General features: G+C 42.8%; 3 protein-coding genes and 2 long non-coding RNA genes across 8 annotated transcripts; 1 reads left to right on the forward strand and 4 right to left on the reverse strand.

The window, feature by feature from the left end:
• Positions 1 to 715: 715 nt before the first annotated feature.
• Positions 716 to 16574, reverse strand: RBM38 (RNA binding motif protein 38). Its single transcript, XM_052786811.1, has 4 exons — positions 16318 to 16574; positions 15555 to 15678; positions 14893 to 14947; positions 716 to 2179 (listed from the first exon to the last, which is right to left on the reverse strand). The coding sequence occupies exons 1-4, from the start codon at positions 16483 to 16485 to the stop codon at positions 1879 to 1881; spliced, it is 648 nt and encodes a 215-aa protein (XP_052642771.1). The 5' UTR covers positions 16486 to 16574; the 3' UTR covers positions 716 to 1878.
• Positions 16575 to 19294: 2720 nt separating this feature from the next.
• On the reverse strand, positions 19295 to 25754 carry LOC128141742 (uncharacterized). The gene is made up of 3 exons (XR_008235162.1): positions 24845 to 25754; positions 22828 to 22885; positions 19295 to 21068 (listed from the first exon to the last, which is right to left on the reverse strand). It is a non-coding gene; the product is annotated as an uncharacterized LOC128141742 (long non-coding RNA).
• Positions 25755 to 31397: 5643 nt separating this feature from the next.
• Positions 31398 to 40265, reverse strand: RAE1 (ribonucleic acid export 1). Of its 3 annotated transcripts, none has more exons than XM_052786843.1 (13): positions 40201 to 40265; positions 39495 to 39591; positions 39237 to 39341; positions 38292 to 38384; positions 37774 to 37860; positions 36698 to 36784; positions 36363 to 36434; positions 35676 to 35783; positions 35225 to 35331; positions 35064 to 35139; positions 34346 to 34540; positions 32672 to 32757; positions 31398 to 31755 (listed from the first exon to the last, which is right to left on the reverse strand). In XM_052786843.1, coding segments are annotated over exons 2-13 (1107 nt in total). In that variant the 5' UTR covers positions 39585 to 39591; positions 40201 to 40265; the 3' UTR covers positions 31398 to 31754. The 3 variants fall into 3 exon arrangements, with proteins under 3 accessions (XP_052642803.1, XP_052642794.1, XP_052642785.1); XM_052786834.1 differs by having other exon boundaries at positions 31398 to 32088; XM_052786825.1 differs by having other exon boundaries at positions 31398 to 32757.
• Positions 40266 to 41568: 1303 nt separating this feature from the next.
• SPO11 (SPO11 initiator of meiotic double stranded breaks) lies at positions 41569 to 56718 on the reverse strand. The gene is made up of 13 exons (XM_052786857.1): positions 56621 to 56718; positions 53920 to 54033; positions 50851 to 50939; positions 50155 to 50221; positions 49833 to 49941; positions 49114 to 49200; positions 47405 to 47441; positions 47073 to 47182; positions 46052 to 46151; positions 44715 to 44752; positions 43035 to 43111; positions 42720 to 42831; positions 41569 to 42037 (listed from the first exon to the last, which is right to left on the reverse strand). Exons 1-13 carry the CDS (start codon positions 56716 to 56718, stop codon positions 41918 to 41920), a joined length of 1158 nt encoding a protein of 385 aa, XP_052642817.1. The 3' UTR covers positions 41569 to 41917.
• On the forward strand, positions 47932 to 52994 carry LOC128141769 (uncharacterized). 2 transcript variants are annotated; one of them, XR_008235167.1, is made up of 3 exons: positions 47932 to 47999; positions 51986 to 52339; positions 52770 to 52994. It is a non-coding gene; the product is annotated as an uncharacterized LOC128141769 (long non-coding RNA). The 2 variants fall into 2 exon arrangements; XR_008235166.1 differs by lacking the exon at positions 47932 to 47999 and having other exon boundaries at positions 51778 to 52339.
• Positions 56719 to 70975: the final 14257 nt, after the last annotated feature.

Here is a 70975-nt window from a genome sequence, read left to right on the forward strand (position 1 = left end):
TCAAAATCTGAAAACCAAATTTCTAAAGCAAGTAGGTTGGGGAAAAGTCAAATGCAGCCATCTCACTAACACAAAGGAGGCTTAGGGTGCGAGCACCCTGCCAGAGCCTCGCTGCTGCCTGCAGCCTGCCTGGGCCCTGCTGCATCACAGAGGCCCTCAGCAACCCAGCGCTTTGGCAGACCACTCATTTTTGGATGGATTCAATTTGGGGGAAAAAAAAGAAAAAAATTATTATAAGCAAATAACAGAAGGAAAGCCCCATCCCGAGGATCCCGGGACAAGATCTGATCTCAGCTGTCCCTGATTCCACTGGAGCTGCACCAGGATGGCAGCACTTTATACCCTCTGCTCCACACAGGCTGAGTGCGAGCAAGCGCCTGGTGCTGGGCACAAGTGTTGGGGACTGCGTGGCTCTGGCGCGGTGCTCCAGGAGCTCAAAAACCCCGAGGTGACTTGGGACATGCAGAGAAAGTAACGGCACATGGGACACACGCTGCAAGGGATGGCGGCACCCGTGCAATGCCTGTGCGATGCAGCGCTGGGTCAGGATCCAAGCAGATGCTCTGGCCAGGCTCCGCTGCACCGCAGGACACATGCTCCCAAACCCAGCCCGGCACACTCGCGGGGGAAGGCCCAGCGTAGCCAGATCAGGTCGGTTTGAAAGTACTCCCTAATGGACATCAGCCAAGCAAACATGGTACCATACAGTATCGAATAATTTTAAAAGTTAAAATAGTTTATTGCTGTTCTTTGTAGAAATGCACTTAACTTACATCATCTGTTCTCTTCCTTTATTTGGCTGTTGGATTAGAGGCATAAAAAGGTTACGTTTACCCATTTGTTCAATGACATAACACCTTTTTCTCTTTTGCTCCGCTCATGATATTGTCCTAAGCTTCACTGGCCAACAGCCCCAAATCTCTTTTACATAAATACTGTAAATGTCTCCATAGGTTGCAGCATTGTAACAAAAGATCTACCAAAGTAGACAAAATGTTCGGTATTCTTTGTTGGTTTTTTGCATTTAAAAATATACCTAAATTTGAGATAATCTTAACAGAGTAACAATTACAATAAGAAAATAGTACAGTGCGTTGACTAAAGGAATATTCTGCTCTCCTTCAAGCCCATATTCCCTTTTGCATGTTGAAGTGATTCAGCAATTACTTAAGAACTTTTACCTACATACAATAATTTAGTAAAATGAGAATTAAACAAGGCAGATACTTACTACTATTCTTCTGTCTGCAATTCACAGCTCATGCGAATAAAATCGCAATAAATATTAAAAAATAGTTTTTCTTTTTCTTTTTTTTTTTTCTGTAAGGCATCTCTGAGTATTACAAAGTTTTTGTACAACCAAAAAATAAGATTGCTTTTTTCCGTGTTCTCCGAGTACCTCTGTACCTCAACAGTAAATAAGAGGATTGCAGGTTTGATGAGGAAGGAAGGGCTGACAGTGCAGATGGGGTAGGGGCAGAAAGAAGACCACAGGTGATGGAAGAAGACCGTGATGTGTGCAAGAATCTGTAGTTTTCCTGTGAAACATTTCAGTCACTTTTAGAACATCTTCAAGACAGTATCTGTCCAGATTGGAGAGAAAAAAAAAAAAACCAAACACCAAAACTTACCAGAAGTCCATTTTCATAAGCACAGTCAGACTGCAAGGGTTTGGGTTCGCCCTTAACACTATAAATAGCTTAGGAATTAATATGCACCTAGGTAAAGGGGGGGAAAGGGTCGGGGTGATTTTTTTTTTTTCTTTTTTTGTTTTGTTTCTTTTATTGTGGTCTTGTTGTTGTTGATGCTTTTGCTGTCCTAGTCGTATCCTTCCATGGTAAAAGATTGTCCTAGGTGGTGATGGCGCAGGCAGAGCCCTTACTGCATGCGGTCGGGCTGCAGCTGTTGGGGCTGGTACTGCACGAAAGCGGTGGCGGGTGCCGCTGGGTTGCTGGCGGTGATGGGAGGCTGGACTGCGCCCGTGTAGCTGTATCCCACAAACCCGGCAGCGGGGGAGGCAGCGTAGGGGTACTGATCGTAGGCAGCTGTGGTGTACTGGGAATAGGCTTGGCTGGCGGCGGTGTAGTCGATGTAGGGAGATGTGATGGATTGCACTGGGGTAGGGATCACCACGCTGGGCTGGATGATAGCTTGGGGGTAAACATAGTGAGGCGTGAGTCTGTGGAGGCAAAGGGAGAGAGTCAGCGAGGGGCTGGGCTCCCTCCAGCCTGCGTGTCCCCCTCCTGACCCCCCAAAATCACGTGCATCAGCCACAGAAACGGTGCTGCCCAGCAGTGCTGCCCTCAAGGGAGGGGTGCCGCTCGGGGTGGAGGGAATGAAAAGCAAAACACTCCTAGACCCCAAGGGTGGAAGTAGTGCAAGGTAAAGCACGGACTGCAAGGACGGACACACGCCCTGGTCTCCAGGTCTTGTGTCTCCCCCTGCTCAGGCTGCTGGTCCCCAAAATAACCTCCCTGGATGGCCGTGACACAGCCCCTACCATACTGGCTCGCCGCATCTCCCTGGTCCCCACGCGCCCTGCCTCTCTCTGCCGGTGCCGGCAGCCTCGCCACCTCCCGTATCCTCCAGGTCCACGGTCCCCACCACCGCCCAAACACGGGTGGAGGCTCCTGGGGACCCGCAGCCCCCCCAGGGCACCTCCCGGACCAGGGGACACCAGGTCGCTCCTCCGCTCGTCCCATCAGGCTAGCATCCCACCAGGGATGACCGCTGTCCCCGGGCCTTCCACCTTGCCAGCTGTTACCAGTTACTACACATTTAAGGCTATGTTTCCATAACACTGGATGTTTAGGGCAATGCTACAGGGTGTTTGTTGTAAAACACGCCATACTAATTCTGGTTTTCTTCCCTTCAGTAACACTCCTCAGCAGTGACCATGCCAGCAGCCCCTGGCCCGGCAGCGATGCTTGTGTGCCCGTGAGCTTTTACATCCAGGCTCTGCGGCCAGCCGTCCCCCGGCATTTCCTCTGCCCTTTCGACGCAGGTCCTAAAGCGTTGCTTTTCACCAGCCGGTTTGCCCCTGCCCCGAGGTAGCCGTGCTGCTGAGAGGAACGTAACAACGCCACAGTCAATTAAAGTCCGTACACTGAAAGATCCCGGAGATGATTAATGCAGGATTGCCCATTAATTTGCTAGAAACTGCTAATGAGGAGGAAAGGGGGGGGGGGAGCAGCAAAATGAAAGGGCTATATTTTCCAAAGAGCCCACAATAAGTCAGGCCTCAAACAAGAGCAAAAACTGCGCAAACCTGAAGGTTTAGGTCCGTCCACACGAACTGCCACAGGCCAGACAAAAAATGGGCAATTGCATATCAACTGCAGAGCACAAACGGTACCCGCCTGCGCAGCCCTCGGCAGCAGAGAGCTCCATTGTGCAGAGGCTTAACAGATTTGGGGCTTGTTTAAGAAACAGGGGTATGCAGACTGACACCAGCAAACGGCACGTGACCACTGAGAGATGAGAGCCACATGCACCAAAAAGCACACGCTGTGGAAAAGGTCCCTTTGGCTGGCTGCTTGCTGAATTGTGTAAGGCAACAGCACGAACCAAAACCATACTTTGGAGAGCTCGTTCCACCCTGCCCCCAAACCCAACTCGTTTTGGCAAACAGCAAAAAAACCAAGGTAAAACTCTGCAGGGAGCTTATGCAGATTCAAATATTTTGGGGATTTTTGTGTGGATGTGTGTGACAGCACATTTTCAAACATGACCACTTTTAAAAGCCTCCCACAGACTTTTCACAAGACACAGCCCTGTACGTGCCTAAACTGCTCTTTAAAGCTGAGCTCAGCTGCTCGGGGAAAGGATCTCTTGCCCACTCGTCCGAGCTGGAAACCCCAGCAGACTCCCCACGCTGCTAAGCAGCGGGACCCAGTGCTCTGGTGCTTCACAGGGACTCACAGCCAGGGACCGGACACTTCTGCTGGATGAGTCACTGGCCACCCTCGTTCCACCCTCGTGTCCGTCCTAGGTCTTAGCCACCACCGACAATGTACTGGGGTCCACCTGGGGCTGGGTCCCTCCTATCCAGCAGTTATGGGGCTGTTCCTATTTGCTTTACAACCAAGACTGGATGGTTTAACCTGCTCTTCAGGCAGGAGAAAGGCTTCTCGCAAACAAGCGCTCATCTGAACCGAGTTTTCTCTCGTTTTCCCACTCACATATGCACTTTGGTTTTTCTTGAGGCAATCTGCATGATGAGAAAATGATTGTTCTCCTCCCCCCACACAGCCACGCTGCCTCCAAAATCAGGGTCCTTAGATATAATGAGGCCACCCCCCGAGGAGCAGCACTGGGGAGGATGGATGGTGGAGAGCAGCGCCTCAACTTTTGGCAGATAAAGTGTAAGACCATCTCCAGAGGCCAGAGCCATCCCTGGTGTAGTGCAGAGAGAGGGACCTCACAGCCCTTCAGTCCATAAATGCAACGTAGCCAATATCACCCTGTGACTAACAAGAATGAGATGAGGCAGCAGAAATTCACTGAATCACTTTTGGTTTAGCTCTGATCTAAACGGAGGCCGACACAGCTGAATCAGAGCTAGAGCATCAGTTCAGACCAAGGGCACTTAATGTCACGCACTCGCATCGGGCAGCGGCAGCAGGAGCAGCCGCCTCTTCCGAGGAGGTGGGCCTAGTCCCAGCCCAGAGGTTCCTCACGCTTGGTCACTGGGGCTTCGTTTTGTTTTGCTTTGTTTTAAATAACGCAGAGGCGCAACACCGCTCTCTTGGCCTGCCAGGGTCTGGGGAAAGGCTCCACAGAGGCACCCCCAGGCGCTGGCCCCTGCAACCGCTGGGGGCGAGACGAGCCGACCCCACGCACGCCTCTTGCTCTACCCCCTTGTAAATCGTCAGCTCAGACAACAGCCTGCATCCCAGATTGGTGACAGATGCTCTGGCTGCCTGTCGCTTCTCCCTACATGTGGTGTCCCACTACCGGGCTTCCTGCTACTCCAGGGCTCAATAAAGTTAAAACCACTCCACAAACGCAAGGAAAAACAAATGCACAATCCTCACGCTCAGGACTCACTAAAAAACACCCACCAGTGGGAGCAGAGGAGGGACCCGCACTTTTCCCCGCACGCAGGCACTCAGCCTGCGCCCGCAAAACGACCGGGAGGACAGTCCGAGAGCCTCCGAGCAATCCAGCCTGAGCATCACCCTGTTAGAGCAGCTCCGCAGGTCACCCCCCGACGTCCCTTGCTGCCACCCAACTGCTCTTCGGAGCCGGCACACCCCACGCAGGGGACGCGTCCGCACGCTCCCAACTCGTCCCCAAGAAACTCCGCACGTTGGCTTTGCTTTCAAGTACACGGCTCCTCCATCGCAGCTCCCACGGTGTGCTCCAGAGTGACAGCAAATCCGTGACATCCTGCACTACTTTTTTTTTTTTCCCCAGCAAGGAAAAATTCCAGCTCTTCAATGCTACTTTGAATAAAAAGCACCATTAGCTAGGAAGACAATAAGTACTCCTGTACTCTATTTCCAGAAATACATCCCGGCCCAATGCATACGCAAGCACACATCACACACCATAGTTTACTGCACTAGAAAAATCACACTCAGCAACTCCAGAAACTGCTTCTATGTGAAAGGGAAGGTTCTTTTGGTCTGTGGGGTTTTAATAATTTAGCTAGAAATTTCAATCAAGATATTATGCAGTTTGGACTTCTGAATTAGGTGGACAGATGGCAACTCATCGATCAAAACAAAACACACAACCCAAGGTAAGGTCTTGGTGACTTGATGACTTGCAGCTACAAACAAAACAAAACAGTGCAGTACAATGAAGTTCTTTGCTGGCTACGTTTAGCATCCACAGAAAGTCTTGAAGTATTTCCCCCCCTTCCATTATTTCTGAAGATCTTTCGGGAAAAAAAAAAAAAAGCTCTTTTGGAGTTCTTTTTCTAGAAATCAGCAAACTCTAATCTGCATTTCTACAGAATGAGTCACATCTGTGTTTTAAGACGCCTTTCCCTTCCTCCCTCCCTGCAGTTTTCCTCCGTCCCCCATGACAGGCCCTGCCAGCCAGAAGAGAACTTCATCTAGAATACACACAACGTGATTATAAAACATCAACCAAGTGATCAGCCATTGCCACCACACATCAAAGTCATCCCGTGAACAGCAGACGTACGAGATGCTTACGGCATTATGATTAATCATGGGCAAAGGCCACAAAACGCAACGAGCGTGTTCAAACCTAAGTCTAGAGCCAGCGGTGGCCGCAGGAGGGACTCGGGAAGGCCGTCGCGGTGCAGGAGGGCAGCCAGGACCGCCACACTAGCCCACGTTCCTAACTATGTGGCACGACACCACGCTGCCCCGGCAGCCAAAATTGAAAGACACAGAACAAAAGAGATGGTTACAGAGCCATTGGCAGAGGAGATGCAGGCTCGGCTTCTGCTTTTGCTGTGAAAAACATGAAGGGCAGAACAAAAGCAGCCCGGTTTTGGTGCAGTCCTGGGTCGAGATGTTCAAACGCATCGGGTGAGGCTTGCGGCTGCCAGCGCCCTCGGCTCCCAGGAGATGCTGCCTGCTGAAAGAGCGGACTTTTTAAAACCTGCCGTCCCCCGGTTCTCCCCACTGCACCAGGGGCAAGCTGCAGGGCCGGGGGAGCTGGGGGGCAACCGCAGCCCCAGGGGCAGCCAGGAAGAAGGGACAAGTCGGATGGCCACGCGTCCCACACCTCTTCCCAAACGGCGAGGAAGAAGAACGAGCTAACGAGGCCCTCTCCCTCATCAGCAGCTCTATCTGGCAGAGCTCATCTCAGAGGCACTTTATGTATTCAATATCAGATTTACACCTAAAATGTGTTTTAGCTGCGCTTTCTCAGCAGTCTCCCATCCTGCAGGACTTCCTACGCATGAGCCACGAGCAGCTCCTGCAAGCTGCATGGGGCTGGGAGAGCAGCAAGCAGGAGCTCCTGACCCCCTTGATCTCCGCCAGCGACGCTGGGAGCTGGTTTCGCTGCTTCTGGAGAGGTGGGAGACGACTGCAACCCCCTGTCAGGAGGGACACGGCATCACACGAACCCTTGGGAAACAAGGAGGGGCACGGGGCTCTTGGCAGCCTCACAGAGATCAGCACACAAACGCCACCGCCACGACCAGCCTTTTATTCCTTGAAGAATAAAAGAAACAGAGCCCTTTGTGTCTGCCAGTGAAGGCACAAATTCTGGCATTTGACCCCAGGAATTTGGCCTCCATTTCCACTAGAGTTGACCCATTAGCTGCTACAGGGACACCCACACTGCCACAACACATGATGGCAGGCGGCGCCGGGCTCCAGTTGGTAGCTGGTGCTGCAGAACGAGCTGAGCATAGCCACAGCTGACCACGACAGCAACCTGAAAACTACCTCTGGTGAAGCAGCACCTGGGTGACATATTTGAAGATGTATTTTGAAGCAGATTCACGAGTTTTAAGAGCACCAGACAGAACCTGCTCTGGGAAGCACACTCCAGCAACACCAAGGAAAGCAGCAGCAGTCCAGGAGCTCTACACTTGCATTAGCAGTGCTGCAGCAGCACCTCGGAGTTGGTGATGGACGGACACATCCTGATGTAACTCACGCCCCAAGAACATCATTCCTGAAGGACACTCCCAAGCCGCCAGCAAGCACTCACCTCGTGGAGCCACTTTCCGTAAACCTGCGTGGAGTGGTGGCAGGCTTGGCAATACGTATCATATGGGCCCCAGCCACAATCACGGGCTGTGGAAACGTGAGAAATTCAGGTCCTGTTCTCAAATCCAGACGTGATGAGGAGGGGCTACAAGCTGGAGCACGGCCAAGGCAGTCCCTGCCTGCCAACAAGGACTCTTGCTCCAGGAGGAGGAGATCACATAGACTTTATCCACCAACACGCTGGTGCAGATCAGGACATTCATTGTGCCACGACCACTCCGCAATCCATCATCCACTGATGTGACAAACCTCCCAATCCTGAAACATCCCTACTAAAGCTGATTTAAACAGGCATTGAAATGTCAATGGCTTCTGCCTCATCAGCCAGCTATCTCGGCTAGCTCAAAGTGAGACAAGGATGAACTCTAGAGCTCTGTGGTACAGTATTTATCCTCACCTACCACAGTGTGACACAAACACAAAATAGCAAACCAACCAACACAATTTCTGCTCATCTTGTAACTAATTTGCCTGTCTTCTACTTGTTCTCCTCTAGCCCTCTGAGGAGATGTACACAGCAGCCTGTGCAAACAGGTACACGACTGGGTTTACTGCTTCCCTGTCGGGACCAGACGTCTCCACACTGGTGACAATCAGCAAGGAACAACCTGCCGCAACAGACTGTCCCAGGCTGGAATAGGTACAAGAGAAAAAGTGAGTATATTGCAGGATTCAGTGATAACCTCTGCTGGTTGCTGAGCCTACCAAAACCATTGCTCAAAAAATACAAATGCCAACTTAAGGGTACAAGAGCAATCCACGATTTCAATTTATTTTCGTTTTGGCAGGAGAGAGAAAATGTAAGGAACAGAAAGCACTGCAGTAGCTGAGAGCCTATCATAGCCCAGCAATATTCTCATTTTACAGTGTTAGCACATCTTGACTTCACAATTCAACAGACCAATGGCCCATAGCGGAGGAAGCTAGATCCCACAAAAACAAGTAAAATGAAATGCCATCTACACTTTCCCCCATAGCTGGTGCAGAGGTGTGGGGAAAAAAACAAAACAAACAAATAAATAAATAAAAAGGTTGCAGATCAAAGATGAGAGTACATCTTCTCACAAAGATCTAATCGTTTTTCTCAGCTTAACCAAGAGTCCAAGATCAACATGCTGAGCTCCACCACGAGTCAGCCAGGCTCAACAATTTACAGCTTTATCCTCTGCATCTTGCTTCCCCCACACCCAAAGGAAAAAGGAAAAAAAATATAATCCCAAACAAAGGCATGTTGGGCCAGACCAAAAATAGTTTTGGAGAAGCAGGCTGAAAAACACTCAGGTAGCAGGAGATAACATCTGCCTGAAACAAGAGCCATCTGGCACCAAGGAAAAAGCCACATGGAAGTTTATCCGCAACTAGTCAGCTATCCAGAGGAGGAAAAACCCCTCCCCTTTCGAGTTATCAGCACAGCCAAACCAGAAATGAACCAACAGAAGAAACAGAAAAGCTTCGCACCAGTGCACTACAGGAGCCTGAGCCCTTCAGCATCAGTGTGAGAAACCCAGGAGGATGCTAGATTCATCCTGTCCACACAGGAGGAAAACCAGAGGCTCTGACAGATTAACCCAGGAAGCCCCAGGAATTCTGCCTTTAGCTAAGCTTTCCAATTTTCTTCTGCAATTTGGAGAAAACCAAAGGCTGCAGAAACATCTCCAAAGTCTTCTCAAGTACCTGACAAGTTTTGGCATAATATATATTAAATTGACTACTTTCAACTGGTTCCATTTTTTAACAGACTTTCTTTCTTCACACGTGATCCCTTCCACTGACTTTTCATTAAAACCATCCACACATTTGATTTATCAAAAACTTTCTTGAATAGATGAAGTATTTTGAAGCAGAATGCTTTAGCTGTGGAAGAAGCAATGAAATATCTATTTTTAATAAAAGAAAGCCTACATTGATAAAACAAGTAATTTCTCAGGCAAGAAAGAATTTCCATTTTAAGAGTTTCAGTGATGCCTGCTGCCAGTTGTGCCTTTGTTGTTCTAGACCACCTAAGACATCTCTCTCCACACCTTCCCACAAGCCAGAATCATGGGGGGGCTGCGAGCCTGCCCCTGGCACGGCTTTCCCAGCCTCCGCTGCTTTGGCCAGAGCAAAGCCAGCAGCAGTTCAGCTGTGACACAGGAGAGCCAAAATGCTCAAAGCTGGTGACAGGGAAACTGCAAGGGACAGCACGATCCTGTTTACGGGATTTAGAGACCGAGAAATAGGAGACTCAGTTTTAACTCTGAGGTCCACGACTTTTCATCTTTTGTGATCATAGAGTATATTTAGCTCTGGTATGTAGCTTGCTCCCATCTGTGGGGAACAAGTTCTTCATATAAGTCATATTTAGAAGTGACCCAGTGTCCTTGCTACCAAATTATCAGCACAACTGTCTAGTTCCCTCGCTGGTGTCCTCAGCTCAGAGGCAGGCCAGTCAGAGCTGCATTTATCATTTGAATTACTGGGCATGTGTTTAATAACTACAGAGTTAGGGACCAGCATGCCAACAGCTGCGCAAAGGAAAGATGAGATCAAGTACAAGCTGGACTGCTCTGAAAATTCAGACACGTGCATGAGTCTGCCACATTGGGACGGTGTGGCACCAGCCAGATCAGAATAGGAGAATCTTGCATCTGCCACTCCCCAGCTCCTGCAACAAGGGGAAAGGACTTGGGTCTCTGCTGCTAAGGAGGCTGCTCTCGTGCTGGCGAGGATGAAGAGCAAAGGCAATGGAATCACGCAGAGAAGACAGCACAACTCGAGCCATGTGCTGGAAAGACAAAGCTAGAGCCAGCTCAGCCTGGTTCTCCATCACACGCGGGCACGCTGTGCCCTGACTGCGCTGGAATGGCACATGGCACCCTTTACCCAGAGCCTGTCCCCTGCAAAAGGTCTACTGCTGCCTTGAGCTCGGCACACCATTTGCGTAGCCAAGTGCAACATCAGTACATCAGACCACGCTCTCCTTCTGTATTGTTCTACAGGCCTATGCTAGATGCAGGACACGAGCAAATTGTGCCCAAAACCAAAACAAATTGTATACCAAGCCCTCGGGTCTGATACCAGCATTTGCTACCTTGAAGCAGATGTTCAAGAAAATTTGCAAAGCCATCTGATCTGCTTATGAATACATGTCTACCCTTAAAAAAAAAGGAAAAAAAAAAAAAAAAAAAAAGAGCTCTTTCTGACTGGCAAGCATTTGGTCTGAATAGCAGTAACCATGCCCAAGAACTAGCAGCTGAAGCCATTTGGAAAATGGATTTGAATGTTTTTTAGGAAAACCCCCCACCAAAGCATTCATGTTATTGGCACATGATAAACAACAGGTGCCGGGTGCGCCCTCCCCACGGGAGCCGCTTGTGACCAGCAGAGCAGGCTGGGGTCCCGCAGCGGGCCAGCTTTTTGGTAAATGGTGCAATAGGAAGTCGGAGCACGGAGGATGCCAGCTGACAGAGGCTGAGCAGAGCAAGGCCAGCATGCGCCGGTTTACAAGCATAACCACAGAGAAGATGAAAGTTTGTTTCCTTTTATTTTTAACCCAATAGAGAAGTTTTAAGGATAAACAGCTGCAAGGGAGGGTGGGCTGACACAAAGAGGGACTTTCTTCACTTCCTAACTGCAGCGGCATCAATGCATGAAATTTCAAATTCAGAGATTTAACTCTTTCCGATGCTGCCCGAGACCAAACGTGGGCCAGAGTCAGGGGGCAACCAAAATAAGCAACTGCACGAGGATGGGCAGCGGGGTCTCTGGAGCGACGACATCCAACGTGCAGACACGGAAAGAGCTAGATCCTGCTGCAAGAGACAGCTATATGTTTCCAAGAGCTCAGCCACTTACTCAGTCGCTGGTAGATCTCCCACACAGATAGCTCCTTCACTGAGGCACAGCCACAGGAACGCATCTGCCATACGCTGCTCGCGTCCAGAGCAGCAAGCACGGCTGTGAAGAGGAGAACTGGGGAATCCCTGTTCCCTGCACAGGCTCAAGCCTGTCTCAAGCACCGGAGTCAAGCAAGCAGAGGAGAGGACCAAGAGAGGGGCACCAAGCAGCTTTGCCATGTCACCATGTACTCCTGGTCAAGCAGTCTACGCGGCTGCTCCTAGCAGCTTCCAAAAAGTTTCAGGTGTTTCTCAAAATTCTTAAAAGACTTAAAAGACACTGCTGCATTAAGAGACAGCTCCATTTGGAGGGAGAGGGTCTCCCCTTTCTCTGATCGCGTACACACAGCTCCGTGCTGGCCGGTAGCTGCAGGGACACACTGGCATTGCCAGCTGCCTCCAAGCAAAGTGCAGTCTGTAAGCTCCGGATAAAGCCCCCAGGCCTACTGCTGCTTCCCTAAACTCAGAAGCCAGATCTCGAGTCACCCCGACACAGACGCATCCTTTGCCTTGCATTACTGTTCAGATCTCCGGTTACGACAATCCAGAGACTACTTTTCAAAACAGGATTTACTATCGACTCCGTGCTGTCTGCTGTGTAAGTGCCTCCCCTGCCAGGACAGCAGGAGGAAGGAGAGAGGCTCTTCATGGTTTCTCTTTCTGTTCCGCATACCCCAGGCAATAGTTACAGCTGCCATTTGGGTGCCTGGGGCTGCGGGGGGAAGCCTTCAGTTTATAAATAATCCTCACTGATGTTTGGGTAATTTTCATAGTTTCCATTCAGTTCAGGTTTCACCAAAACCTGCACTTTGTGGCTTGATAGCTGGAACATGACTGGCTGGCTTTCTCTTATTTAACTGCCTAGCAGTTAATGGGTTGTTCATTCATTTCTTCCTTGCCAAGTCCAGCTTGCACACCTAGTACCCCGTGTCCCTTAACAATCGTCTTTTGGAAACTGCATGCCAACCCCTGGGCACAAACACTTTGCAGAGACAGAACTGCAGGAGGGAGAACCGGGCAGCGTCGTACACCGTGGGCAAAGCAGACAAGCCACTGAGCTTCATTTGGGGAAGGTCAGGATCCGCTCCACGCGGCGCAGAGCAAACGGACAACAGAAATTCGATGAAGCTTCCAAAGACAGACAGACCCTGATAAACTCCTCATCTATCCTCAAATCCCACCGAAGGCCAAGGAAATTGTGGGTTCAAGGGAATGCAAGAGTGGAGCCTGGCAGGCTCTTAATTTTGTTGGGTCTGCTGACAAGACAAAGAGGGAACCAGCAGCCAAGCTCCGTTGCTTGACGGACCACCTGATGCTTCGCTCAGAAGCCACAGAGCAGCCCCAGATGGGGTGCTCAGGTAAACGGCTCCACATTTTGCCAAACCCACACTTTCAGTGATTCTGCTGCAGCAATGACTGAATGCAACGAAGTTCTTGTTTACTGATGCTTGCAAATAATGATATATAATCCTCTTCCTCCAACCCTCTAGTCTGCTGGTTCCTGTCTCTTGGCAACTGATAAATAATTTATAGTGCTCTCTGCTGCGTGTGCTAACTGCAGCTCTGACGGTTTAATGATGAAACCAATGCCTAAGAACTGGAACAGTAACTGTCTAGATCACAAGGAACACGTAGTTAGTTGATCCCACACTCCTCTGCATGTGAAACTAAAAGCAAACCGTTCAAAAAGAAAAACTATGTTTTCCAGAGCTGCAGGGCTGCGGCTGCTGGGTAGGAACAGCACCCACAGGAACAGCAGATTATCTGCAAGAGGAACAGGCGTGCGCCGGCACCCCTGCCAACACAAGAAGTTTAACGTGCTTCACCATTTTGCTCTTTTCTGTTAGCGTGCGTGGAAAAACTCATTAAGAGGCTGGTTTTATCGTCAACTTCTCCTGTGCACTCCTGGGCAATTTGGAAAGCCTCTGGGGTTCACATCTAGAAAGTACCGCTGCTGCCTAACACGGGGGGCTAAGAAAGCTATTGTAGCTCCCATGCAAGGAGAGCGATTACAAAGCAGCATCTTGTCTACGTAGACTACTGTGGCTCTTGCACCAAAAAAAAAAAAAAAAAAAAAAAAAAAAGACTCTTCATTTCATGACAGATGTTCTTTGAGTCTTTCCAACAGAGCCGTAACCACTTATGAAAACTGGCATGTTTGAACCGTACACAACACCCATACACTGGGTGTGCACTATTGTGGCAACACAGTCTCTTACATCCATAAACTCATTGGAATGAGATTACCCAGGCAGTTGGCAACTGCAGCCATGAGGGCAGAGGAGCGAAAGTTTCTTTTGTTGTTAGCAGATCCCTTTTTTCTTAAAAAAAAAAAACCCAACCAAAACAAAAAAAAACCAGCAAAACCAAAAAACTCCCACCCCCAAAAAACACAAGCAGAGAGCAGGAAAGGGATGAAGTCTTTCTGTTGACAAAGGCCAAAATCCCATCTATTTATATTACAGTCACACAAAAACCACAACAGAGCAGTGCTCAAAAGCTTTAAAAAATGCACCTACTTTCTTAATGCTCTTAGAAAATAATAATAAAAAACCCCTATCAATATTCACTTTCTGAAATGGTGTAAAAAAAGAACTGCATCAATCATTAAACAGTTAAATGAAGGCAGTATGACAGTCACTATTGTTCTCGTGAAGCACACTTGTCTTTTGCCGAGCAGCTGCCAGATCCTATTAGATGTATAAAAAGAGGACTTTTCTGACCGAGTAGGGATGGTATAAGCTATTGAAAACAGCAGACAAAAGCCCACTTTTGCAGACTATTCAAGCCTTGTATAACATCTGTCCAAAATCAATTTTTGACCTAATGTTACTTTCATTAAGTAACAGACTTTGTTTCCAATGCAATTTGTTTTCTAGGATAAAACTGTATCCTAAGCATTATTACGTGGGAAACGGCACAGAGAAGGCAGAAGATCTTATTTGAGAAACATGAGAACAAAATTTGCTTAATTGTTTTGACACCTTAAGTACTATAATAGAGAAACTATTTTCCGTTTATTTGAATTCTTGTGAATTCTTAAAATTGGCAAAGCAGCAAGCAATGCATTGGGTTTATTATGACTAAGATTTACTGAGGATAAAGGAGGATCTTTGGGAATTACATTAAAGCTGACAAATGCACAAAACTTCTGAAATCTTCACCAGAAATAAAGTACTCCAAACATTAACAACAGCTGTTGAAACTGTCCACTCTTGACAGCTAAGGCTTTTTTCATGCATTTTAAATAATGAGGAAGTTGATTCATGAATTTGATTTCAAAAAGACTGTTAAGAAACACTTCCACTTACCCAAAGGGTCTCTGAATGAAGGCTGGATGTAGTTGCTGCACACCTATGGTAAAACCTAAAAAAAACCATTCAGAAAAAAAAGAAATATTAACGAATGGCATCCACTATACCATTCAACTCATTCTATAGAGGCATAATTACAACTTGGACCACACGTACATGGATTTTATCTGCTATGCATGTGAGCAAATTCAGAGCCCCATTTAGAAGCAAGTTAATTTTCACATGCGTATGTGATATGCTCGAGGACCAGATGGGAATTCAGATTAAAGAACAGTGTGAAAGTTGAACAGACAATGGGGTATAATGCCTTACTTCACACACCGGGTACTGTGGTCGTTAAACCAAAAGGCAGAATGATGAAATGGATCTTACTGTTAATACCGACGTAACGAAGAGGATAACAGGAAAACAGATCAGCCGGGGAAGCAGACAGCTTTAACTCAGTTATATGAACTTAGGTGCTTAACACTAGCGTAACAGGTACGAGTAAGAAGATACGGAAGAGAGGTAACTGGACTACGCAGTGTCCTCAGTCAACAATCAGAACCATGAGGGATAAGCACGCATCATCAGATCAGACGAATCCAGCCCGAGTAACTTGCTTCCTCGTCTTACAAGTTATTCTAATAGATTGAGATGGGATCTCCTGGATGCCTCACCGGTTTGAATACTCCTTGGTTTTGCTCCCAAATAGGCCAGGTTCACATTTGCTTTCCTGCCATCAATGATGGGGTTTGGGTCTTTGCACGCTCTTTCAGCTGCGGCTCTGTCCGCCATGGTCACCTGGAATTAAGCACAGCCTTGTTTGTAGCAACAGCACTTTGTAAACACTCCGGCAACAGGCACTAAGTGGAGTTTATTTATTGTTCTGTTTTGAATCAGGAGCTAAACTCTGCTTCGTGCAGTCCCACTTGCATAGCAAGATGGGACGGGCTCCTGGGGACTCGACAGAAAAGAGGGCTCCCCCCTCGCCAAGTTACTCCCCTGGGCTTACACCAGTTGTTTTCCCTTGCCTTTCCACCTCCTCCCCCGTGCTTTTTTAAGAAGTTGGTGAGCCAGTCCCAAAACTCCCCGAAGCAGAGGCAGCTCAGGGGGGGCTGGCAGCGAGGGTCCGCGCTCCCGAGGGCACCGCAGCGCGACCGCCCGAAACCCGCAACGGGATCGGGGGAAGGAGGTGCTGAAAGGAACGGCACGACCCCGGCCGGTACCGGCGGTTTTCCTCCCGGGGTCCCCCACCCCACTCCCGCCCGCACCGGGCACAGCCCTCCCGGCCCCGGCGACCACCGCTCCGCCGGCCCGGAGCGGGGGGGGGGGGGGAGGTCCGCAGCCAAGCCCCCTTCGCCGGGGACCGCTGTGGGGGTGTCGGGGAGGGGAGCGGGGCGGGGGGGGGGGGGAACCACCGACGCACGGAGCGGCACTTACAAAGCCGTATCCCCGGGATTTGCCGGTCTGCCGGTCGGTGATGACCACCGCCTCCTCGATGTCCCCGAAGACCTCGAAGTACTTCCTGAGGGAGGAGTCGGTGGTGTGGTAGGGCAGCCCCCCGACGAAGATCTTGGTGAAGGTGGTGTCCTTCTGCACGGTGTGCATGGTGCCGGGCGCGGCCGGCCCCAGCCGGCATCCACCCCGCGCCGCCGGGTCGACGAGAAGAAACTCCCCCCACCACCGCCCGCTCCGAGCCCCCCCGCGGACGGCCGAAGAGGAACGGAGCGGCGGCTGCGGTCCCCGGTTGGGGCGGGGGGGGGGGAACCTACAGCCGGTTCATGGCCGCGCTTTGTCCCGGGAGCGCGGGCGGCGCCGCCGCACCCTCCCGCCGGTGCCGGTGAGTAGCGGCCGCCCGCCGCCGCCGCCGCCTTTGTAGGGCCGCGCCCGCCCCGCCCCGCCCCGCCCCGCCCCGCCGCGCAGGGGCGCTCGGGGCGCGTAGTCCGGCCCCGCGCCCGCCCGGGCACCCGCCGCGGCCCTGCCGGTGGGCGGCCCCGGCCCGGCCGTGGGGGGGGGGTCAGTCCCGCTGCGGCGACGGGTCCCGGGCGCTGCCCACCCCCCCCCTCCCCCGCCGGTCCAGCAGCGGAGCCGCCTGGAGCCGCGGGCGCTTTGTCCCACGGGGAGGGGCCCCGGTAAGGCGGAGAGGTCCCTGCGGGCATCGGGACCTCCGCCGGGCCCTGCGGACCCCCGGGGAGACGGGGTTCCCCCCGCGGCAAGCCCCCCGCCCCAGGCTGAGGATGGCTCAGACTACAAGTCCCGGCGGCTCCTGGGGAGCAGCTCCAAACCCCGCGGGCACGGGTTGGGGAGGGGACACGGGACGAGGGGACTGTTCCTGCAGGAGCCCGCCAAAGAAAACCGCCTCGAAAGAGTTTGGTTGGTTTTTTTTTCACCCCTCCTTCCCTCTTTTCAGTTGCACAATAAGCTCAACTGCAAGTGTTTAATCCCTGGCAGGTTCGGACACAGGGACAAAGCCATCAAGCCGTTTGCCAGCCTTTGTGGCAAGCTGGGTGGCAAAGGCCCGTTAGGATGCCAAGGCAGGAGGAAGGGATGGTCTCGAACCAAGTCGGCGAGGAGGAAGAGCCAGGGGTTTAAACGCTGAACAGAGGTCCAAAAATATCTTTCTTAAGCAAGTTCCTAAGCTTCCTGCTTCTCCACTGGACACACGGACAACATCTATCTGTACAGCCTGCCTCTGGGGGACAGGGATGCATTATTCCCGTTTCCACTGGCAGTCAGCAGTGGGGTTCCCCTCCACTGTCCCCCTTTTGCATTTTGTTCCCTCTAAGGACGGGCAGCTGACAGAAGGGAGGCTGTGAAATAAACACCACTGCCTTTGGTCTGACCTGCAGTTTTCAGCCCTGACCGGGGAAAGCTGTGATTCAAACCTCAGAGTATTGTTACTGTAGCGCAGCCCCATATTTGATTCACGTACCCCTCTGTTCGTAACTGCAGGAAAACAAAAGCTGCAAAGCTCCTCGGTGCCTCAAAGTCCACCCTTGGAGAACACTCCAATAGTGGAGTGCTTGCAATGCTTTTATTCCTCCCCTCCAACACTGGTTAGAGCCTGGGGTGTGGGAGGGGGTCCTAGAAATCATTTTTCATTCACAGTTTCCATCACTTAGATACTGATCAGCCAGAACCTCAAGAACTGCCCCTGTGCCTTAGATTTATCTTGCCTCTACAGGGTTATCATTTTGCATAGAAAGAGATTTTTTGCCACGTGATAAATGCAGAGGTAATATTTTAGCAAAAAAGCCAGTGAAGTTCTAAATCACCATCTACTTTGGCTTCTATACAGCAGGTTCGGACTCTATAGACATTTTTCTTTTACAGAGCCCACAGAGAAAAGCCAATTATTTCAAGAGAAAGGAATGCGTTAATGTCTGCACTCCGTAGTTATTCATTAATATTTTTCTTGCACTGCTTCCATAGTTCTAAACACCCTATGCTTCATAAAAGAAAGAGGGGGGGGGGGGGGAAATCAAGGAAAGCCATTAAGCTTTTCATTCCTAAAGTGCCAGACTTCAAGACTAGGACACGTTTCCATTGATTACTGTGGAAGAAAGATGGAGCTGGGCCAGCAGCACCCAACATCACTGCAACGTTAACAGCCTTCTGCAAAAGGGACGGTCACGTGGGAGTCCTCCGAGCCTTTGTGTTTTATGCAGTGATGTGTGTATGTGCAGCCACTAGCTGTCCCTGGTCCATCCCAACAGCAAGCCCGGAATACACCTTTGGGGTCGGAATACAGCCAGAGGCCGGGGCCTCTCCACCACTGAGTCATTCCCCTTCTGTCTGCATGACTTCCACCACAAACTGCACATCAGCTGCTTCCTGGGCCGCCCCGGCTAATGACAACCCAGTTGGCATTCAGTCGCTGTCCTTTTACAGACCTTCATTCTGCTCCAAATGATGGCAAAGATTCAAATCATCCAAATAGAATCCGGCTCCTCGGCAAGGGAGGCAAAGCTCACAGAGTTCTCAAAAGCTACCAGAATTCTCTCAGTTCTCGATGCTTGCACTGGTCAGGGAGAGAAAAACATTACATAATTTTTTCCTCTTCAAACACGAGCCCCACGTCTCTCAGAGGAGGAATCCCAGTTCCTTTTCTTTCCTAGAGGCAGGAACAGAAGTTCTCTTACAGGCAGAGCAGAGCAAGAAAGAAGTTAGGGCTAAACCTGTACTTGGTGAACACTGCCGACCCCACAGCACTGCTGGCGTGGCTGGGGGGAGCGTGCATTTGTTTTGCCACACCCTGGAAAGCAGGACGGGAAATGAAATCTCCTGTCTCATGGTACAGCTATTACAAGCACAGGGTCTAATGAGCCGTTACCACAAACACAGCGGGAAAGAGTAGAGAAAGTGAGTAAGGGTAACTTTATGGGAGTTAATTTTTTTTTTTTTTTAACATTTTTTCCCCTCGCTCTCGTGATAAGCAGTCATCTTCCCCAAAACACCAACAGATTAAATCCAGCCATCGGATCAAAACTACAGGAGTTTGGCAGAACTAGTTTGCCGACACCTTCCTGTGCTTTTACTACCATGATAAGAGTACCTGAGAAGAGTACATTTCAAGTTTCTGTGGTCAAAGAGAGCTCCCGCAGAGATAGGCGTATCTCAAAGTACGAAGCTGCCTTGGGGAATGCTGGACAATGCTTAGCACCAATCTGAGAGCAGACTGCAAACAAAAAGGGGAACGCGTATCCGATACGTGCTATTGTAGGGCTGTATTTAGTTCTTTGTAGTTATTAAGAAATAAAACTACACTGGTCGATCAATGAGGAGGCTGGGAGAAAAGTCATCTTTAGGAGCTGTGTACAACCATCCATATTCTTAATGTATAGGATTTGTATTGCAAGCCAGAGCATCCTGTTCTCATACAGACTGGGAAGATTAATTTTATGGTAACTCAACATAGTTAAGAGAACTCACTGGCTTTTTACTTACATGTTAATATATTCATCGAGGCTTATGCAAAACTGATACACAAAGGCTCCTTCTGGTGGACTTCAGCAGCATTATCCAAGACATGAAATGGAGCAGCTGCAGATCACCAAACCAAGTGTCCTGGATTCCACTGAAAATCTTAGAGAAGGTGGCACTGCAAGACCATCCAGGTACAGAACTGTGTAGAAATGGTCCCCGTGTAAAGGAAGAAAAACAAATTATGGCAAAGGGAGTTGTACCTCTGGGAGCACAAGGACAGGACAGAGAGATGGGGAAAGAATAGCAAATTCGTTGCAGGGAAAAGCTAGCCCGGTTCCTTGCTCTCTGCAAAGCCGCAAAGTCTTTTCTGTTCTTGTCCCTCCCTTGGCAGGGAGCGGTGGAATGAATGTCAGTGAAGCTCTGCGGTGCTCTCCTTGTATACTTGTCTGAGCATTTCCCTTTCTTCCCCTGGTGTCTTTGGGAGAATTGTGTTGAGACATCCCAGGTCTGATCTGAAAGCCATTGAAGAACCTCCTTCATCATTTCTCAGGAAACTGATGGGCTTTATTTTTAAAATGGAGCAGGGCTACTGTGGAGCTCTGACCTTTTTCGGTTTCTGCTGCTGCTTAGCCAAGACTTCATTGCTGTAGGGCAGTGCCCTTTGGTTTTGTCATGGATACCCGCTTACTGGTTATTGCAACAACAGTAGATGAAACATCCCTCTTAGAAGCTCCGCAGTTAAATAAGTTAGCTGGAAAGCAAGGGACTTACTGTGGGAACTGTTTGGTTTGTTAGTTTTACTAATGCTCAGTCTGGATGCTGGCCACCAGCAAGGCTGTGAACAGTAGCGTAGCTGGGAGATCTTGAGGGAAGCTGCATTCAGTGGCATTTGGTTTAGGTTATAGCAGGAAATTCTGCATCTGGGCCCTTTGTCTCAGATTTTCTGCTTTGATGCCCTGAACACACCATGACCATTGCTTAACTCAGAGCTGCTGCTGCAACAAGAATTAAAAAATAAAAATTCTTACTCTTTGGGCCACTTGTAACAAAATATTTGAGTAGAGGATGTCCTAATTGGGACTGCTTTTTGAATAGGCTTTTGCTTCAGTAGGAATCTTTCCATAGGACTTTTTCCTCTTCTGAAATATTTTGGAACTGGGGATGCTGAGTAAGCTCTACTTCCTTTGCTGGCTACACTAGTTACATAGAAGCAGACCATCAGCTCTAGTGGTCACAGAATGATCCGTTTCAATGATGCAAGTAACCTGCAATGAAAGAACATAATAAGATGCCGCATGGATATGGACATCGGTAACTCTTGGATTGAGAGAAGCAACAAATGGGACACCTGACGCGACTCTGCTGGACCACAAACACATTTTAGAGAGTGGTGAAAGGAAATGTCATTAAAAGACTAGTTCCACTTCTCCAAACCTGCCTGCCCTCCCACTTGGTATCCCTTTGCAAAATGAAAGTTGTGTGTTTGTACGTGTAATCATGGTACATGTGTACATGTGTAATCATGGTAACGGCTAACAAGATTCCCTACAATTAAAACAGAGGCTAGGGAGAGACATTGCAGAGCTCATAACTGCTTGGAGGATCTGGCCACAGGAAGGCAGAGCTGCAATGCAAGCCTTGGGTAGAAGTCTAGATTAAAATATAGGCATAAGAGGAATAATGGCCAATGAAACTAAGAGGCTGTGCCATCACATTGCTCATACACCTGGCAACTACCAGCAAGGAGAACTTCTATATTCAGGAATGTTGTGCTTTGTTCTTTATTGATGGTATGCGTCCAGAGCTTGCTATTTCTTTCGCCCCTCCTCTGGTCCTGCACTTCCCAGGACCAACAGGCAATGTTAGGAATCAAAGTCCACTGGATGGTATACCACTTCCAATTGCTACTGCTGGCTGCTGCCACTGTCAGAGCTTCCTTTGCTCCTATCTACCAGGAGATGAGTTGTGGCAGTGTGAGCTGCAGGGAGTCTTACTGCCACCATCACCGTTTCCTACGAATTTCTCGGAGGCTATGCTCAGCTGCAACACAGTAGCTTGGCGCTTTTTCTTCCCCATGCTCTTGTGCCCATCACGCATGTCACAGGGGAAGAACGACCCACCTGTTTGGGACCAGGAAGGATTGGGTCAGCAAGGAAAGTTGCTTCAGTGGACTAGCGGTGAACACATGCTGCAGCGCACCTTGAGTGGTCAAACCTACATTTATTGGTGCTGGTATCAGCAAATGGGTGCTGGTTACTCTGCTCTTGGGGAATTTCTCCTCCAGGAGCTACGATGCGCTGTTCATCACAGGTAGCCTCCTGGGAGTTGTGTGTGTAAATGTCCCAGTCAACCAGACTGTACCCAGGCTTGGCAAAGCATGCTGGGGAGCTGGAATGACAATGCAGCGAGGATGCAGTACATCTGGTCGGGCCTGCCAGCTGGGGATTGTCACAGTCTGACAGCAGGGAGCTGTGCTGGCTTTCTGAGCAATGAAAATACTGCCCTTGATTAGGATGGTGACTTGTTTTCTGGCATGGTTGGCATCTATACCAAATAGTTTTGTCATCATCAGTATTGTAATGTCTTGGTGTAGAGCAATGGTAACCCTTGCCTTTCCTGTGACCTTGGAGATGATCGCTCTTTGGCATATTAGTGAATAAACTAATGAAAAGTGCTGTGATGTTCATACTGCAGCTAAATTACACAACAAATCCACGAACCCCTTCACTAGCTGATTTCAGTTTCTTCTTTACTTTGTAGGAGAAGGCAGGAAAGGGACGATAAAGGTTAGAAACAGAAAAGGAGCAGGACAAAGCAAACAACTCGCGTTGATTCCTGGACCAGAAGTTTCTATCCAGATTTTCTACCACAACTCCTCCACTGATAGTAAGTAAGTAATGGTGTACATAAGCTGCAAGATAAAGAGAGATCCAGCAAACATATTGCTGCTATTGACAGCATTAGGTGATGTCAGAAGAACATTAAATATGAAGGCCAAAATACTGCCCGTTTCCTCAAGTTTACCTTTGGTGATACCATGGAGGAAGAGTCTCTTCAGGAACAGGCTCAGGTATCCCCAAACCTGAAGGGCAGGGCAGGGCATGGGGAGAAGGGAGAGAAAGATAAAGAGACAAAACCACTAGTCATCATCTGCTAAACACAACCTCCAGTAAAGATACTGTTCCTTTCCTGAATTTCTGCACAGAAATTCTGGCTCTCTTTAATGAAGTATTGTCCCATCTCTCTCAGGCTGGGATTTTATTATCAAACAAAAGGGGTTTCCTCCCTGAAAAAGTTTTTAAAAAAAACCATTCCACTTGAGTCTAACTGCAAAGCTTACATCTCAAAATAGTTCAACAAATGTTTTCACTATTTTGATTTTATGTTGTACTTTGGGAAAATATTAATTGTTACTTCATACTTTTATTAGCACTTTGAAAACCACAAACTACATTTTAAAATGAGCAAGAAATAATTTCATGTTCTCTAAAGGAAGGAAGCAGAAAATTTCAGGCATTTTGAAACAGCATTAATAATTATTTTTATTTTTCTTCAAATATTTGTTTGAGCTGTTATGTTAGAACTAAGTGGTATTTTCTGATTTCAAAAAAAGAAAAGAAAATGCCAGAAGGTTCCTAACAATCTCTGCCAGGGCCACATCCCATGACCCTTCCATGGGATTGCATGTGACACTGGTAGCACAAACCGAGCAGGAACCGTCCACCCACTCCAACCAGGGAATAGTCAGGACGCAGAAGAACATTAAACAAGATGTCTCAGCTCCAGGACATACAACACAGTTGTATGGGCATAACAGACATTCTTAACAGCTAAAGAAAAGTTAATTCAGAGCTGAAACACATCGATAGCACTGGGTCAGACCTCAGGCAGGCCATTTCTATCCACCTTCCCACAGGCGAGCATACCCAGGTCTGATCCATACATCTGGGTCGCCTCCTTAACCTGGTGGTGTCCTCTTCTCCGGGTTGCTGTATTTTGGACCTTACTAATAGAGACTCTTCTGTCTTGTCACATCCAATGAGATAAATAATCCATCTACTCTGATTATCAGCCTTCCAATTTCTGATACTTTTAGAAGGTATTTAATGCCTGCAACGAACCTGGCCAAGTACAGAATACCACGCACAAAAAAAAAAAAATAGATGATCAGCATGGTATGTAATTAACCTTCTTTAAAGGTTTAGTTAGAAACTCTTATAGCCTTCTAGTCACCATGTCTATGCTATTAAAACAAAAGGCAGCAAAGATTCACTGCAGTGGCTCTGAACAGGATATGAACACGAACCATCAAGACATCAAAACAACATATCAGCACTGGATACAAAAGCTATATCCATGATATTTAAAAAGAAAAAACACAGTTACCTGGACTGAAATCTGGGCAGAATGATTCCAGCTTCTACATGATCTCAAAAGGCCTAAAATGTACCTTTTATAAAAAACTCGGTTACCGCACTGCCACAGAAGGGCAGCACAATCACAGACCGCAAGGGTCAAAGCTCACTCAGGTGATGCCATCCAGTTCCTTACAGTACAACACTCACATCCAATCGGCTGGGGCATCACAGTCATTGCTAGCGAGGAAAAGCCATCAATAGCTCAACAGGCAATTGTCAGCAACACCATGTCCCCAACATTGCAGCAGGACAATGACATCAGCTGAACATGACAAGTGAAACAAAGGCAGGCCATTTCCTGCTAAATCACACAGACCAGTCACTACACTGTGCTTTTAGTTAGTGGATAAGCACACAGAGAATAGCATAAGACAATACAGAGGGTATGTATTACATGCATTCTCAGAACGACAAAAAGGCTGACAGATCAGTTGATCTGTATTTTTGAAGTAAAGTCATGCTCGTGAATGAAGCGTATGGATTGGTACTAAATCAGGAAATCCATTCTGCTTACCGGAGTATGGTTTTCCTTTTGCCAGCCTGGGGGTGCCAAGGCCAGTCCTACCTCAAAGGACATTTTCATCAGCCTACAAGAACTAAAACCAACTCCTCTGTTTCCTTACCAGAAGGGCAGCTTTGACAGCACTGTCCATAAAGATAAGGAGGCCTAATAAGAGCAAGACAGTAGCAAGTAGGTTCTCAGATGACTCTGTGATAGGAAAGTTACTATTGAGGAACTTTGCCCTGGGCCAAGCCATGTTCAGAATAGTTTGGAGAGTTCAATCTTCTCTTTCATTTCCCCACTGCTGCTGGCAGGACCACCAAAGAAAGGTGCTCAGATGATGAACAGGATGACCTAAGCCATTGCAAAAGACACAGGTCAGCGTTACAGAATGACTCGAACTGCATCGCACAGCCTATGGCTGAACAAAAGCTCGATAGAAGGGTTCAGTGAAAAAGGTTTTGCTAAGCTGTTCTCTTTTAATAGACATTCTCATCTTTCTGTGTTTTTGCGAAAAGCCATTTCAGTTCAGTGAATGTGTTTCTGAAATGCTACATACTAATATTTGAACTCTGACAACATTCAACAGACGTAAAAGTTGTTCTTTACAAATATATAGGTACTGTTCCATAAATTAAACATTAATGCATAATCAACCAATTACTGTCTGCAACCCTGCTGCTTTAGACCATGAATGGACATTATGTAGAAAAAGGAGACCTCCAAGGAAAAGAGTCAGCTATCTGCAGAAAGCAATTACCTGTCAGTAAGTGATATCTGTCCTTTTGAGTCCATACAAATCCCACTGTCTTACAGCAGGAGCATGGCAGACAGCTGTCCTTCCAAAGAAAGATTGTATTTTAACTCTGGTTTTAGTCATTTGAGAATAGTTTGAGCTACTGCATTATCTCTGCACTTTACCAAGTACAATAATCATAGTCTATTCTAAACAAAATGTATCTCCCTTTGCTGTAGACTGGTAGTTGTATTGTAGGCTAGCAGAGGAAGGTGACTGAACCAGCTGACAGTGGCTCAGAAAAAGGCATTTGAACTTACACCTTTCTGGGAGACGGCACAACTGTGATTAAGTACCTTGGGAGGGTCTGAAGAAAATCCGTTACTTGAGTTTTGCTCTATCATGTTTCCAGGAACTGAACATTATCGTTCTCCTTATCTGGTCCAGCAAACCAAAGAATGCAACACTAATCATTTACATTTAAGAAACATTACTGACAGAAAGCAAGCAGTATCAAACTATAAAGCATTTGTTAATACACCGTAAAGTAAGGAGAGACTTAACTGACCTGGGTATTTAACATGCAGTTTCCAGCATTTTTCTATTACTACAACAAACTCATTACTGGATCTCAGCATATACATACTTTACTTGTGAAAAGCAAGTGCAAAAGATATACTGGACAGTAAAGGGTAAACTTTCCCTATTCACAGTTAAGAGCATTACCTTAATCTTTTATCTAGGCCTGCTTTTCAGTGGCACTTGATACAGGAGCTATACCAAACACTTCCTTGAATACATAAAGCCAGAGATTGAGTTACACATGATTGAAGATCTATGCTGCTAGTAAGACAAAAGCTCCTATATTACGTGGCACATGCCTGCTAAATTATTGAAGTGTCTCTTCAAACTGAATATATTCACTGGATAATTAGTCAACAGAAGAAAATGGTCTCTCTTTACAAAGCTAACGTTGACAGGTATTGTATCTTTTATGCGCTGTAACAAAAAGTATTTGCAGAACTGATGCAACACAAACATTTGGAATTGCCCTGTCAATGCGCAAGTGCTCCCGAGGCACACGGCGTCCTTTGTGATATTGCCTCAGTCTCGTTATTACCTTACAAGCAAGTCCTAAACGGCGCAAATCCCTTTCACCTAATGTAGCACTGCCCCCATTCCAGAAGCAGGTAAATGGTACAAATAAACAGAGGCTTGCTTTGCATTTGAGGAACGAGTCCGATCAAAGTGAAATAGATATCTGTAAGCTTGACTCCAGCCTCTGCTGCTGTGTCAAGCGGGACCTACCCGGGGCAGTGCAGACAGACCACGGCTGCTTTGAATTCATAATGCTTGTAGTTGCGATATCCCACCGTGCCACTCCAGCAGCTGTATTCTTATGAGCTTGTTTCCTGCTGCAGATTCTTGGGAACACAGCCTGCTCCATGTGTACACAGAACATACCGCACAATGGAAGTACTAGCATCTGTCTGCTGAAACCATCACAGCCAGCCAGCTGATGTTGCTTCGTTTATTCTGACCTGGCAAGGAAAGAACAGTAGCAGTTTCCACACTTAAAATGGCTGTCCTATAGCTGAGAGCAGTGGGACGGTCTCTGTACTGCCTGTATATAAACCTAAGCTTACCTGGAAATAAGAATAAACGGCTATTAGCTGTTTGAACATGAGCTGTAGGATGAAATACACAGTTCTATCAACCCCAACTCACAGCCTGAGGTGTGCAAAGACAAGATTCTGCCAATGCAGATATTACTGGGTTGTGTTTTTTTTCTTTTAAAGTACGCCTGTCACCCGCCACTAAGGGGACAGACAGGTTCTTTTAGGGATCCTTGGCAGAACGATGACGACACTAAATCACAGTTACAGTTAGAGCTTTATTTTCTTAACAGGGTATTATGATTAGCGTAGCACAGAATTTATGATTACAATGGCACAGGATTTCTACAAGTAGAAGCAATTAGTACAATCTATGAATAGCATAATACAGAATTTATAATACAACATAATTTATCACCTGGCCCCTCTGAAGATCAGGATGGATCTTAATACATGGTCTGCTGTATCAATATAACAATCATAATCTAGACTCAAAAAATCATATAAAAGAATACGAGTCACTCAGTCCTCGGAGGAAGCAGACGACAGTGGAGGCATCCCTGGCCACGGGGAAGGGGGGGTCACGGGTCTCACTCTCCAGCAGCAGTTTGGGTCCCAGTTCCCCACTTAAGGCTTCCAAGTGCTTGATTTTATAGACAGCGCTCTGTGTGCTGCTACGCTTCCCCGTTCTGCGACAGGGTCATCAACACCACCTGGCTGGCCGGGCGCCTGGACCTTCAAGGCCAGCAAGGGAGTAATGGGCCTGGTGCCCAGGAATCTTGAGGCCGGCAGGGAGGTGAAGAAGAAATCTGTTTGGTTTGTCTACTTGGTTCACAGGACCTTCAGGGCTTGACAGAGGGAAAGGGAACAAATACATGACCCGCTCGGTCACAGAGAATGGCTGCTTGCCTTATAAAATGGCGTTAGTTACGCTAACCACATTGCCAGGAGTCGGGAGCAGGGGCTACTGGTCACATACGCCCCAGGGACAAAATAGCTGCATGGGGTAAATAAGCAATTTAAAACCATATTCAAATCTTATAATTCAAGACTATTTCTCACTTTCGTTATCTTGTGCATTTCCAAGCTTTGAAAATTAAAATAAGACAGACATTGCATTTCAAATTTTTTGAAAAAAGTGCCCTTGTTTTTAAGTAGCATATCACTGAGCTTACCTGTTTGTTTTTTAGTGAAGTATTTCTATTGGCTCTTTTCTTTCTTCCTTCAAGAAATCCAGTGTAGAAAAAAGCCTGGAGCTGCTTACCAGTTTTAAACCTAGAGTCTCCTACGACAGCAGTATGAAAAACAGTCTAAATTATTAAGATTTGTCTTAGAAAGGGAAGTTAATTAGAACGCTAGTAGCCAATAGTCCAGCTCATGTGCTAATTCCCTCAGCTACACCCTCGCCTAATTCTAAACTTAAATGCCTGGTCCCCAAACATGCTACCAACACCTTTAATACTACCCAGGTCCCCAAAACTCAGGCAGCCATACAGACATCTCGCTAAGCAGCTAAAAGAGCATCTCATAGTTTGTTCTAAAAAGGTCTTGGTTTACATTTATGGATAGGTATCATGTATACTCCTGTAGAACTCAAATTAAAAAATATTTCCACCTTGTATGTATCTTCTTCCATTCTCTGAGTATTTTGGGATAGCCTGATATTACAAGTAACTGTATCTTGTGTTACAGCACACGTGCAGTAGCTCGGCATGGCACTGCTAGCTCCAAAGGGAACTTCGGCGGAGCCAAGGGAGCAGCAGTCCATGCTGCAGGGAAAGCTTTCCTTAAGAAGCCATCAATACTGCCATCTCCTGGCATAACAGGAGATTTACAGCAACAGCTTTAAATGGCACATTTAGAGCATTTTGTGCATACTGCAACTGCTAGTGTAGAAAATTTTGTTAGGGAATTATTTTTATTCCGAATTTGTTCCATTCATTATTTTGTGTTGCAGCACTAGATGATGATTCTCACCTGGCTGGTAAGCTGAACAACCTAAGGGAAATGTTTTACATAGAAGTTTTTGATGGAGATTCACTTTGAAAGAAGTTAGTCTTACCCCAGACTGCAAATGACACTTAGCTAGTGAATCCGGAGATGTAAAAACGTAACAGCATAAACCTTAACATTTCATTTTGCCCTGGTCCATCTCTACAAACAGCAACAGCAGAAAAGAAAATGAGAAATAAGTGGCTTCTATCATTTCAAAGGCCAGATAGTAAAAACCTTTTGATATTGGTTTGACACAATTCCTTATTCTGGACAGTTGCCCAAACACCTCATCTGCAAACAGCACTTAACCACCATTAAATTGAACTAGGCCTAAGCAATAGTTTTACTGAAATTTCCCACATACACCTAACCACACCTCTATCTCAAATCCATACTTCTCCGAAGAATGATTCAAACTAACCTGTTTTCCTAGCCAAGGAGCTAGGCTGGAGCACTCACCAATTCAGCTATTACATTTCATCTGACAGATGGTAAATTAAGATACTCTGCCTGACTGCTTGCCATTGTGCAAACATGTCTTGCTTTCATTTGTGAAAGGCTTTAGCAGACAAGCTTTTTGTCAATTGCTTCGTTTTCCGAAATACACTTCATTAAACCAACATGCAAGACCACTGACATGCAAGACCAGCAGGAGGAAGGTTAAGATTGTTTATGAACAATTTTCAGATAAGCTAAGTCCCCATTTTGGGGGGTTTAAATGAGCTGCTCTTCAGGCCAAAGATTATTTTTCTGCAACAAAGCACAAACATTGACAGCAAACTTTCAAAAAATTAATGAAAATAATTTATTTTATAAATCTAGCATTCCTGTGGTTAGTGTTGTGTACACGTTAGAATCTTACATTCTACTCCATTCAGGTTTTTTTGACAGGCAACTGCCATAGAATAGCAAATTAATACATTTCCAGAGCATGCGCTAACACTTATTTGCGTGTGAATAAGCTCTCACTACACGTTTGATGCTTGAAGGGATACAGCTGTGTGTACTTCACAGGAGAATCTTGCCATAATTCCAGGGAGGAATAAATTGCTAATGCATTCTCTTAACTTGGGTAATGGAAAACAAATCAGTTCAAAGTTTGATTCTGTCCTCCCAACTGAATATATCTAACGTGCACAGCAACGTAATGGAAAATATGCCCTTCTGAAATTAGTCTGAACAATTAATGCGATGACTAAATAATTCTGAAACCTTGCTGACAGATAAGAAGTTGATTCCAACAGGAGAGTAAGGACTCAACATATTAATACAGAACTGTATCACCAAACAAGAGAGACTTACCAGTGCTGGCTTGATACTGAAAATATATTTTGGCTAAACTTAGTACCCACTTAAGTAGGTGCAACTCCATTGGATCTAGTAGAAACGTACCTGCTGAACTGGAGTGACTCTATTTTCTCATCACTCATTCACATTCTTAAGTATTTAAACAAAGAAACAGATTTTTTTTAAACAAGAAACAGATGATACATTCCATTCTTCCCTGTTTACACCAGTGGGAGTTCTGCACATGAGAGATTAGAAATTTTATTTTTTTTGGTCATCAATGATCACACACACTTAACCTTCAGCCTGCAATAGCTTGGTGGCATTCATTTAACTGGGAAGACAGGAAAAAATGTACCAACAACCAAAGATTACAGCATAATAATCACAACCTTGAAAAATAAAATTCAACGAAAACAAAAGAAATGTTTGAGCAAATGGCCAGCTATTGATTTAACTACTGAGAACTCTTTCCTATCTTAAAGAAAACAAATAGCCCATGAATGTGAAATCTAAAGCCATGTAAACCATAGAAGTAAGAGGGAAAAAAACCACTAACTTGAGGAATAAAACCCAGAAAAGAGCATCTCGAAACAACAGCAGAATGTATTTCATGAGCTTCCTTCAACTATACCAAACAAGATATACACACCCAACAAAAACTGATGAATGCTGTAGAGAGAAGAGTCTGAAGTTACAGGACCAGTAGGCTATAGAGAGTTTGAAGGTAGTGTGATTCATTTGTACTAAAGACAAATTGTCAGGTGTTCGGCTGTTAAAATAGCAAAAGAACTTGATTCATTCTCGTAAAACAAAAGGCCTTTCATGCTAGTCCTCTTAATTCTTTCACGCAAAACCACAGGAATCGTTCATAATGGAATAGCGACTTGAAAAAGCATTAGATTTCCAGCTCAAGCAGCTGGGGAAAAAGTACTTCCAGAAAATGTATCTGAATTACAGTGAAAGGACAAGAAGCTGCTTTTAGAAGTGAAGCACACCACCTTGCCCATGTCATTATAAGAGAACTTTTGAATATAAAAAAGCATTTAGTAAAAATTTTATTTGAAATGTAGCACGAATCCATAACCACAAGCGTTACAACATACAGTTTTACAGAGAATTTGTACAATATGACAGGTATTTCTATACATGCGCCCCCCCATTTTTATTTAGTCATTAACAAACAAACAATAGTTAAACAGGAATAATAAGTATTCACTTCTAAAAAGAAAACTTTGGCATGTATACAATTGGCTAGTTAAAAGTAAACAGTGGTAGATTCAAGTCAGAAAGAGACCCACTTGTTTTGTTTCACAGCATTTTTGATCAGGATGAAACTCACCAGCACTTATTTCTAGTTAATACAAAAATGAGTACTTTTTTTCAGTCCAGAAACCCCTGTTAAGGGACAAAAGTATGTTAAGAGATGTAGAAGAATCAACTATTAACTCTAAAAGGTGTCAGTTTTAAAGCAGTTTAGGCCACAAGTATTTTGCACATGTTGGTGTGGTCATGAACAAAACAAACCCTTTAATGGTTTGCTCTTATTACTGAACTATGTATCACTTGGCACAACTGACAATTTCTCCTTTGGACTGAAGAATGAGCATGAGTGTCGTTGGCTCAAAAATCATGTCCATTGCTGGAGCGCAAGAAAAAACTAAAGTAGAATTTGCATTGTGCCCATCATCTGTCTTGAGTTTCTGTCACTGCTGTTGGCCACTCACATACCTACCAAATTCATCCAAAAAAATGAGGGAAAACAATTTGCAAGGCATTTCTTCCTGGCATACAGTAGACAGTATTTCCATTTTAAAAATCAGAAAACAATGAAAGAACCCCTGAACAATAAGTAATAACAAGCCTCCTTTGAGAAGAATTACTTGCAATTCTTCAAGTACTTACAAAAAATACAGTATTTATACAACTTCTCCAGAACTATTATAATTAACATATTTTAAGGTAGTACTAATAAAATAAATCCATAGATATAAATGGTTGCACTTGTAAGCAGGAATATCTAACCCAGATTTAGATTTTGCTGCAATTTCATTATTGCTGTGGAACAGACAGTGGTTAAGTCATGTGAATACTAGCCTCTCTTTCTTATACACATCAGAATTTCTAATTTGAAAAAATGTTCTCCAGCAAGTCAGAATACATTTAATGTAATTTTTACAGTTCCTGCTAAATGTTAGCGATCCAAAGTTGACTGAACCGTGGTGCAATAGGGCACAAATGGCAGAAGAGCAGTGGAGTAGAGGCAGGAATGGCAGAAAAATGGTAGAGTAACACAAGTCACACTCATACTCACTACTTCTTATTCCTAGGCTTTAACTCTTCTGCTGCATTTCGCAGAAAAATGTAGTTTTTCTTTTGTGGATTATAAAATTCATGACCCTAAAGAGAAAAATTATCTGTATTTACTCTCTTCAAAGAAGAAATACCATCATTACCTTAAAAAGTAAGAATATGAATATACCATTAGTTTGGTTTATTAAGAATTAATCTTAAAGTCTTTAAGACCAGATATTGGACAACACTAGTGGATTAGAAACAGCTTACTATAACAAGTAATTACAAGAACTGTGCATATAAAGTAAAATTTGAGGGATGTTTATCCATTTTTAAGGTATAAAAAGCTTTTCATAAAAAAATAACTATGTATCTCTAAGCTCTACTTTACAGATGCAGCATAAGAGCTCAATATGATTTTTTTTTTAATGTCATTCTAGACAGAGAAGAAACTAAAATGTTAATGGCCACCCAGTTTCACTTTATGTTTTCTATCTTCTAAATGAAATAAGGTCACATTTTTTCAAAGTTCTACAGACAACTGCAAAAATATCTCTGTTCCCCAACTGCAGATGCAAATATACTATTTTGCATATTGACATTATTTGCATACACATCACCAACTCAATATGCAAGTATTCAAATCAGGGAGAGTAGACACCAATAAAGTTATTAAAGTCCAACCCACAATTTGAAAATTACCAACTCCACTTGACAGAAATGGTTCTAGAAAGGAAATTTAGTACCTACTGATTTTATTACATAATATTGGTTTACAGATCTGACAGATACCTCGGTAACTATCTACCACTGCAGTCTACCCAAGCATCTAGAACAGAAGAATTCATCTGCCCTAGCATCTAACAAAGTTATCTTACTTTGGGCAGCATCCCGAAGATTAGATACAATGCAGTAAATTAAAATTTTGCTCTCTTTGTGGCATGCAATCAAGTTAATCTGTGTGATCTCTGCATTCATTTCAGTCAAAACCACAAGGAATGTTATCCTCAAATTTAAAAGCACTAGTTATAACAGGAAAGTAACGCTTTTAATGGAAGTTGCCATTCCATTAAAGTCACTTACATTTCAACCTTGCTACCCCTTCTTAAACTATTAAGGAGCATTGGTCCTCCACATACCATGGTTTGCTGCGATTCTCTTGCATCTGTATGATTTATTGTTGAGTCAAGTTTGGAAGAGAAATACATAAATAAGTGCTACCAACAAGCTGCACTGAATGGTACTGGAAATTTAGTTCATGGCATTCAAACACTGGTTTAAATGTTTATAACCACAGTCACAGCTTTTTTTAAAGTTAAAGAGAATCTGCAAAAGAAGCAGAGATTTGTGGGAACCTGTCAGGGTGCCACATTGCCCCATGACACTCCCCACAGCAGAATGTGCGCGAGCAACCAGAATAACTTCTGAATCATGTAATTTACATTTTGCTCATCCACATTTGCAAAATAGCATTATTTAGCAATCTTATCCAACTGAAGCTAAAAACCAAAGAATGCACTACTTCAGTGCTAAATTTTCTCAGATGTCTAAAATGACCATTTTAAGTTCTCTTGCATGCTTGTGAAATTAGAAAGACTCAGCTACTATTTACAAAGAACAGTGAAAGCCTCATAAGAAAAGATAGTCTTAGTTGTCAGCTGTAAATACAAATATGAGTCTAAACCTTTCTTACCTTTGACCAATCGTAACTGGAAGCATATGCAAATATATTGCCATTATGGTTGAAACAACAAGCAGATATTGGCTGGTCAAGTTGTTCTGATGTTTTTAGCTTTGTTCGTGCATCTTTATCCCAAAAGCTGAATCTACCATCAGATCCTACTGTTGCAAGAGTACCATGGACAGGGTGAAATGCTATCCCGTTTACCTGCAGAATCATAAAAAATACTGTGTAAAACACCACACATGGGAACACTCACAACACATGTGCTGAATCCTGAGAGTAAATACACAGCAAAGACTTTTTTTTAACTAGATATAGTTCTTAATTTTCTTTTAAATGTTTTCAGATATGTTTTCTGGAAAAACAAAAACAAAAAACCCCCAAACCCCACCAAAGCAACAAGGAAAGCATCATCTTTTTTGTAGTACCTAAAAATTCAATGCATAATCCCATTACACAAATATATTAAGTATTGCTTCAATATCAGCAAAATTAACAAGTGTCATGTCCACCACAATGATCTTATCAATGGTTGATCTGGTGCTTGTTTTAAGGGAAGTACAAGAGCTTGTCTTTCCTCTTAATGTATGACTGGTCTTTAAACATACATCTAAGATGACCTCTTATCTTGCCTGAAGTTAAGGAGAACAAACAATTCACAGCCAATTTTACATTGAGTGCGTATTGCCCTGTATAAATGCTCTAGTGGTATATGCTGGATACTTACAGCATAGATATCCTGAGGTGCTGAAGTGTTTGTTCCATTGGAGCGATGACACTTAAAAGTGAAATTATCTTTTGCACTGGGGAGGGGAAAAAGAAGTCTTTTTACTTTCCTCATTGTAAACTGAGCAATAAAGAAATGATGTTTTATTAAATGATACTTACGGATTTGGGGGGTTGATATAATGAATAGCTACTCTTCCTTCAATACTTCCAAGGGCAAATCCAGTAGGTTTGTTCACTTTGTCTTTAAAAATAGCAACACAGCGATGCTAAATTTGAGAAAGATACAGAGGATTTTAGACAGAGGACTAAGGGCCAGATTTTCTGAATGCTGTTTTCCACGAGGACACAAAACATTATATACATCAATGGAAAGTAAAGCAAAAACACAAACAAGGTCAAGAGATAGGTCAAATTCTATTGAGAATTTGGGCCACAGTATTTACATTTCTAAATCCTTACAAAAATTAGCAACAGATCAACGGCAAACCGGGACATGTGCCATACCAAGATAAAGTACTTTGGTTTTGAAACACTCTTTTTACCCAAAAATGGCAAGCCCAGAATTTCAACAATCTATATAAATAAGCTTGTAATAAATATAATCATTTACCTGGTGTTTAAGAGGAGATTCTATTCTTCTAAATTCAGAAGGTTGATTCTCTAACTGATAAACTATCAAACCCCTTTCTGCAGTGGCCACAGCAGCCATAGGATGCACCTGGGTAAGGTTGTAAAATAGGTTGGAAGAGAGACATTTGTGTTAATAGCATGGCAGAGAATTCTATTTATTATTTTGCAGAAATCTCTGAAGAAGTTAAAGGAATTAGACTATTTTCTGGGGGGAAGAGAGGGAGGGAAAAGGGAAGACAAGAAAGAACAAAATTCATTTGTAGACATATCTTCACACAAAACAAATCAGTTCTTCCCTGCCATTGAGAAATTAAACATACCAAAAATCTTCTAATTATTAGCTGACCCTTCCAATGTGAGTCACAATAAGGGTAATGCAAACTCATCCAGAAATGAGGGTAGGTCAGTCCTAGTGCTGATTCGGTTTCGTGATGTTAAAAGGATACTAAGCATGTTTTGTATGATGCAAACACGTATTTTTCCAGAGCCTGATCAAGAAGGTCAATTTATGTTTTATTGCTAAAATCACACAGAGATCGAATACTATTCTATGATTCTATACTAACAGTCAGTATTTAGTGCTAACCTACAAAGCCTCCAAAACTGCCAGTTTATTCATGCTCCCAGTCATCTAGCTGACACTAGTTTACCGTATATCATGGCTTACCACATCTGCACAGTAACATCTTTCAGGGAGCTGCAATGTCATCATAGGTGTTGGTGAACGGGTATCCCAGAACTGATGGAAACAGAAAAATGAACAAACTTATGCTTGGAGTTGAGGATACACCATTTAAATTACTTTAGTAAAGAGAATGCAATTGGTACCAAGTTGTTTCATTGTTGTCTATAGTCAGAATACTGCAAACCTCTGTGAAGCGAGGCTATTTCATGAATCTGTTTTTTGTATTAGTACTTAATAAAATACTTTAACTTCACAAGTATTTTCATACACAGATTACTAGCACACTTTGTGTCGATTTGTTCAGGTAAAAATCATACCTTCAAAGTTTTATCCCAGCTTCCTGTCATCACACAGCTATAATTTGGTGCTTTAATCCAATGGATAGTCTTCACAGGAGCATCATGCTGAAGAAAAAAAAAATTACAAATACACATACATTTACTAGGACAACAGTCCACATTTCTTATGTTCCTCATATTTTTTGTATGTATTTATACTTTTTTAATCCATTCAAGAAAAGTGATTCAATATTTTAGTCACAGCAGTTAGGATGAAGGTTGGTCGTGACCTTATTGTGTTTAATGCTGTAAAATCACCCACATAAGAAAAAAATGGATCCTGACACAAAGAACTACAATCAAGTCACCCTGTATAGGAATATGGTCACAGCAGAAATACAAATTATGAACAGCAGGACTTTCTATTTATTTATAAAAGGTATTATCCATCATGGTAAAAATCAACAATTTGTAATAAATAATGTACTAAACTAATTAACGTATTAAACTAATGAAAAAACCAGCTTCTGACAACAGCTGCAGAAGAAAGGCCTATGTTAATTACATCAACAAGATTTTAAAATCAAGGCTGAGAATCTGCATTTTATCACCCCAAATAAGATACAAGAAGCAATCATTAAAAGGACTTAACTCTCTTAAGTTATATAACTAGTAACTCATTTTAGTCACCATAACTACATATTCTACAAACAGACATTCACTTCTAAATTGAGAACATAAATTATAATCCCTGTTACTGCTGCAGCAGAAAGCTAGTATTTGTGAAAGTGAATTCAATGATTTCTTAAATTTTTTTCCCCCTATAATGCAGCAGGGTGACTTAGTGAGATCACTGCAGCAATGGAAAGAGGTCTCTCGAGTAAAATAGAGGAAACAGCTGTACAGGTTATTCAAATCACTTTGATTGCAGGCCTCCCTGTTCATGTGTACTTCATTATCTCAAAAATATAAAAAGGACCCTACAACCTCTTCTTCAAATAGCAGCATCTACTTCAGAAGCACTAAACATTAGCTTAATTTGCTAATAAAGGTAGCTTTTAATAAAAATAGAAAAGAAAAAAAAACACCTAATAGCTTGGGGCTTGCTTGCTTACTTGTGCAATCTGAATAGCTTGATTACTGTTGAGATCCCACATTTTGGCAGTTTTATCACAGGAAGCAGTAAATACTTTACTCCCATCCTAAAAAAACAAGAATAAGACCAAGAGATTAAATAGCCCTATCATGCAGTATCTATTAGAAAACTGTCAAGTCTTACTCTCTTCTAGTAATAGCATAACACGAATGTAACATATACAGGGACTGCAAGACAAAGAAGAAACATAAAAATGGAAATTTATTTATGACTGTATGCATCGTAAAAGAGAAAACTGTGCTAGCTATTATCTAGCTTTAAATACATTATTACTTTTAAACTCACTTTTACCCTTCTTAGGCCCATGCTAGTCTCTTCTATTAGGACATGCTTAGCACATATTTACAGTAACATAAGTCTATACAATAATCATGGGCTGCATCTACATGCAGCACTCATGTCTGTCTGGAAACCACATGCCAATTTATTTAGGGTTTTGGTAAAAATTGTTTATTTATTTTTAAATAAGGAACATACATCACTCCAGCAGCCATCTAGTACAGGCCCTGTGTGCATCTGCTGAGCCTTTGGAATTGTCTGTCCATTATCTTGAACTTCCCAGCAGCGAACCTGTAACAGGAGAAGCATATACAGATGTAACATATTAACACTAAGAACTTAAAAGACCTCTCTTCTTGAAGATCCCAGCCTTAAGTTTATCCAACAAAAAGCACGATTACAAACACCAAGCTTTTTTCAGAACTACTGAAACCTTATTTTCTCTGATTATGTTCCTTTTAACTGTACAGCCACAATTCAACCCCACAACTTCAACCCCACCTCAAAAGTACCTTACGATCATGTAACACCTCCCAGTGCTCTCCTGGGGAGCCTTTAACCATCAACTAGGAAGAAGCTGCCTGCTGCAGGCTACTGGCCAACAGACCAAACAGAACAGTTAAAAAATGCACTCAGGTTTGTCCTCCCCTCCCTGTTTTCCAGTTGGGATCTCACCCTTCAATCCAACCAAACTTCAATAAGGTTGTAGGAACTTAATCTTTTTTGAGACTACACTGTCAAACTGGGTGATTTACCATTGTGTTCATGGTTCTTTCACTGGGCAAAGCATAACTATGTTAGCCTAATTGTGTAAGAAAATGAAGCTAAAAACCAAACAAGTAGGAAAAAGAAAAGTCGAAGTAATAAAAATCTAAGAGGGAAAACTTTGACTGCATATTCCGAGCTGAAGCTTAAAACACACAGGCAGAGGAACGACTTATCTGAAGGTCACAACTGAATTTCTCAGTTGAAGCAGCTCAGCTATGTCAAACTTAGTGCCTTGGCACCCGACACAGATTTTGCAGTTCTGCAACAAGGAAGATTTTTCAGGTGCCCTGGCACAAGTGTTTAGAGTCACATTTTGCAGTTTAGGCACCAATGCTCCCACTTTATTCATCTGTAGGTCTGACTGTGAGTACTTACATCGTTTGCCCATGATCCCGCAATGAGGAAATTACCCGGCAATGTTGGTGGACTAAATGCTAAGCAAGATATGCTGTCATCAGGTGGAGATGTTACTTCAATATCCTATAAAGGACAGAAGACAAACCAAAATTAGCCACATTTGAAAACTGTGCACTGAGATTCTACTACTTCCGTGGGGTGAGTTAGTAGGTACTGCCATGACACATCAAACCACAGCAGAACAACAGCGTTTCCCATGGGGGCTAACGCACATACCTTCATCGGATTATGGTTATCTGCAGTCGTACTGCCAAACATGCTGGTACCTCCAGTACCAAACCCAGATGTTGATCCAAACAGACTCATCCTTGCCCTGCAAACAAGGAAAAGCCTTACTGAGACCTGCAAGGCCCTGAAGCATCCCTAGGGTGTCTGACCGCAGCCACTACACCAGCACACCCCTCACCCCGCCTGGGAGGCACCCAGGAATATAAGAGTACACGAAATTAAAAAAAAAAAAAAAAAAAAGAAAATCACACTCCTCGTTGCAGCTGGATCCTTGACACCTCCCGGTCGGCCACGCCGCCGCCACTGTCAGGGATCCCTCGCCGGTCGTCACCTGGCGAGAGCGAACCCCCCCCCGTGCCCCTCAACCCTCCCCCGGCACCACCGGGCCGCGGGAGCAACGGCGCCTCGGGGAGCCCCGCGCCCGGCATAGCCCGCCCCGGGGGTGCTCCCCCTCCGGCATACGCCCCCGCCTCGCGTCTCTGCCTACAGCCCGCCCGGTGGGGCAGCGAGGACGCCCGGCAGGCGAGGACGCGCCATTTCGCTGGGGGCCCGCTTCCCCGCCGCCAGAACCGGCGCACGGAGCGGCCGTCCGTTGGAAGGGGGGGAGGGGGGCGAAGGGCGCCCGCGGGCGAGGCCGGGCCGGGCCGGGCCGTCCGGGAGCACGGGGCGGACGCCAGCGCCTCCCCTCACTCACCCGTGTGGCGGACCCGCTCCGGCCCGCTGCCTCCAGCGACGCGGCCCGGCGGCAAACGCGGCGGCGGCAGGCCGCGTCTCTCTGCGCAGGCGCCACGGCCGGCGGGGCGGTGGCGGCGCCTGCGCCCTTGCCCAGGCGGGGCGGGAAGGGGTCGGGCGCAGGCAGGCGCAGGGCGGTGCGGGGCCCGGGGCGGCGCTGGGCCGCGGGGAGAGGCCGCTGTCCCGGCCGGGAAGAGCGCGCTTTGGAGCGGCCGCGCTCCTGCTCCTCCTGCTCCGCTCCCCTCGGCCCGCTGGGGAGCTCCGCGGCGCTGCCGCTAAGGCAAGAGAAGAAGGATTAATGACGCGCTCTTTCCCTGGGCTGTGAGGAGCGGGGTGAGCCGAGTAGTGCCGTCTGTAGCGCTGCAGCAGACGTTGCGAAGAGGGTGGGGTTTTTTTCCCGACGTGGAGGAGTTGGGGTGGTCGGGCGGGTCCCAGCACGTTCAGCTCCCCTGGGGCGTCGGGGTGGCGCCAGGTAGGACGACTGCAGCGTGGGGAAGCGGCACCTGTGCAGGCTCCGGGAGCGTTAGCCTTTGGTAGGGTACTGCCCCAAGTATTTCGAAGCTCGCCTGTTCTCATGAAAATAAAGCCTCGCTTAGGGCCAGACGTAGAAGAGCTCTCTGCTCCCCAACCGTACGTTAGGCCATGTGTTGGTCGGCGGTGAGGAGTACCCCTGCGCCATCGCCCCTGCTGATGGAAAAGCCCTGTCCTCGTTCTGGATCTAGGTTGGCTGTGCACCTGGACGCTAGAAATTACTAGTAGGTAGTAACACTGCTACTGTGCAGTAAAGAAAAAGGAACTTTAATTCCTTTTGAATTTACTACTGGTGGAACAGTAGTAGAAAAACCCAACTAGATAAGTCTACTGAAAATACTATCTCTAAGACCCTTGCTGATGACTGTGTACGTCAATTTTGGACGTGTTTTCCACGCAGTCAGTCTGGTTTCCTCATGTAAAATTTGTTGTACACTTTAATCACCACAGTTTCTTGCTCCTTTTTACTGTTTTAGAGCCAACTAAGTAAAGAGAATGAACAAGGGATTCTGTTATGATGTGCATCATTAACAGGATTGTTTATTAAACTCTTAATCAGTAACATCTGCTTGCTTACTTGTTCACTGAAGACAAATAGTAATTTGGTTGCTGGAACATTTATAGCTGCTTGAAACATGCAGTAATGAAGAATTATCTCTGACTTTTCGGTCTGAATTTACAGCGAACACAACATGCCACAATGCTGTGCTTAAAATAATTTCCAAAAGGAGGCATGTGCAATAAATTGTTAATGAAGTCTTTTACTCCCTTCAGAAATAAAAAGGTTGGTACAGCATCATCTTGTGCTTTAAGACAGAATGCAAAGCAATTCCTTGATACATTTTTTAACTTAACATTTTCTGTCCAGAAAGAACATATCTCGTTATTTTTTTATGTATGTACCATCTCATTTGGCATTGTTACACTGCAGAAGCCACAGAATTGAAGCAGCAGTATTCTGTAAAAGAACTGTAATTTCTCTTATGGTTTGAAAGAGGAAAAAGAGATAATGATAATCTACATACAATACAGTGATAAAGAAACCTAACAAGAATGTGAAGCATACTCCTCTGTCTCTGCATTTTTTCTAAGAGCAGTCAACAAAATAAATCAATATCAAGAAAAACATTTCATTTGCAAACAAGCGTTCATAGCCATCCACCAAATTGCAGTTTGTTTGGTAAATAGACTCTGGAAAGGTAATCTGATGAAAGAGAAGTTAAAACTTGAATTTCAGCCTTCAGTTTAGATGCTGCCATAATTTCCAGCTAAAAAAAGAACAAATTATTGTGTGGTGCTGTAACAGCCTGATCCAGGCTTAGGTGATTATTTAAGTAAGAATTACACTTGTTGGATGTGCATGTAGAACTGTAAAGTTAGTATTACTGGAAATGGTGCTGCAAAATCCCTGTCACTGAGCTGAGATTAATTTTATTGTATGTTTATATGTTCTCTAGTGTGTACCTCACAGTGACACAAACAATATATAAGACGAGTATAAACAGGAAGGAGAAGGTACACAATACCTTTTCTTCCTTTCTAACCATTTTACACAATATATGCCTGCATTGAAATATATGCTTTAAAAGCTACAGGCACGATTAGGTCTAGTACTGAGTAAGTAACTGCTGTAAGCATTCCCCTAGTTGTAAAGATGTAATATATTCTGTAATACTTAGGAAAGCAGTAAAGTCCCATGGGATCATTGGATGACTAGTGGCAGGAAAGCTTAAAATGCTGCCAGTTCTGGCCTGTGAGCCATTGAGGCCCACTGATTCAGAGACACATCCCAGGGCATGGGCTTTCTCAATCTTGCCTTCTTGTAGGGCTGCAAAACCTTACTGGTTCTGCCCTACTAAGAGTGTGTCATCATAATGAGGAACAGGATTGCGGACGATAGGATTTGTCCCATGGGGAGTAAGAAATAGGAAACAACAGGTTTATACATACTTCTTTTTTCCACATTGGCTGACAAGCAATGTAAGGTCTCTTTCGTATACTTGCTAACTTATTTTGATCTTGCTTTGTAAATGGAATCAGGACATCTTTGCGTATATTTAATCTGAAAAGAAAATAAAGTTGTTAAGTTTTCTCATATAGTTAAAAAATATTTATTCCAACTTCTTTCTTTATATTAAGCAAAAATAATGTATGAAAAGAATAATGGACTTAAATGTCAGTTGTGTTTTTGTGCATTAAGTCAGACTGCATTTCCTGTCTATGAAACAGAATAATTCTTCTGTTTCTTTTGGGGAAGTAACTAACCTCTCAAGATCAGATGGAAGGAGACCAAGCCACTTTATAGATGGAACGGTGAGATGATGGGCCTCAAAAGACATTGACTAAAATAAGAAAGGTCAACTGTAACATTCAGTGACTTTTCATTTAAATTATTTGAGATATATGCCTTCCAAGGACATGGTCAGGTTTTATTACAAAGATAATTAGGTATTTTCACTATCAGAATGGTATAGGAGAACATAGTGCAACTGAAGCTTACCATATCCCCTTGCTGGAAACCGTCCCTTTGCTAAGATTTGTGCCCTTCAGCCTGTGACATTCTAGACTAGTCCAACTTAGGCTGGTCTAGTCCAAATAGTTTTATTTTTTACAGTCAATACGAGTCTGACTGTCAAAAAAAAAATTAAGCTGGGAGGAGCAATGACAATCAAATCTGGAAATTTCAGATATTTTCTGCTGGAAAGTACCACATCATATAAAAATAGCCCAAACAAAGGTTCATCTGGTCCAGCATCATGGCTACAGTAAATATCTTAGGGAAAAAGTGTAAAAACAAATAAGCAATTAATGATACTTTTCAGAATACTCCCCCTGCTCCCAACGGTTTGTGACTCCAACGCTCTGAGCCAGAAGTGGTGGTAGTGTAATACTTGATTTTGTCAGGTTGCTTTTAGAATCCATGAAAACTTTTGTCATCTACAGCACCCTACAGCAAAGTATCACAGTTAAATTACATGTTGTATAAAGGAATACTTCCATTGTTTGTAATGAACTTGACATATTCTAGTTTCATTTGATACACCTGTTGCTCTAACTGGACAAAATAAACTTTCAAAGGAAGCTGACAATTTAATTTGATCCTGGAAGACAGTCTTTTATCAGTTTACACACCTTTGTAGGAGAGCTGAAGGTGTGACAGATCACCTGAAAACTTGGGAATTCTGTCTCCCTGGATCTCCTTAAGGCATATGTTAGGACATATATTTGAAGTCTGACATCATCGATATCTGACAGTTTTCTGAAGTTCATTTTATTTGTTGTTGGTTTTGGGGGGTTTTTTTGTTTTTTTGTTTTTTTTACTTTGGATGTTCTTTCTCTATTGCTCTACTGAACAGTTCACCCATCTGCTTCTGCCCTCTGCCTTCACCTTAGTCTGCCTGTCTTCCATATTGTCTTCCTGTACCTCGTCTTTTAGCAATGTGATATGATAATGTCTTCTGGTTCCCTTTGCCTCTTCTTCCATAATGTTCCACACTAACACATGTATCCATAAGCAAATTCTCACCCCGGAACAAAACCTTTACCAACATAACATGATTTTGCAGAGAATCAGCCATTTCACAAGTTATGTCCTCCTCCTCCCAAGATCCCTTCCAGCCTTCATTTCTCTTCTAAGGCAGAAACAAAGCAAAATTGAGAACACTTTTCTATTTGGACTGCCTGAAAACTGCCTGTGCAGCAGGGAAAAACTGTGAAACATAAATGAAACACCTGTCATTGTTATCCAGTTTCTTTTTGTTGCAGGAAGAAGCCATTTCTGCAAATACACAAGGCCTAAAAACTGTGTCTTTGTGTTGAAACAAAATGATAGTAAAAAAAAAAAAAGGCAGTAACCATTCTAACAAAGGCTATAACATTTCATATGTTCCAGCTTCAAGGCTGGGCTACCATACAATGAATCTGAAGTAGAAAAATTATACTCACCACAGATCCATATTTGTAGATGCACATTATTTCTACACCTAGGTTGCAGAATACCAAATGTCAAGTGTCTGTTTATCTGCACACTGGGCATGTTTAAGAAGACTGCATTAAGAATTCAGTTTTATGGCATAACAGTTTATGGTTAGTGAGGCTCTTTATAGTTTACAATTATTTTTAGAGTATGTCAAAATAATCAGAATTTGAGCATAATATGTCACCTTTATATAGTTAAATGTTTCACGCTGTCTCTGCATAGTCAATTCAAAACCAAGGGTAATCAGCTCTTGCACATTGTCCAACATCTATCATCTTTATCCTGTGTAGTCTGTATGTCTTAATATTACTGCTTTGAGCAGCTGCTTCTCATTTTGCAGCAATCTCCCTAATTTCAGGTGGGATCAGTGTAGATACATAAGAGATTTTCTACATTTCGTGTACGTGAATTCAGGTTCTGAATTCAAACTAAGGCGTACACACTCAAATACACAGAATCCCTCATAAAATGAGGGAAATTTCAGACCTGCCACTGATGTAATAGAATAGCACATCCAGAATGTGATGGACTTGGTTTAGGATTAACTTTATTCCTGCTGGCATCAGACTTGTAGTTTCTAGCTTTCACTACTGTAAACTATTGATGTGAGTGCTGAATTATTAATATAAATGTATGTTAACTACTTTAAAACCAGTAAAAGACTCCCTTTGCTCAAACATACTATTTTCTTCATGTTTGTCTGGCCTAAGGATCATAATGTAGTTAAAATTTTTGCTTTATACAAAACTGAGCAACGTTTACAAAAGTTCCTGTTATTTCCTTTTATTTCACAAAAGGAATAGCATAGCCAACAGCTGGAATTCGTGACAGAGCAACATTTTCAATGGTATTTAACTCTGTAAAGATACAGCTAGCACCTCCTGAAGTGGTCAAGTGCCTAACTCCCGTTAAAATCAGTGGAATCAGGCAATCGATCATAAAATGCCATTATCCTTATCCTCATTTTTAGGCAGACAGGTACTTTCAAAATCTAGCTCTATGCTGAGTTAAGAGTTCTATAATTTTTTTTTTTCTTTTTTTAGGTACAAGGTAAGATTCTTACTAATACCTCAAAGCACAAAAAATCATCACAGAGGGTAAGGGTATATTCAATGGGGATGTAAAGCCAGTACTGATGTTTCAGTTAAACTCATTCTGTACTCCTAGATATGTTCTGCATAAATCAAGAACCTTCTGATGGTGTTGGATCTCTGTGCTCTGCATACCTTCCCATAAAAGTGAGGAAAGACATTCTAAATAAATTTTGCTTTCCTTTTATGTCATTGAACCTCTACAGATTTACCATGTGGATCTGCATCCATAAGGGTGAAAATAGGAATTTGAAAAGAATCCCACAGCTTTCTGACCAAAAGTCGTGTATTAAGATCTGGTACGCCTCTTCCCTAAGGAAATAAAATAAAAGCAGACAGTTTTAAATTCATTAAAACAACATCTGGCTGCATATGTGTTTACATTTGTCATTTAAAAGCAAGCAAACAAACAAAATGTTGGCAGAAATATTTCTCCAGCAGCTATTTTGCAGGGAAAGTTCTATGCTCCTCTTTTGGCTCTGTGAGGAGCGAAGGAGGACCGGGCTGGGGAGCAGCGCAGCAGATGTTCTGGATTACAGGCACTATAGAAGTATCATACACTCCTCTATTTAAGCAGTTAGTTTGTAAGGTCTGGGAGTTGATGTATAGATGTACCCTGGTATCTGTATAAGCTGGTGTAAGAAGGCCACTTTTTTCTTGTCAAAAATATTTATGGCACTAATGAAACAATGTAAATCAAGTTCTTGCTATGACTGACTACAACTGGACAATATGCGGCATAGTATAAATGCTTATCTCTCTTTGGTATAGGGATATGGTTTTTCCTCATCGTGGGCCAAATTTGTCCCAGAACAAGTAGGTATGCATATTCCATTTACACATTCTTATTAATTTTCCAGGCTTCATAGCTCTTTCAGTACATTCCAAAATCAACCAATTCTGTTTCATTTGGGTTTGCTAAACCTAGGATCCTGAAGGACAAAAGGTTACTCAACAGTTAAGCCTTTCTGAGACTGAGTGGGGCAGCTACTTTGCAGCAGCACATGAAGTTGATAAGCTACCAAGCTCTAAGGAGATGTTTGGAGGAAATAAGACTTTAGAATGTGTATTTTGTATTTCTATGAGGATAATAAAATTTAAAAAAATATTGTTAGACATGTTTCATATTAATTTTATTATGGTCTTTTGACCAAGTTTGAGCACCACTACAATGCTGAAGTATTATATAAATTCTTATGTCTAGCTAGACGATATGAAATGTAAGATGCATACCGTAATCATTATACATGGGGACAATTTATTGCAGAAGTCATCATCCAGGAGTCTCTGAAAAGTTGCATCTTTTTCTACAATTAACATAAATTTGGCATGTGAGATTAAATCTTTTCTGTTAAGGCTAGCTGCATGTAAAATGATCCATCACACCAATCAATTAAAATGAAATGCTCTAAAATACCTGTTCTAGAGCCAAAAGCAGTGTTCATGACTCAACTTCAGAGCCAACAAGCAAAGAAAAAATTACCAGAACATTGTTTAACTTGGAATATTCTTTGTTTTTACTTTATTTTTTCAGTCTGCAATGAGAGTTCTTGCGCAAAGGATACTTTTAATTCCTTGAACATTAGATGGCACAGTGACTGCCTAAAACAACAAAAATGAGATTAATCATTTTAAATAGAGAAAATGATATATTTTAAAATAACAACATTAGGTAATGAAGGACACAATTACATCCTGAAACAACCATTCATCTTCTATGTACAAGATCAATCTTGACATTTTCACCTCTTTATAAGCATATTCAACCATTCATATCCTGCTCTATTGTATGGTTGTGTAGGAGTCCTCCTGTTATAACATGCTTTTCAAAAGTCTTTGTGCTACTGTCGCAGAAGATTGTTCATCATATGGGCATTACAGAGATAACAATGTCCTGATTAATTTTTTATCTGTCTTAGCCAGAAAAAAAGTCAGCTGGGTGTGAAGACTGCAAATTTAATACAAGCTTTATTTACGTATTCTTTTTGGAAGACCGTTAAATCCTTTCTGTTATTAACCTATAACCTGATTATATAAGTATTTTGGAGCAACAATTTGAAGACATGGTAATGTTTACTTTACATCTCATATTAGGATTGGCTCAATCTGGCAAGCACATGGATGAGAAAACAGGAACTGGAGAAAAAACTTGGCAAAAGAGTATGTATATATTGAAGTGTGTGGTCTGTTTTTACTTCTGACTGCTAAATCACCTCTGGTGCCAGGGTGGAACAACTCAACAAATAAAAACATGAAGAGCTGTAGAAGAGCATTAATAACAGGGGACTTTACGCTCTGCTTAAAATACAAAGTATAATAGGCAGCTAAGGTTATCTTTCCATTTTGCAATTACTGACTTTGGCTTACAGTGAACACATTTTCCAGGAAATTATGACAACAGTCAGCAGGTCTGAGTTCTGTTCTTGCTTTCATATTCTGTGTGGCTATAGGAAATCTTTCAGGACTAGATTAGTTGAATCTCATCTCCTCAAACCACTTTTGACTCTTGACTCTTATGAAGGTTCGCTTTAGCTCAGCACCGCCTTTGATAAAATTAGTTGACAATACAAGCCTTCTAATGTCTGTAATTCCTGTATAAGTGATAATCCTGAGACCAGACAGCCTGGTATTATACACCTTTGGTTGTACAGTGCTGGGCACATGAAGACAATATCAACTCTTATGCTGATGGATTATCATCATTAAACTTCTGTAAATGAGAACGTAATTTCGGTCCAGAAAGAGGTTTCCTTCTCTGATTATAGAGGCTCAGTTCAGTCTTTCATCTGTGCTGCTGCTACTAGAGGAGTCTCCCCAGTGTGGTAGAAGCTCATTGAGGACCATATGAGTATGTTAGCTCAGGCTGTAAGACTTGTTTTCTTACTCTGCCAGAAATCAATCTATTGTGACAGAAAAAAAGTATGTTCAGAGTGCCCGGGATTCTTTGATTCAGAGCACTTATTTGACAGAACATTGTAATATAAAGCCTAAGATACCCAGTATAAATGCCTTCCTCTGCAAGGCTCCCATGGTAGAAGGTAGTGCTAAAAACCATATCCAAAGGTTATATTCCTGGTGAGTATATAGCTGAGCTTCAGAATTGCAATACAGTTGAGCAACACTTTTTATCTCTCTTTTTTCACCCAGGTTGTAATGTCTCTATTTGCCACAAGCACAGGTCTGTGTAATAATAAGTAATCTGGGCTACAAGAAGCGCAGGATATCATGCAAAGTTAGATGCTATGAATTACTGTTACTGTTTTATAATACATACTGTTGCACCGCAGGTACAATTCACTTTTGTACCATCTTCCTCAGTGTAACTTAAATTACCAGCAACAAAACCTTTAGTTGTAGACAGCTGAAAAAAATAGTAAGTTGTATACATAAACTGGAAGTTACATGCTGTTATGTTACTATACTGCACAGGCAAAACAAGAAACTTCTGAAAAGAATTCTGACTGGTAATAAGCAGTTACCGACTGCCATCAACCTTTCGAACACTACGCAATGTTGTTGTCATGGACATAAAGGCATACAATAAATTATGTTAACAACTGCATTTTTAGATACAAAGGAATTCTTGTAAGGCATGAGATACAAGCAAATTTGAAAGGTTGTTACATCACTGACGTACTTTAAATCTTCATTTAACCCCCAAGTTAGCAAATCATTTGAGTACAAATTGCTAAACAGATGTCTTGCACTCTGAATTTTAAGCACTGCCTTCATGAAATAATAGCAAAAGGCCCTGTGATTTTAGCTGGCAGTTTGTCCCAAACTCTTTGGATCAAGGAAACTCTATGAATTTTCTCTGAAGAAAGAAACCTTTCGAGTGCTATGATAAAGCCATAATTAGGTTTCATTTGCACAAATTACACTTTTTATTTACCTTTGTATTTCCTACTGATAACTTTTCTTGATATTTCACCTTTCAGTTCAATTTATATGATTTGGAAATAATAATAAAAACATTCATAACAAGCCACTTACTATATGTAGACTTCTCCGAGGTATCTTAAGCATGCAAGAAATGTCATTGATTATATTGTCCACAACACTTTGGCTACCAAACAGTAGTGTATCTGAATAATATATATCTCTATCAAGACAAAATTTTGTATTTTTAATTATAATACTGAAATAGCTGTAGGCTCATAAGAATTTTATAGAGGGCATGGATAATCAGATCAACCTAAAGCATTTTACGTACAGGAATCCATTATCCCACAGGTTTGCTTCCTACAGGCATTTTTTCACAATAACATTCTTAAAATACAACTTTATTTAAAATGACAGAAATGTAGTATGTTACCTTTTAGTTGCATAAGTATTGTTCTGCACCATCTTATAGATCATAGATAATATTTTGAGCATCAGAGCTGAAAAAATACATTTTACAAAATATTTTATTCATTTTCAGAAATGCATATACAATAATTTGTCTTGATATTGACCCATATTTGTGTGTCATAAAATAAAACTTTGAAACATATATTTTAATGTACTGTGAAAATACAGAGAGACTGTACTAATCAATAGACTAAATAATTTCTAGCACAATTAGAAAAAATATGATGGAGTTAAGTGAGGGAATGTATGCCCTGCTGTCCGGGCCAAGAAATTAAATGGCTGAGTTAGAAAAAGAAATTAGCTTATTGTCTGTATTCCAAGATTCCTTTACTAGCTAGCTTTTTGAAGTAGGGTGATATTTTTACATTAAGACCTTTTGAATATGCCTTCAGCTGATATTCATTCAGGGAGGGTAGAAACTGTAAGAATGCTGTATTAATTTCACTGTCACTCACTATAATTCAATAGAGAAGAGAAAAGCTGGAGGGCTGATCATAATATCAGGTTATATGAGCCATACACTTCTAAATCACAGTGCATAATACTTTTTTATGGTTTGGTCGGGTTTTTTTGGTTGGTGGGTTGGGTTTTTTTACAAAGTTTTAAACTAAAATACAAGAAGAAACAAGAGTTCTGCTTTTGGACATTTTTAACTTACCAAATTTTGGTGCTGATCTAGGGCAGTCACTTCTTATTTGTTTTGTAGTACAATGTGGTATCATCTGTAGACCTACAGAATCTTTAAATCTGATACATTGCAAACAAATACAATAAAACTGTAAAAGTATTGAGTTGTTCTCTGCAAGCTAATTCAGACTCACATCCCTTTCCTCTCATCAAATATGCTAGTGCTATTTTCAGACTCAGTATAGAAACCATCAGCTTGGGTGTAGTTGGAATGGCCGAAGGAGAAAGGCAAGCAGCAGTCATCATCTGCCAAAATGACCCATTCAAAAACACTACTGAACTGCCCCTCCTCTGATCATTGGCTTCAAAACATGAAAGAGTTTCTCAAGACGATGCTTCAAGACTGAATTTAAGCCTAAAATACATGTTTCCAGACAAAAGTAGAGACCAGAAAAATATTTCATACATGTTCATAACAGTTAATATATCAGCATCAATTATTATTTAGCATGAATACAAAGGAATAAATGACAGGAAAAAATGTGAATCATTAGTAGAACACAAATCAAGTCTGACACAGTGACCTTCTGATGTAGAATGTATGAAAAAGTGTTATTATTTCATATTACAATAATACTATCTAATTTATGCCCTTAAATTATTATTGGAATAACTCAGTTATATTCCATCATTAACTTTTGGAAACAAAAATGTGGTCCATCTTATTCTCTAAACATTTGTTTAATCTAAACGAGCTCCACGATTTCATGCTTCACCATTTCATGTCTGAAGGTACATATATCACGAAAAGAATCAGTTATTTTCTTAAGGACACTTCATTATTTTACTTAAAATTTTTTTAATGCCTTATGACATGGCAGTTCTGTCTTTAAAGAATGATTTTTCATTTCAGAGTTGTATGTACTTTTAAAAAGTATTGGTGGTGAAATGGCTATAATTTTATCTAAAACCACATAACATTTCTAAATTTCTTTGTCAAAGGTTTTGCTCTGTGCATCCTTTGGGTGGCAGAACACACCGCAGTGCACACATGTAAAGTGACAACAGTAACAAATAGCAGTGGAGCATCTGCCTGCCAGCTTTAAAGTAACTTTCTTGTCTTTGTCCTGCAACATGTAAAAGTTATTTCTGCTTTTCAGTTGCAGGCTCCCTACATTGTAACTGCATGGGATGGAAACAGTAATCAACACTTTGCTGGATTGCTCTCTCAGGTTAAATAAGGAACACTCCTTTCAGAAATCAGTGTGCTGAAGAACCTGATCAATGCAGCTTCCACAGATATTTCACAAAGGCAACTGCAAACTGGCACTAGATCGGACATCCAGCAATTCTTCCTAGGACTGTGTTTACCCCAGCAGTGTAGTTTTCTATAAAATCTTCTTTCCACTACTGGGAAATCTTTTTTTTTTTTTCTTTTTTCTGGAAAGATACAGCTGGACAATGGAAACTGACTGTACTACTTCAGGCCTGGCATTCTCACTGATTGACATCATTCTCAGGTAAATATCTCTCTGGGCACCTACAAATGTTCACAAGGAACATTTCAAACATGAAATCATTCTCTCGTTTTACTAGTTCCTGCCCAGCAGATTCCAGCTATGTAGATTAGGTATTAAAAGGCTGCCTAAAAAAGAAAAAAAATGTCCCACTGACTGTATTTTCTTCCATTCATTTTATGTTTTGGCATTCTGTTTTTACTTTTATTTGTCTATTTTTATTTTAATCTTCTTAAACTGGGATAAAGGTCACTATTCAATGGAAATGCATATCATAGATTACATTTCTCCACCATAAATAATGGTTCAGCTTTTTTTAATGTGATTGATGAGTCTTATTTTTAACATACTGTGATGTTAACTTGTTTTAATTTGAGCATTTTCCCCCCTATGTATTCTGGTGGCAAATAACATCTCACATTTGTTTTTCTAGCCTGGAATGCGATTTCCCTGAAGATTGCCAAAAACTGCAAAACTTTGTTACAGTATTTTAATTTTACAGACAAGTGAGTGAAACATTTTTGTCAAACTATCAAGACACAAACCATTGAATTCCCTGGGACATACAAGCCTTTCAGTTAACTGGTTACCTTCAGTCCCCTCAGGTTTTCTTATTGACAGAAATTTAATGTTCTCATTAAATGAGTATTCCACAAAAGCATTATGTGTGGAAGGTTTGCTATGCTTCCTCAAATGTTTGTAACATGTCCACTTATGAGCATCTCTGCAATCTTATCAATCTAAATATCCTTTAACCCACTGATGTCCAAAGCTATTATAAGGCAAGAAATAGATTTGTGTCTTCCTTTATACTTCTGCTTCTGTATTATGGAAAGCAATTAATCTCTCAGTTTCAGGTGTTTTCAGTTTAAATGAGCTCCTTGGAAAAATACTGTTGCACAAGGAACTTCTACAAATTACAAAATGTGTTATGAAGGAGGACAGATTGCTTTTTCTCTGATCCTGTCTAGATAAGCTGGCATAAGACCTGAAATTTGGATAACATATTAGAAACTTGGTTTGCTTTATTTGGCTGGTAATGAACTTAGAACACAGCACAGAGGTAAGAAATACATCAGGAAGAGGTGGGATGCATCTTCTCTAAAGAACAAAAAGATAAATTTATCACTATCATTTTAAGAAGTGATACCACAAGGAAAAGAAGAGAAAAAGAAAAGAGGAAGCACAGAAAGGGCATTGGAGGATGAAATTGCTAGTAATTGTTTCCAGCCTAAAACAGATTTTTTCACTCTAAAACAACTTACCATTTCTGGCTTCTACTGCTTCCAGAAAACGATTGTTTATAGGACCTCCCTTTCCTTTCTAACCTCTATTACGGTAGTTTTACATTCCCCTTTATGCTATGGTCTGCTATTACTTAATACATGATGCCTGTTCATGCAGAGTGGTTACTAAGCATTACTTTTTATTTGTCCATTACTTTTTAAGAAGTCAAATTATTTATTGATTCTAGTACTTATAAAACTATGTATAATTAACTTTTCTGGAAATTACATAATGAAATTTATATTAATGGCATTTCTATTAATATAAGGCAGGACTTTAAAATATATAATACTTACTCTATGTTCCTCCAATCTGATCTGTTAGCCAGTGTGAGAACAGGTGCTTTTTTTTGGGCCAAGCTTTTAAGTACATCTTGAATAACATTTTCTATTGCTTCAAGAACTTCAGAACTGAAACAAAGAAAATTAATGATAGAGATCATATGATAAAATGTAGTTCTGCTTTGCGTTTTGATCATCTATCCCTGCTCCTACAAAAATTATGTAATCCAAAAGTGCTTCAAGGATGCATTTGTTTCAAAACTGTGGAGGAACTCATTTGGTTTTTAATTTTGTTTTGCTCAGTTTCCCTAAAATCTTTGACTTTCCATTCCAGATGCATGACTGAGGACACAATTAAAAGTACATTTCTATTCAATCCTGAAACCATTAAATTTTTCACCAGCTCAACTTTTAGACCAACTGGCTGGTTTGTGACTAATGATTAATGTTTTACTATAAATGATGTAATATTGGCTTTGGCTATGATTTGGGCTAAGTTGTTTTTAAATGCTGTAAATGTAAAAAATGTTCAAGACTACAAATACTTCCTGTTGTACCATTGCACATTAACCTTTTGATCTGCTGCCCTAAACAAACTGTTAAGGGTTTTAATTATATGAAGGCTTAATCTCAACAGATGCGCTGTGAAAAGAAAAAAATCTGTATCTTTCACCTAAAAAGACAAAGTAACCTTGCAGCACATCCCTTACACCAAAACTGTAGGCTGGTTTGAGTGTTATAACAGATGCTTTTTATTTTCATAAGCAATCTGACTCCAACATTTCAGCTGTCCTTAAAATTACAAGTGTACTATATACCATCATAAGTTTAGGTAGGAATTAAAAGAATAGACAAAACTTATTTTAGCTCAAAGTTTTATCAGCAAAGTCCAATTTTGTCATTAAGTAATATACTAAGAAAAGATGAGTCAATACCACTGCACACCACACAAGATGAATTACCCCACTGTCCACAAAATCAGCAAGAATGATTTTTAAAACCTAGCTATGAGTCTCCTTAAACAATAATGAAGTGTCATTAAAGCTCTCTTCTATCAGCTGAATGTGTTTCTTCCATTTTGTAGCTCAGCTTCCACTTACTCCTCATTCTGCTGAAACTAGATTATAATTTTTTGAAAGCAATTTCTGGAAAGTATTAACCTTTTATTTTAAAATGTTATGTGTAATAGTATCTGTATTAAAAAAACCTACTAGTATTACTAACATTTTTGTCCTATAATATTAAACCATTCAACAAACACAATGTAAGATTTTTTCTGGTTTTCAGATGAATAAACTTGGACACAGAGATGCTAATGGCTTTCCAAAGGTAAAACAGTGAAGCATTGGCAGTGCTGATAATACAAGAAGGCCTGGTCGTGCAGCCAATATGTAAATTCATTTTCTACTGTATAATAGCTTCATAATCAAGTCCAAGATTCCCTAACTTTCAGACTCATAGTCTCTTCCTCCAAATTAAAATCATACATCTCACTGCCATATCCAAAATAGAAATTCTATTAAGCACAGAGGAAATGGTTGGCTGGTGAGCTAAAGGTATAATGCAGCAAATGGTAAGAGTAAAATAAGTAAGCAAAGCTGACTGTGGTGCAGACCTCCAACATAACAAAAATTAGATTGTTGAAGACAGTAAAAATATGTATCGGCAGATGGATAAAAGAACAGAAAGGTAGATAGGAAATCTAAACCATGTCATTGCTTTGATACTCATAAATATTTTGTGTATTCATTTGGTTCTGTCCACTGTAACTGTCTTAATATTCCAGATGTACTTCAAAGTTTGCTGCAGAATTTGAAAGTCCAGGTTTCTGTTCCAATCCCAGTTTCCCAATTTATTGGCCAACAGGAGTTGTAAATGTGGCAAAATTGGAGGCAGAGGACAGCAATTCTCTGTGCTCCCCCTGCTGATATTCTGTCTCCTTTTGCAGAGATTAACTGAATTTTAATAAGCAAACATACAATACTGGCCAAGTATGCCTACTTAAAATTCACTCTGGTTTAGTTAATAGTGAAATCTGAGCAGAGAAGGGGTAGGCACTGTATATCTCACAGGGTTTGCCTGCTCATTTCTAACAGGTTGCAGCATGAGTAGATACTTGTTTCTGTATAGCACAAGAAATGGTTTTCAACATGAATAGCATAAAAGATTAATATTATAGCACCTTTAGCAAGCAAACAATATAAATACACAAGAGAAACAGTTACAAATAAAAATCTGCAATGTAATAAACCAACATACTCCAAAACCCAGGACTGTACATTGCTAAAGCCATGCTGTTCTTGTACCCTGCCACAAAGACCAAGAACTCTCCAAGTAATTGTTGTTGTTGTTGTTATTATTGTTATTACTATCCTTTTCTTTTTAAAATACTTTTAAGATGCTCCCAGTCTGTTCTAGCTTCTGAGGCTGATATAGTGTGTACAGGAACAGTCTTTAAAAAAATAATGAAAGTTTTTTGTGAGTGAAATTCAGTATGTTTGTTTTGTCACAGTTTTCTGTATTTCTGTCTGTACCTACAGACTTTTTGGAGAGGTCTGAGGGAATGGAGATGCTGTTTGTAGTGCGAGCGCCCCTTTGTTTTTGTAGGGGAGTATGTTTTTCAATTTTGCACAAGCCCATCAGGTGCAGTGGTGGACTACCTACTTAAGTATTACCACAGAAAGAGAGTATGGGTGCTATTTTTTACATCTTTTACCTAGGGACACGGCTCTCATGACCAGACAGACTTGTTTCCCTGAAGCTGGCCTTGTTCCCAGCTGGCACTTCAGTGGAACACACAATGTGGTCCTCCATTAAGGTCGGTGCAGACCAATCCAACTTCTCTGGAAGGGATGAAGCCATGTTAAAAAGAGGCAAAAGAAATTACCAAAGAAATTAGAAAAGGCTGTTCTGTATGCTGGATTTGAATCTCATGATCTGAGGTCAAACCACAGGGCCAGAAAGAAAAAGCAGAACATTTCTGTAGAAACCAAAGTCAAGGTTTTCCCGCCCTTCCTGACTGACTGACTGACAAAGAGCTTTTCCTGCCCTAACTGACAGGAGCTCGCCCTGCCCTTCCTGAGTGACCAAGGGCTTTTTTCCCGCTCTTCCTGACTGACCAATGGCTTTTCCTGCTCTTGCTAACAGACAGGAGATGGCCCCGCCCACCCTAACTGCCAGGGTCCTTCTCCTGCCCTTCCTGACTGACCACGTTCTCCGCTGGGAACTGAACTTCAAAACTGTCACTGGAGCTGCTGTGCGTGAGCAGACATTTAATCACCAGCTCTGTAGCACCCATATCTCGGGGTCACTGGAATAAATCTGACCAGACTGGCTAAAAAGCAGCCAAATGGCTCATCAATACTTTTTTCATCCTTTCTGAATGACTAGCAATTTTTTTTCCCCCCTCAACATCAGATGTCTTTTCCTGACTGTACTTAGTGGCTGGAAGAAAGCTGAAAGCTCCAGTGCAACTCCAGGTATTGAAAAATCAGCTTCCTTCCCCCAAATGGAATTCAACTTCTATTGAGATTAAAGACTTAACACTATTTTTATCATCTGCCTTCAGCATTCTGAAGTTTTAGAATAGACCTCGGATATGTTTTCAAATCTTTCTCAATACATTGTTAAAAACTTGTGTTCTGAACAAACAATAAACCCCCAATTCTAAGAGTCATGAATCACCACCTTCCAAGGAAGGCAAGATTTAAGAAAAAAAATGCTAAATTTTGTAAGCTTATGGGTGAACCAGGACTTTTATGATTGACATGGCGTCCTCGGCCAGAGGGCATCACTTCAAAATGGACGATACACAGCCAGAGGCAGACTGCGAATTTGAAAAGAAACCCCACACACGATTATCAATTTGGTGCATTGCGTACCTTTTGTCTTCAGGTGTTCAGCTTTTCCTACAAAAATTCCTGTCTTCTCTTTCACAGAAAGTTTAAGCTCATCATGATTTTAAAGAGTAAATGCAGTACTTCTGGGAGACCTTGTGAAGGCCAGAAGAGTGCACCAGTGCGTGGCCAGTTCCGGTTCATTGCCGAAACAGCCCCCCTGCAGTCCCCGGTACTACCGGAGCAGAACCGCGTGCTCGGTTCCTTCAGTTTGAGTTTTGAGTGCAGAGGTGAGGGCTCCTTCACTGGCAGCTCGATGGTGAAAAAAAGCAAATCCTAGGAATTTAAACTGCTCTTACCTTTGCAGTTATGATAAGCCAAAGTGTATTTTCAAATCCTAACCATGTCAACGTAATTGACTGCCTTAAAGTGATCATTCTGAAAGTGTTAGCAGTTACTTAGGAGATAAATATCTTAAGGCCTGTCCTTTCTAGAGAAAATTTTTTAAAGCCCACTGTTGATAACGTCATCTTTTATACACAGCAGTCAGTAATATTGGAAGCTGTGCTGTATCTAGCTCGCTGCCAACAGCGTTTCAAATGTTGCAATGCTTAGACTTGTTGTTAGCAAATTAGATGACATAGTGCTTAAAATGTTGGAGGCAGCTGGTTTCTCCTGCTGTTCCATTAGCTACTACCCCTGAACCTTTCTTCTTTGGTACTCGTAAGAGTAAGCAGTCCAAATCCAGCTTGGGTAGGTAATTAAAAAAATCATACATTGATTTATTTATGGAAAACCGCAGGCTATGACGATATGAACACAAGGTGCTTCAATTAGCAGAGGCAAGCAAAAGAAAGGGGAATTAATAAATTGAAATTTTCAGATCTTTCATCTTAAGTCTTTGGCCTTTAGGTACCTTGAGATCACTCCGGAAATATTTATGTAAAATCTCTGTAGCTCTTTCCAAGAATTCAACATCAAAATCAACAGATTTTTGTTTGATATAGAACTGACAAAATTATATCATGCCCCTAGCAACAGATTGCAAACAAAACTATATATAACAACTTGTGAGAAACTAATTTAATGACTTCTCTTCTTCATAGCAGCAAACAACAACTATAAAAAAGCACAACCAAAATACTCAATGCTTACACCTAAGTTAACAAAACAGAGATTGAAAAACAAGAAACGATAACAAAAATTTCCATGCTTCAACCTTCATATTTGTCGTGGTTTAACCCCAGCCAGCAACTAAACACCACGCAGCCGCTCACTCACTCCCCCCCACCCAGTGGGATGGGGGAGAAAATCGGGAGAAGAAGCAAAACCCGTGGGTTGAGATAAGAACGGTTTAATAGAACAGAAAAGAAGAAACTAATAATGATAATGATAACACTAATAAAATGACAACAGCAATAATGAAAGGATTGGAATGTACAAATGATACGCAGTGCAATTGCTCACCACCCGCCGACCGACACCCAGCCAGTCCCCCGAGCGGCGAATCCCTGCCCCCCACTTCCCCGTTTCTGTACTGGATGGGACGTCACATGGTATGGAATACACCGTTGGCCAGTTTGGGTCAGGTGCCCTGGCTGTGTCCTGTGCCAACTTCTTGTGCCCCTCCAGCTTTCTCACTGGCTGGGCATGAGAAGCTGAAAAATCCTTGACATTAGTCTAAACACTACTGAGCAACAACTGAAAACATCAGTGTTATCAACATTCTTCGCTCTGAACTCAAAACATAGCACTGTACCAGCTACTAGGAAGACAGTTAACTCTATCCCAGCTGAAACCAGGACAGTATCCACCCCTTATTCTATACCATTGACGTCATGCACAGTTCCCATACCTTTAGTTACATCCTGATCAATCATCACTTTTCCATCCCTTTAAGACATATGAGCAATGATATATATATATATGTATACACACACAGAGATATCATTCCTTTAGTTCATGGGTCATGTTCATAAAATGTTCATTGAGTTCATTTAGTTTCCGACTCTGGGCTCCATCTGTCATACCAGTCTTTCTGGGCAGGAGGGATGGTGCAAAGTCCTCTCAGTCGGTAGAGCAGAATTGGGCTTCAGTGCAGTGTGACAAGCAGGTGACATTTGGCGCAGCAGGAGGATGGTGTGCACCGTTGGATTGTTGCATGCTGGAGTCAGTTCTGGTTCCATCACTACTGCGCTTTGCTCAGTTTTATCACAGTTCTTTTCTTGCTTGATCTAAGTGATTCTTACTATAGTACTATGGATATAGCACATAATTATAGTAAGGATAATATACAGTAGCAGGGTTATATAGCAACTAATATACAGTTTAATTCTGGCTGTTCTCACCTAAAATTAAATCCCCTTGAGGCACACATCGGACTTCCCCATCTTTTCGCATCACCCACCAAGTGCACCCAGGCCCTTGAGCAAAAGCAATCCCACAAATGGGTTTACCTTTGCCTGAGGCAGGAGTAACCCAGACTGTCTTCCCTAACATATTTTTTATGTGCACTACAGGGACTTTATCCCCTTCTACAGTATGTAAAAATTCCGACTGGGCAGGGCCACCCCGATTGGCAGATCCTCTGGTGTTGACTAACCAGGTGGCTTTTGCTAAATGTGTATCCCAATGTTTGAAAGTTCCACCCCCCATTGCTCTCAATGTAGTCTTTAACAGTCCATTGTATCGCTCAATTTTCCCAGAGGCTGGTGCATGATAGGGGATATGATACACCCACTCAATGCCATGCTCTTTGGCCCAGGTGTCTATGAGGTTGTTTCGGAAATGAGTCCCGTTGTCTGACTCAATTCGTTCTGGGGTGCCATGTCGCCACAAGACTTGCTTTTCTAGGCCCAGGATAGTGTTCCGGGCGGTGGCATGGGGCACAGAATATGTTTCCAGCCATCCAGTGGTTGCTTCCACCATCGTGAGCACATAGCGCTTGCCTTGGCGAGTTTGTGGGAGTGTGATATAGTCAATCTGCCAGGCTTCTCCATATTTATATTTCAGCCATCGCCCTCCATACCACAGGGGCTTTAACCGCTTGGCTTGCTTAATTGCAGCACATGTTTCACATTCATGGATAACCTGTGCAATAGTGTCCATGGTCAAGTCCACCCCTCGGTCACGAGCCCATCTATATGTTGCATCTCTTCCCTGATGGCCTGAAGCATCATGGGCCCACCGAGCCATAAATAGCTCACCCTTATGTTGCCAGTCCAGGTCCACCTGAGCCACTTCAATCTTGGCAGCCTGATCCACCTGTTGGTTGTTTTGATGTTCTTCAGTGGCCCGACTCTTGGGTATGTGAGCATCTACGTGACGTACTTTTACAACCAGATTCTCTAGCCGGGATGCAATATCTTGCCACAGTGCGGCAGCCCAGATGGGTTTACCTCTGCGCTGCCAGTTGCTCTGCTTCCATTGCTGTAGCCAGCCCCACAGGGCATTTGCCACCATCCATGAGTCAGTATAGAGATAGAGCACTGGCCACTTTTCTCTTTCAGCAATATCTAATGCTAGCTGGATGGCTTTCACCTCTGCAAACTGACTCGATTCACCTTCTCCTTCAGCAGTTTCTGCAACTTGTCGTGTAGGACTCCATACGGCAGCTTTCCACCTCCGATGCTTTCCCACGATGCGACAGGATCCGTCAGTGAACAGGGCATATTGCCTCTCATTTTCTGGCAGTTTATTATACAGCGGGGCCTCTTCAGCACGTGCCACCTCCTCCTCTGGCGACATTCCAAAATCTTTGCCTTCTGGCCAGTCCGTGATCACTTCCAAAATTCCTGGGCGACTGGGGTTTCCTATGCGAGCCCGTTGTGTGATCAGTGCAATCCACTTACTCCACGTGGCATCAGTCGCGTGATGTGTAGAGGAGACCCTCCCTTTGAACATCCAGCCCAGCACTGGCAGTCGGGGTGCTAAGAGGAGCTGTGTTTCAGTACCAACAACTTCTGAGGCAGCTTGAACTCCTTCATATGCTGCCAATATCTCCTTTTCAGTTGGAGTATAGCGAGCCTCGGATCCTCTGTATCCCCGACTCCAAAACCCCAGGGGTCGGCCTCGGGTCTCCCCAGGTGCTTTCTGCCAGAGGCTCCAGGTAGGGCCATTCTCCCCAGCTGCAGTATAGAGCACATTTTTAACATCTTGTCCTGTCCGGACTGGTCCAAGGGCTACTGCGTGAACAATCTCCCGTTTAATTTGTTCAAAGGCTTGTTGTTGCTCAGGGCCCCATTGAAAATCATTCTTCTTTCGGGTCACTTGATAGAGAGGGCTTACAATCAGACTGTAATTTGGAATATGCATTCTCCAAAACCCCACGACACCTAAGAAGGCCTGTGTTTCCTTTTTATTAGTTGGTGGAGACATAGCTGCTATTTTGTTAATCACATCCATTGGGATCTGACGACGCCCATCTTGCCATTTTATTCCTAAAAACTGGATCTCCCGTGCAGGTCCCTTGACCTTACCTTCTTTTATGGCAAAACCGGCTTTCAGAAGGATTTGGATTATTTTCTTCCCTTTCTCAAAGACTTCTTCTGCCGTGTTGCCCCATACGATGATGTCATCAATGTATTGCAGGTGTTCCGGAGCTTCACCTTTTTCCAGTGCAGTCTGGATTAGTCCATGGCAAATGGTGGGGCTGTGTTTCCACCCCTGGGGCAGTCGATTCCAAGTGTACTGGACACCCCTCCAAGTAAAGGCAAATTGTGGACGACACTCTGCTGCCAGAGGGATTGAGAAAAACGCATTAGCAATGTCAATTGTAGCATACCACTTGGCTGCCTTTGACTCTAGTTCGTATTGAAGTTCTAGCATATCTGGAACGGCAGCACTCAGCGGTGGCGTAACTTCATTCAGGCCGCGATAGTCAACTGTTAGTCTCCACTCCCCATTAGACTTTCGCACGGGCCATATGGGACTATTAAAAGGTGAGCGAGTTTTGCTGATCACTCCTTGGCTCTCCAGTTGGCGAATCAACTTGTGGATGGGAATCAGAGAGTCTCGGTTGGTGCGATATTGCCGCCGGTGCACCGTCGTGGTAGCAATTGGTACTTGTTGTTCTTCAACCCTCAGCAACCCCACAATCGAAGGGTCTTGAGAGAGACCAGGCAGGGTAGACAGCTGTTCCGTGCCCTCCGTCTCCAAGGCAGCTATACCAAAAGCCCATCGATACCCCTTTGGGTCCTTAAAATACCCTCTCCTGAGATAGTCTATGCCAAGGATGCACGGAGCCTCTGGACCAGTCACAATGGGGTGTTTCTGCCATTCATTCCCAGTTAGGCTTACTTCAGCTTCCAATACAGTTAACTCTTGGGATCCCCCTGTCACACCAGAAATAGAAATGGGTTCTGCCCCTTCATAACTTGATGGCATTAAAGTACACTGTGCGCCGGTGTCTACTAGAGCCTTATACTCCTGTGGGTCTAACGTGCCAGGCCATCGAATCCACACAGTCCAATAGACCCGGTTATCCCTTTCCTCCACCTGGCTGGAGGCAGGGCCCCTCTAATTCTGGTCAGAGTATCCAGTATTCACTTCTCGTAAAATTGGCTCAGAAGTCCCTTCAAGAGGATCAGAAATAAGATCAGCCCTTCTACTCTGTTTGGAAACCGGAGCGGCATTTTTCCTGGTAGAATCCCCTTTTGTGGTGTTTTTTCCTCGCAGCTCACGTACCCGTGCATTTAGGACCGAGGTAGGTTTTCCATCCCATTTCCTCATGTCCTCTCCATGATCACATAAGTAAAACCACAGGGCACCTCGCGGTGTGTACCTTCTATATTCTTTCTCTTGGGCAGAGGAGCGCTCACTCCTAATAGCTGAGACATTGGTCCTTACAGGTGGGCAACAGGACATCTCCTCTTTGAATTGCTGGAAATCCTCGGACAGCTTCTCCACAGCCGAAATGCAGGCTTGTAGGGAGGAGGAGAGATTCTCTTCGTATTGACGGAGTTGGCGAGCCACTTCATCCACTGTCGGTGCCTCTTCGTCTTTCCAGGTCATTATTGCCAGTGAGTTGGCATAGGACGATGGTGCGCTCCGTACAAACTTCCGCCACATGGGTCGTGTGCATTGGACTTCGTCTGGATCTTTGGGTAATTGTGGGTTGTCCGGATCATGATGAATTGTCTCTAGCACAGCTAATTCCCTCAGATATTGGATACCTTTTTCCATGGTTGTCCACTTGCTTGATTGACATATAACATCTTCCTTAAAGGGGTACCTTTCCTTCACACTTGACAGGAGTCGCCTCCAGAGGCTGATGGCTTGTGTCCCTTTTCCAATTGCCTTGTCAATGCCACCTTCCCTGGCAAGCGATCCCAGCTGCTTGGCTTCCCTACCTTCTAATTCCAAGCTATTAGCCCCATTGTCCCAGCATCGGAGGAGCCAGGTGATAATATGCTCACCTATACGGCGGCCAAAATCTTTTCGCATATCCCGCAGCTCACTCAAGGATAGGGACCGGGTTATTACCTCTGGTTCTGCCTCTTCCTCCTGTTCCCGTGATGACCCTGGTTCGCCTTCATCCTTCGCTAAGCGAACTGATTTTTTTGTATATTTCTTTTTCTGTACGGGGGCAACTGATACTGGTGCAGGTTGGTCCACTGGTTCAGTTGCAGTACCGCTCGCCGGGTCTTGGATAACCGCAGTGTCTGTTGCCAAGGTTTGGGTAGCTGCTGTGCTCGTTGCTGGGGCTGGAGGGACCTCAGTGCCCGTTGCCGAGGTTTGGGTAGCTGCCGTGCTCATTGCCGAGGCTGGAGGGGCTGCAGTGCCTGTCGCTGAGGTTTGGATAGCCACAGTGCTCATCGTTTTGTTGTTAGGTCCAGAGACCTTCTCTTCCCCTTGAGGGTACTGAGTGGTGTCGAACAGGGCTCGATAGGCATGGGCCAGGCCCCAGCACGTTGCAGTAATTTGTATCTCTCTGGAGCTGCCGGGGTGACAGCATACCTTTTCCAAATATTTTACTAGTTCTTCTGGATTCTGCACTTGTTCAGGGGTGAATTTCCAAAACACTGGAGGTGCCCACTTTTCTAGGTACTTGCCCATACTACCCCACACACCCTGCCACTCATAATTATCCAGCCTTGGGGCAGATCTCTGGGTGATTTTCTTAAATAGTTGTTTAACCTTAAATGAGAGCTGAACCACATTCAGAAGCATGCTAATTCCTAGCAGTAGGGCTAGGACCGTGCTGGTCCCAACATCCCAAGAGTATTCAAATTTTTCAAAATTCTCAAACACCATTGTAACTGGACTGAAGGAGAAAGGAGAGGGGAAGAAAGGTATCCCACCCATAGACTGGTTCTCCAAGGAGGAAAGGTAAATGGTATAATTATTAATAGTTTCCCACAGATGGCTTCCACAGTATAAAGGTGACAATGCTGGGTGCAAGTACCGGATTAATCCCACAGCCGACGACTTTATCATACCATAAACCAGTGTTATACAATACATCAAAGCGAAAACCTTAATCCACCTCCCACGGATGATAAGCAGCAGAAGAGGGACTACATACAGCAAGCGAGGTGATACATAACAGAACTTTAAAAACCAGAGCAACAACTCTAAGAACACATAAATCAACATAATGACCAGCAACTATTAGACCGATATAATGAATGCTTATAACAAATTTGTTTTAACAAGCTCTGGTCAGGTTTGTCGTTATCTCAACCCTTCGTGCCCCACGTTGGGCGCCAAAAAGGACTGTCGTGGTTTAACCCCAGCCAGCAACTAAACACCACGCAGCCGCTCACTCACTCCCCCCCACCCAGTGGGATGGGGGAGAAAATCGGGAGAAGAAGCAAAACCCGTGGGTTGAGATAAGAACGGTTTAATAGAACAGAAAAGAAGAAACTAATAATGATAATGATAACACTAATAAAATGACAACAGCAATAATGAAAGGATTGGAATGTACAAATGATACGCAGTGCAATTGCTCACCACCCGCCGACCGACACCCAGCCAGTCCCCCGAGCGGCGAATCCCTGCCCCCCACTTCCCCGTTTCTGTACTGGATGGGACGTCACATGGTATGGAATACACCGTTGGCCAGTTTGGGTCAGGTGCCCTGGCTGTGTCCTGTGCCAACTTCTTGTGCCCCTCCAGCTTTCTCACTGGCTGGGCATGAGAAGCTGAAAAATCCTTGACATTAGTCTAAACACTACTGAGCAACAACTGAAAACATCAGTGTTATCAACATTCTTCGCTCTGAACTCAAAACATAGCACTGTACCAGCTACTAGGAAGACAGTTAACTCTATCCCAGCTGAAACCAGGACAATATTGCACACATATATGTAAATATATATACACATATATATAACCACATAAACTAGTATCCAGAATATGACCAATAAATGAACTACAATCAATAAATGAACTAGCAGGTTAATTTCCTAAAGCCCTTTTTATTTTTTTTTTCCCCTTTTTAAACTCTGCTTGAAAAAGAAAATTAAGAAAAAAATTGAATTGCAAATACTGACTGCTTTTTATATATATATAAGAAGGAAAATTATTAGGAAAACAAATAATGAACCATTATTAAATGGTAAGATAGAAAGAAAAATGTGAAAAAAGCCATGTAACCGATGCAGTTATCTCAGTGTTTGTCTTGCTTCTACAAAGATGTGCAGTAGAGGGCACCACAGATGGCACAGAAAAGAAGATGACTACTTCGAAGCGGTTAAATTTAACACTATGATTTCAATAATCCTTGATAAAACAAGTATGATAGGTAATAAAACACTTTCAGATTTGTTGACTTTAAAAGATAGCCTGTTACCAAAAAGTTCGCTTAAGATTGTCTCCTGTTACAAACATACGCTTTTATCAGGATACTTTTGCAGGAAACTATGCTATGAAATTGTATGAGCTGTCTGATGCCAATTTCAAAGTCTGTCTGTAACTGCTGAAGAAGAACCTGTCTGGATCAAAACCTGTTGCTATATACTACACAACAAAAGAACTATACAGAACAAAAATGTGCATTTATCTTGGTGCCAAGATTTTAAATTGCTGGTTACTGATTTCTCATACGTAAATGACTGCATCAGTAGAATAAATAGTATATAAAATATGTAAAAGCATATGTATGCTTTTTCCTTTTCTTCACTGCACACCTTATTAAAAGATCTTTCCACTTTTAGTATGTAGTTAGTCTCTTACATAAAGTTCACATGATTGCTATGGTAAGTATTTCTCTCCAAATGGTCTGTCCTTAATTCTTTTAATAGACTGGTGGGCACACCAGTGGACCTGATATGCCTGTTTTCAATTAATGTCAAATGGCATGTGAAATCCAGTCTTTCACTTAAATCTAAAAAAAAAAGGGAGACCTCTGTAAAAGGTAGTGATTCTGTGCAAGCAGAAGTATTTGGGCCAGTTAGGAGTGTTAAGGAGATAGATGGAGGCTCAAAAACTACAGTAAGAACAGGAAAAAGAAAAAATTCCCACTTATGAGCTTGTTGGGAATATGGCTACTGTGTTCCAGCAAGCTTCAATTTCTTTCCAGCTTCCTTGGTTGTGATCTAGACAATCTTTGGGAGGACACGTTTTGCGAGCCAACAGAGTTTACTGTGAATAAGTTAGGACAAAACAGGAGCCAGATCTATCACCTGCCAGTTACATGAAAAATTACAGATCTTTTTCTAATGAGCAAAGCCCAGAGAAATAGGAGATGAAAAGTCATTCGCTGCTAACACCTAACAACTTCAAATGGGATATCTCCTTCCAGCTAACATGGCTAGTTAAAAAAAAACCCCAAAACTAATGCATGTTTTTAGTTTACCTAGCTCTGGAGTGACAAACACCTGTAAAATATTTATTCTGCAGTGAGCCAAATCACTGTAAGAGGAAGTGGTTTTTTGTTACCATCCCTTCTTTTTGCGTCTTATCTTTCAGCCAGAAATAAACTCTAACAGGCCTTTCTTAAAAGGAAAAGTAACTTTCATCTAACCTCTGTTACAGTGATTTTTCAGGTCCAACATTTTCTAATGCTTTTAGGGGCAGTAATGTATATTTGGGTGGCAGGGCAAGACAGGTATTTGAGACAAAGAAACACAAAGTAAATGAAATAAAAAGAATACCTTTTCCCAATTTAGCATAAATGCCACATGCACTCTGGTTCGTTGACAATAATTAAGCTGCAAACAGGCAGCATTATGTGACTGAATATTCGAAGTCATAATTTTTATATGCTGAGAAGTTTCAGCTTGCCAAGTACTATCATAGCCACTATTTCTAATTCCTAAACTGGTCTCACACTAAGACAGAACACTCTTTCAGCCTGATTCTCCCTCTGTAGTCCCAGTTACTGTTTCAACTTCAAATACTTGCCACAGTTTTAAAATAGGAACTGCAGGCTGTAGGCATATAACCTGCCTGAAATCAATCAATCAATCAATCAATCAATCAATCAATCAATCAATCAATCAATCAGTTGTAGCACCTCTAAGGCTTGGAAAAGTTAGAAGAAAATGAGCATAGGATTTTATATGGGGAAGTTGGGCATTCTACTACTTTTATTACTCTTTTGAAGACTATGTTGTGGAGGAACATAGAGAAAATATTTTGAAACAGCCAAGTCTCCATGTATCATAGAATCATAGAATGGTTTGGGTCGGAAGGGACCTCCAAAGGTCATCTAGTTCCAACCCCCCTGCAATGTGCAGGGACATCTTCCACTAGATCAGGTTGCTCAGAGCCCCGTCCAACCCGACCTTGAGTGTTTCCAGGGATGGGGCATCTACTACCTCTCTGGGAAACCTGTACCAGTACGTCACCACCCTCATCATAAAAAATTTCTTCCTTAGATCTAGTCTGAATCTACCCTCTTTTAGTTTAAAACCATTACCCCTTGTCCTATCGCAACGGGCCCTACTAAAAAGCGTGTCCCCATCTTATAAGCCCCCTTTAGGCACTGGCAGGCTGCTATAAGGTCTCCCCGGAGCCTTCTCTTCTCCAGGCTGAACAACCCCAACTCTCTCAGCCTTTCCTCATAGGAGAGGTGCTCCAGCCCTCTGATCATTTTTGTGGCCCTCCTCTGGACCCACTCCAACAGGTCTGTGTCTTTCCTGTGCTGAGTGTAAGTGACTGCTGAAAATAAAATGAAGTGATTGTCTGGCTGTTGAAGAACCTACATGCCTCTCACATACAAATAATAAGTATAATTGTCTATATTATGGACAAAATGTTAAACTCTTTCTCTGCTGTCTTCTATATCAAAATCCCCATGACAGCTGAATAATAAAAGAGATCAGGCAAATATGTGGTACCACTCTCTGCACCTAATGCCCATCTATTTCTAAGAGGGATAAACACCTGTCATTTACCTATTACCCTGTTTTTCATAGCTAGGAATGGGAATCAAATTAAAATCTGGGCTGAAGTGCTTATATAGCAGCTAAATGAATAATAAGGCTAGAGGACTATGGGTGAGTTGCAACCAGTTCCCTCCACTCTCTCTGGCAGCTCCCAGAAATCAGCTGCTCTTCTTGTCTGTACAGTAAAAACCTGACCAAAACCACTTGTCAACAGTGGTAAGTTCTCATATGTCTCTTATGTCATACCAGAGAAGCAGTAATAATATCTAATGAATTGATTTGTAAACATCTATATACTTGTAAAAATCCAAATCTGGTTTTAACTGTACATTGAATAAACATGTTATTAGGAAAAATTCTAGTTAAAAAAATGTGTTAAAGGGAAAACATGTTGAAACAAACAAATGGAAGACCTTTGTGCTAAAACATAACTGGAAAGCAAGAATGTCTTCTACTCCATGTTCATGTGACAGCTTGAACATAGTGGTCTTGGAAACAGCTGCACCATTTCTTCTGGCTTTCAAAAGGTAAAATGTCTTGTTTATTTTCTGTTTTCCTTTTGTTGGCAAAATCCTAGAAAGCATGAAAACTCAGGTGTGATTTTGCTCTTTAAGCCCAAAAATGCCAGCTGCTGTACATTAAAAATACTTGAGCCAAAATCTGTTCTTTCATTTATATGAATGCTACACCAGTGCTGTCATGGCCCCAGATTTATGCCAACAGGTAAAACTCGGGATGGACTTTAGACCTTTGTTATTAACAATTTAATAATGCCTGGGGAAAATGAAGTAAGAGGATGACGTAGGAGTCTATTCTGACACTGAGTACTGTGGGTCATGTAAATAACAAAAAGGGTGGGGCAGTTGATTAACAGACTTCTACTTCATTTTTTGAAGCCTAGATTAAAATCAACTTTATGTCATCCTTTAAAATGCATTTGGTGATTTTAATTAAGCTACTAATGTTAATTGGTCCACACCTCAAAAACGCCAGGGGCACTGTGATGTAATTTTGGATAAATGGCAACCTTTGCTTTTGAGGGTCCTAAGGCTCAGTAAAAAGTATATCAAATGAAAAAAATAGTGTAGATGTCTTATCTTGGTTTGCTGGGTTTTTTACTGGAGGAGAAGAGAAAAAACATGATTCAAATACAAACATGAATCCAGCCCAAAACATGTCTTACTGAGTTGTATAAGTAGTTCTGGATCCAGTGAGATTGTTAACTGGCCTTCAGTGAAGACTTCTCTGCGCTGCCTTTCCAGGAGATATTTTTAGTTCATTCAAACATTTTATAAAGTCTTTCTATATATTTATAGACCACTCTTTTCTCTGTACTTAGAGCAAACTCAAGTGTGTCAGCTGGATGTCACTGCTGTAAACCATCTTCTCTATTTGGCCATGGAGGAAGGTATGACATTTTGCTCTGTTTTGCCTTGTTTCACTGCTGTTGGCAATGAAAGCTACCAACTGTCTTGAGTCTGGCTTGATGGATCTTCTTCCAGGCTACTTTCTGTCTGCTGGTTTAGGACTGGCCTCTAGAAGTTACAGGACCAGAAGAATCACAAGGATGTCCCACAGCCAAAAATGTATACAGCTCACAGCTACAAGAAGGTGTTAATTAAATGTTTGGTTAATAAAACTATGGAGTCTGTGCACACAAATACAAACTTCTACAATATAAAGCTCTCCCTGGCTGATCTCATGTATTGATCCCAAAGGGAGTTCAGTGCTGAATTTGGGCCTTAAAGAATTGAATAGAACAAATTTATACTATTCTCTAAAGACAAAATCTTCTGGCACAAACAGGACTTTGGAGCTGTGGACTAACAACTTTTCTACACTGGAAAATTGACTGGAATTGCTATTGCAGAATAAGCTATTCTGCAATGACTTACTGTC

Source organism: Harpia harpyja, chromosome 1, assembly GCF_026419915.1.
Source record: "Harpia harpyja isolate bHarHar1 chromosome 1, bHarHar1 primary haplotype, whole genome shotgun sequence".
NCBI lineage: Eukaryota > Metazoa > Chordata > Aves > Accipitriformes > Accipitridae > Harpia > Harpia harpyja.

What these genes read in the sequence shown, in the direction of transcription:
- RBM38 (XM_052786811.1), bottom strand. Translation starts at nt 16,485, where the DNA reads ATGCACACCGTGCAGAAGGACACCACCTTCACCAAGATCTTCGTCGGG. An exon ending in AATCCCGGGGATACGGCTTT is followed by an intron (nt 15,679 to 16,317) that starts GTAAGTGCCGCT and finishes GCTTAATTCCAG; the next exon opens with GTGACCATGGCGGACAGAGC. An exon ending in TTCATTCAGAGACCCTTTGG is followed by an intron (nt 2,180 to 14,892) that starts GTAAGTGGAAGT and finishes TTGCCTCCACAG; the next exon opens with ACTCACGCCTCACTATGTTT.
- RAE1 (XM_052786843.1), bottom strand. Translation starts at nt 39,584, where the DNA reads ATGAGTCTGTTTGGATCAACATCTGGGTTTGGTACTGGAGGTACCAGC. An exon ending in GCTGGGATAAAACTTTGAAG is followed by an intron (nt 36,435 to 36,697) that starts GTATGATTTTTA and finishes TGTTTCCATCAG; the next exon opens with TTCTGGGATACCCGTTCACC. An exon ending in CCAGTTACGATTGGTCAAAG is followed by an intron (nt 32,758 to 34,345) that starts GTAAGAAAGGTT and finishes TTTTCTCTTTAG; the next exon opens with GGTCATGAATTTTATAATCC.
- SPO11 (XM_052786857.1), bottom strand. Translation starts at nt 56,718, where the DNA reads ATGGAGGACCACATTGTGTGTTCCACTGAAGTGCCAGCTGGGAACAAG. An exon ending in CCCCATGTATAATGATTACG is followed by an intron (nt 46,152 to 47,072) that starts GTATGCATCTTA and finishes TTATTTCCTTAG; the next exon opens with GGAAGAGGCGTACCAGATCT. An exon ending in CTTCCATCTGATCTTGAGAG is followed by an intron (nt 42,832 to 43,034) that starts GTTAGTTACTTC and finishes TTTTCTTTTCAG; the next exon opens with ATTAAATATACGCAAAGATG.